Raw genomic sequence first — 71,257 nt, forward strand, 5'->3', positions numbered from 1 at the left:
TTCTTTAAGCTACAAAATTACCTGACTTAAATCTTGTGAAATATTCTTTCTATTTCTATAGCCCCCCCCCCATATCAGGGTAACAATTTTCTGGGTTTTACTTGATACCAGTTTAATGTTGCATTGGACATTGTTGTAAAATGCATTAGAATTTTTATTCTTCAGAGCTGATGAGGGAACCGATTGTTTCCAGGAAAGCTCGGCCAAGGACACTGTTGTTTTGGCATCTTCCCATCACTGGGGATGGCAGCACCTGAGTCAGTGGTCGTGGACCTGCCATCCCGTGGAGGGACCGGCAACTTGGCAAGATGGCAACGAAGCACAGGGATCACCTCGTCCCTCACAGCTCACCTGGCTGGTCTGTCTGGGGTCGGGACGATGTCCACACTGCTCTGGCGCACCTCGGGGGTATGTGCAGGCGTTGTCGTGGCCGATCCCTGGAGATGTTTCCTGCTGCGCCCAAGGCTCCGCTTCTCCCGGTTGCCTGAGCCTTTCTCCTTTCTTGACTGGGCTCTGGTGGGGGTGAGCTGCTCCTCTGGTGTCTTCCCACCAAGGGGAGAGAGAAAACAGGGTGAGAGAGAGAGATGTGAGCCCCCAAGACATCTCCACCCTGGAGATAAGCCACCGGCTTGTTAACAACCAGGAGAGACAGGAGCAACCAGCATCTACTAGATTCATGTGTGCTGGGCACTTGGGTCTCCCTTCCTGGGCTTTGTTCTGCTCTCCTCGCCCAGGACCCTCTCCTCAAGTGAAGTTGAGGGCTTTAGGTGGTTTCTTTCCCCTCTTGCCTAGTTCTCCCCATCCTATTTCTCCAGTAGAGCCGTCTCTCTTGGACAGACAGAAGGGACAGACGCAGTGCCCCGACCTGTCTTCACCGCCCTTCCACAGTGACCCCTCTCCATCCCGCCTGCCCCACCACGTGCCACCCAGCTCGGTCCCCTCCCCAGCACCTTCACTGTGGGCAAGGCGAGGACATCCACGGGAGTTTTGGTCTTTCTTTCTTCCACAGTGGTGTCTTCTGGCACAACAAAGGTGAAGTGCTCGAGGTCGTTGTCTGCTGCAGGGACCAGTCGCTTTCCCGGGTAATGGATGACAGAGTAAAATACGGTGGGAGGAATGGGAGGCCCTGAGGGACCCACGCCTAGTTCATCCAGGATCTAAAGTGTAAGAGAAAACCCTGTTTGTAGTCCTGTCACCTTCATCCTCACGCTCCTTCCCTACAGCGCTGCCAACAGTGATGGGGGTTTATGCCCAGCGAGGTGGGTAGGCTCCAGAGCAGTGCTGGGACCTAGAGAGAAACCTCTCCTCCAAGTGACTCAGATGAAGGGAACAATGGCCATGAACTGTCCTACCCTGGGACCGTTTCTAGTGATTCCCAAGCTGGGAACCTCTCTGAACTGACAGGATGCCTCAACACACTCTTTCCACCCATCTGAGGGATGCTGAGGACCTTCCCCAGCCACGTGACCACTGTGGAGCAGCATCAGTGGCCTGGACAAGGTTCTGTGCTGTTGTCACCGGATGGGACACAACGCACCGTGGCCTGGACCATGGCAGGCTCAGCATTGGAGCCTCATAGGGCTTTACCTGCTCTGCCACTGGCAGCTTGCCACTCTCCAGGATCTTTTTAGCGCCATCTTCTGGGCTCAGCACCTGGATGTCCAAGCAGGGCACCCCAACACCCTGGCTTCTGGCAGATCCTTCTGCGCTTTCCTCTTCTGGCTGAGATAACTTGGCATTCTCGAGAGACTTCAGCGTTCCCAGCCACTCCTTCTCTCTCTCCTTCTGGACCCTGCAGCTGGATAAACGGTGGCGCTGGTCTCCGGAGTGCTCTGCCTCCTCTTGGGTTGGAGGGGACTGCAGGGTACCCTGAACCCTGTCCCAGAATGCCAAAGTATGTGCGAGATCTTTCCGCAGCGCCTCATAGATCTTAAACCTCAGGGCCAAGTTCTTCTCACTGTCACTGAGGGTCTCACTTTCGGACTGCCCCTGTTCCGTGTCCGAGGACTGCACGACCACTGCTTGGCCCTCGTCCCTCAAGGAACACTTGCTCTGCTGTTTCTTCTCTCTCTTGCCACTTGCAACAGAGTCTGGCTGCTCCTTTGTAGATCCCTTCACGATGGACCCCTCGTTGCCATCTGACACGTTGCTAGTGGACTTGTTCGTGTTCTGGGCAGGAGGAGCAGAAACAAAGCAACGAGCGGTTCAAAGGGCTGACTCAAAGGCTGGAGGAATGTGATCACCTTTGAAACAGCCTCATACGAGCCCCGTGCTGGGTGCTCCACAAATCCCACTTCCCAATGGCTCTGGTTCCCACTTTAGCTCAACTGAAACCAAATTCTCCAGTGTTTGAGGAGCCCAGAAAACAAGCCAAGAATGGGAACAGCTTCCCAACCCAAACGGGGAACTTCAGGCACCTCCGTACTCCTGTGCTGTCCTCCGGGCTTGCTTCCAGCATGCTGGGAATCCCCAGGGTTGGCTGACTCTTTGGGAAGCCTGGTTGCTAATGAACGCCTAAGGCCCAGCAGTACCTCCTGCCAGACGCCGTACCCCTGACGGATCACAGCTCAGGGCTGTAAGTCACGTGCAGAGGGGGAGAAACCCTGGATTACAACTTCCCAGCACTGCCCAGTGACCGTACGGAGTTACATGAAGCTGCCATCCCAGCAGAGCAGCTCCACCCAACAAGCCCATGGGAAACCCTCCCCGGTGAAGCAGCAGCCTGCTCAAACACGGGCTGCCGTCTCCCAGCGCGGCCCCGCGTGTTGCCCGCAGCCAGGTTCTCGCCCCCACGTGCAGCTCCTGGCTTCTCAGGGAACAGTGCAGCTCCATGGGCAGGTCCTCAGGGTTTTATCATCCCTCTGTATAAACACAACCACCCACCTGCCTGACTCCAGGCTGGCCTTTCTGCCCTGAAATGCTTTCTTTTCCAAGCTCTCTCCTCCCACGCGTTTTCTTCTTCAGCTCTTCCTCCCTCAAGCGTTCCAGCTCCTGCCGGTGCTTCTCCTCCAGCTCTCGAGCCAGCTGCTCCATTTTCCTTCAGGAAACAGAGAACATCCCCAGGAGTCACCACCAGCAACCCGGGCTCACTGCAATCCCACGCGGTCCTGCACTTTGCTCATTGACCCTGAGGCCAAGTAGAACCCTTAGATCATCTCCATGGATTTCTCTCAACCTGGGGAGGCTGGGAGCATCCCAAGTGAGGAGAGCTGGGAGGGGACCTTCGGGGCCAGCTGAATCTAAGCCTTGCTCTCAGAAGGTCTCAATCGTGCAGCTTCTCTGGTGAGGTCCACCCGGACGCCTCCAGCATGCTGCCCAAGAAGACCGACCCGCCATGTCTCCCTGCACCAACTTCCCAGTGCAAACCAGCTCACAAATCACCAACACCCACTTATCCCAGCACCAGTTCTTGGCTCCCCCAGGCCCCCTTCCCAGGCACAGTCTGCTCCTTCATTATCAGGAAGGAAAGGCTGTGGTAACCCCCCTCTGAAAAACAGGCTCTGAACAAATTCCCTGCCAGAACACACAACAACCATGGGAAACTCGTGCTGTCCATCCTGGGAATCACAATTCAAAGCATCCCTGGTGACCTCCCATGGAAAATGTAAAAGTATGTGGAACAGGTTAGATTCCCTCTGAGATCCACAGATGATGCTCTAAGATGGCTTCCAAAGGCTACTGAACCCTCCTACTCTCCCCCTCTACTCTGCGCTCATGAGACCCCACCTGGAATACTGCGTCCATAGAATCATAGAATCATAGAATGGTCTGGGTTGGAAGGGACCCCAAGGATCATAGAGTTCCAACCCCCCTGCCACAGGCAGGGACACCAACCTCCAGGCCTGGAGCTACACAAGGCTGCCCAGGGCCCCATCCAACCTGGCCTTGAAAACCTCCAGGGACGGGGAATCCACTACCTCTCTGGGCAGCCTGTTCCAGCACCTCACCACTCTTTCTGTAAAAAACTTCCCCCTAATATCTAATCTAAACCTTCCCTCCTTTAGCTTTAGTCCATTCCCCCTTGTCCTGCCATTATCTGCTCTTTTAAAAAGTCGAATCTCCTCCTGCCTATAAGCTCCCTTCAGGGACTGGAAGGCTGCAATGAGGTCCCCCCGCAGCCTTCTCTTCTCCAGGCTGAACAAGCCCAGTTCCCTCAGCCTCTCTTTGTAGGGCAGGTGCTCCAGCCCTCTAATCATCCTTGTGGCCCTCCTCTGAACCCTCTCCAACAGTTCCACATCCTTCTTGTATTGCGGGCCCCAGATCTGGACAGAGTACTCCAGATAGGGCCTCAGTACTCCAGATGGGGCCTCGTCCAGCTCTGGGGTCCCCAGTACAGGAAAGATACTGAGCTGTTTGAGGGAGTCCAGAGGAAGGCCATGAAGATGATAGAGCTGGGGCACCTCTCTTATGACAGGCTGTTGTGGTTTCACCCTGGCTGAGAGCCGAGATCCACGCAGCTGCCTGCTCCTTAAAGGAAAAGAGCGGGAAAAAGGGATGGGGTGTGTGTGTGTGTGTGTGTGTGTGTGTGTGTGTGTGAGGTAAGGGAAGGGAAAAGGAAGGTGCAAATAACCCCAAAACCAAGAAACTAAGAGGCCCGTGGGTTGGGATAAGGATAGTTTACTAAGATAACAGAAAGATACAATATAACAATGCTAACAGGACTTTAGAGCAAAAATACATGAAGCTGTTGATACACAATGCAGTTTCTCACTGAACCCACAGCTCAGGCCGTGCCACCCAGAGCCGTCCTGGCACCCGACCGTCCCCCAAGAACCGTGTGTCCCGGAGCTGCCCTAGGCCTTCCTCCCGTCAGCCTTTGGAAGCCATCTTAGAGCATCATCTGTGGATCTCAGAGGGAATCTAACCTGTTCCACATACTTTTACATTTCTGTCTGGCATGCTCATTTCTGACAAGCCGTGAGGGGAAATATCCCTTGACTGATTGATTTGCTGAGTGATTGTGGATTAATTTTATCTGAGTGCCAGATCCTAAACTAATAGAATTTCTTTAAAGCATCTATTCTTTCCTTAAGTGGATGTCACCTGTTATCATTTATTAAACCAATCTGAAATCATGATTTCTCTGATTAGCTACTGGGATTGACATATTCACAGCCCAACAAAACAGAACAAACTCACTGTGTGGCAGAGACCAAATGTACTTACTATAAACTTCAGCAACACTGAGACTGAGAAGTGTTATTGTTATAAATAAATGACAACCTAAGAGGGAATCACAAAAGTAATCTTTAAACATGGTGAGTCCCAGATGTAGCACATAGTGTCTGTTTTCTTAGTCTGTTTTCTAGATGTACCATGAAACAAAAGATTTCCTGTATTTCAGTCTCATACATTACAATCATATGAGTTATTATCAGGACACTTTGTCGTGGTTTCACCCCGGCTGAGGGCCAAGATCCACACAGCTGCCTGCTCCTTAAAGGAAAATAGCAGGTTAAAGGGAAGGGGGGGGGGGGGGGGGCTGACGGGAGGAAGGCCTAGGGCAGCTCCGGGACACGCGGTTCTTGGGGGACGGTCGGGTGCCAGGACGGCTCTGGGTGGCACGGCCTGAGCTGTGGGTTCAGTGAGAAACTGCATTGTGTATCAACAGCTTCATGTATTTTTGCTCTAAAGTCCTGTTAGCATTGTTATATTGTATCTTTCTGTTATCTTAGTAAACTATCCTTATCCCAACCCACGGGCCTCTTAGTTTCTTGGTTTTGGGGTTATTTGCACCTTCCTTTTCCCTTCCCTTACCTCTCACACACACACACACGCCCCCCCACTTCCCTTTTTCCCGCTCTTTTCCTTTAAGGAGCAGGCAGCTGCGTGGATCTCGGCTCTCAGCCGGGGTGAAACCACGACAGCCTGTCATCATAAGAGAGGTGCCCCAGCTCTATCATCTTCATGGCCTTCCTCTGGACTCCCTCAAACAGCTCAGTATCTTTCCTGTACTGGGGACCCCAGAGCTGGACGAGGCCCCATCTGGAGTACTGAGGCCCTATCTGGAGTACTCTGTCCAGATCTGGGGCCCGCAATACAAGAAGGATGTGGAACTGTTGGAGAGGGTTCAGAGGAGGGCCACAAGGATGATTAGAGGGCTGGAGCACCTGCCCTACAAAGAGAGGCTGAGGGAGCTGGGCTTGTTCAGCCTGGAGAAGAGAAGGCTGCGGGGGGACCTCATTGCAGCCTTCCAGTCCCTGAAGGGAGCTTATAGGCAGGAGGAGATTCGACTTTTTAAAAGAGCAGATAATGGCAGGACAAGGGGGAATGGACTAAAGCTAAAGGAGGGAAGGTTTAGATTAGATATTAGGGGGAAGTTTTTTACAGAAAGAGTGGTGAGGTGCTGGAACAGGCTGCCCAGAGAGGTAGTGGATTCCCCGTCCCTGGAGGTGTTCAAGGCCAGGTTGGATGGGGCCCTGGGCAGCCTTGTGTAGCTCCAGGCCTGGAGGTTGGTGTCCCTGCCTGTGGCAGGGGGGTTGGAGCTCTATGATCCTTGGGGTCCCTTCCAACCCAGACCATTCTATGATTCTATGATTCTATGGACGCAGTATTCCAGGTGGGGTCTCATGAGCGCAGAGTAGAGGGGGAGAGTAGGAGGGTTCAGTAGCCTTTGGAAGCCATCTTAGAGCATCATCTGTGGATCTCAGAGGGAATCTAACCTGTTCCACATACTTTTACATTTCTGTCTGGCATGCTCATTTCTGACAAGCCGTGAGGGGAAATATCCCTTGACTGATTGATTTGCTGAGTGATTGTGGATTAATTTTATCTGAGTGCCAGATCCTAAACTAATAGAATTTCTTTAAAGCATCTATTCTTTCCTTAAGTGGATGTCACCTGTTATCATTTATTAAACCAATCTGAAATCATGATTTCTCTGATTAGCTACTGGGATTGACATATTCACAGCCCAACAAAACAGAACAAACTCACTGTGTGGCAGTGACCAAATGTACTTACTATAAACTTCAGCAACACTGAGACTGAGAAGTGTTATTGTTATAAATAAATGACAACCTAAGAGGGAATCACAAAAGTAATCTTTAAACATGGTGAGTCCCAGATGTAGCACATAGTGTCTGTTTTCTTAGTCTGTTTTCTAGATGTACCATGAAACAAAAGATTTCCTGTATTTCAGTCTCATACATTACAATCATATGAGTTATTATCAGGACACTTTGTCGTGGTTTCACCCCGGCTGAGGGCCAAGATCCACACAGCTGCCTGCTCCTTAAAGGAAAATAGCAGGTTAAAGGGAAGGGGGGGGGGGGGGGGGCTGACGGGAGGAAGGCCTAGGGCAGCTCCGGGACACGCGGTTCTTGGGGGACGGTCGGGTGCCAGGACGGCTCTGGGTGGCACGGCCTGAGCTGTGGGTTCAGTGAGAAACTGCATTGTGTATCAACAGCTTCATGTATTTTTGCTCTAAAGTCCTGTTAGCATTGTTATATTGTATCTTTCTGTTATCTTAGTAAACTATCCTTATCCCAACCCACAGGCCTCTTAGTTTCTTGGTTTTGGGGTTATTTGCACCTTCCTTTTCCCTTCCCTTACCTCTCACACACACACACACACACACACACACACGCCCCCCCACTTCCCTTTTTCCCGCTCTTTTCCTTTAAGGAGCAGGCAGCTGCGTGGATCTCGGCTCTCAGCCGGGGTGAAACCACGACAGCCTGTCATCATAAGAGAGGTGCCCCAGCTCTATCATCTTCATGGCCTTCCTCTGGACTCCCTCAAACAGCTCAGTATCTTTCCTGTACTGGGGACCCCAGAGCTGGACGAGGCCCCATCTGGAGTACTGAGGCCCTATCTGGAGTACTCTGTCCAGATCTGGGGCCCGCAATACAAGAAGGATGTGGAACTGTTGGAGAGGGTTCAGAGGAGGGCCACAAGGATGATTAGAGGGCTGGAGCACCTGCCCTACAAAGAGAGGCTGAGGGAGCTGGGCTTGTTCAGCCTGGAGAAGAGAAGGCTGCGGGGGGACCTCATTGCAGCCTTCCAGTCCCTGAAGGGAGCTTATAGGCAGGAGGAGATTCGACTTTTTAAAAGAGCAGATAATGGCAGGACAAGGGGGAATGGACTAAAGCTAAAGGAGGGAAGGTTTAGATTAGATATTAGGGGGAAGTTTTTTACAGAAAGAGTGGTGAGGTGCTGGAACAGGCTGCCCAGAGAGGTAGTGGATTCCCCGTCCCTGGAGGTGTTCAAGGCCAGGTTGGATGGGGCCCTGGGCAGCCTTGTGTAGCTCCAGGCCTGGAGGTTGGTGTCCCTGCCTGTGGCAGGGGGGTTGGAGCTCTATGATCCTTGGGGTCCCTTCCAACCCAGACCATTCTATGATTCTATGATTCTATGGACGCAGTATTCCAGGTGGGGTCTCATGAGCGCAGAGTAGAGGGGGAGAGTAGGAGGGTTCAGTAGCCTTTGGAAGCCATCTTAGAGCATCATCTGTGGATCTCAGAGGGAATCTAACCTGTTCCACATACTTTTACATTTCTGTCTGGCATGCTCATTTCTGACAAGCCGTGAGGGGAAATATCCCTTGACTGATTGATTTGCTGAGTGATTGTGGATTAATTTTATCTGAGTGCCAGATCCTAAACTAATAGAATTTCTTTAAAGCATCTATTCTTTCCTTAAGTGGATGTCACCTGTTATCATTTATTAAACCAATCTGAAATCATGATTTCTCTGATTAGCTACTGGGATTGACATATTCACAGCCCAACAAAACAGAACAAACTCACTGTGTGGCAGTGACCAAATGTACTTACTATAAACTTCAGCAACACTGAGACTGAGAAGTGTTATTGTTATAAATAAATGACAACCTAAGAGGGAATCACAAAAGTAATCTTTAAACATGGTGAGTCCCAGATGTAGCACATAGTGTCTGTTTTCTTAGTCTGTTTTCTAGATGTACCATGAAACAAAAGATTTCCTGTATTTCAGTCTCATACATTACAATCATATGAGTTATTATCAGGACACTTTGTCGTGGTTTCACCCCGGCTGAGGGCCAAGATCCACACAGCTGCCTGCTCCTTAAAGGAAAATAGCAGGTTAAAGGGAAGGGGGGGGGGGGGGGGGGGCTGACGGGAGGAAGGCCTAGGGCAGCTCCGGGACACGCGGTTCTTGGGGGACGGTCGGGTGCCAGGACGGCTCTGGGTGGCACGGCCTGAGCTGTGGGTTCAGTGAGAAACTGCATTGTGTATCAACAGCTTCATGTATTTTTGCTCTAAAGTCCTGTTAGCATTGTTATATTGTATCTTTCTGTTATCTTAGTAAACTATCCTTATCCCAACCCACAGGCCTCTTAGTTTCTTGGTTTTGGGGTTATTTGCACCTTCCTTTTCCCTTCCCTTACCTCTCACACACACACACACACACACACACACACACGCCCCCCCACTTCCCTTTTTCCCGCTCTTTTCCTTTAAGGAGCAGGCAGCTGCGTGGATCTCGGCTCTCAGCCGGGGTGAAACCACGACAGCCTGTCATCATAAGAGAGGTGCCCCAGCTCTATCATCTTCATGGCCTTCCTCTGGACTCCCTCAAACAGCTCAGTATCTTTCCTGTACTGGGGACCCCAGAGCTGGACGAGGCCCCATCTGGAGTACTGAGGCCCTATCTGGAGTACTCTGTCCAGATCTGGGGCCCGCAATACAAGAAGGATGTGGAACTGTTGGAGAGGGTTCAGAGGAGGGCCACAAGGATGATTAGAGGGCTGGAGCACCTGCCCTACAAAGAGAGGCTGAGGGAGCTGGGCTTGTTCAGCCTGGAGAAGAGAAGGCTGCGGGGGGACCTCATTGCAGCCTTCCAGTCCCTGAAGGGAGCTTATAGGCAGGAGGAGATTCGACTTTTTAAAAGAGCAGATAATGGCAGGACAAGGGGGAATGGACTAAAGCTAAAGGAGGGAAGGTTTAGATTAGATATTAGGGGGAAGTTTTTTACAGAAAGAGTGGTGAGGTGCTGGAACAGGCTGCCCAGAGAGGTAGTGGATTCCCCGTCCCTGGAGGTGTTCAAGGCCAGGTTGGATGGGGCCCTGGGCAGCCTTGTGTAGCTCCAGGCCTGGAGGTTGGTGTCCCTGCCTGTGGCAGGGGGGTTGGAGCTCTATGATCCTTGGGGTCCCTTCCAACCCAGACCATTCTATGATTCTATGATTCTATGGACGCAGTATTCCAGGTGGGGTCTCATGAGCGCAGAGTAGAGGGGGAGAGTAGGAGGGTTCAGTAGCCTTTGGAAGCCATCTTAGAGCATCATCTGTGGATCTCAGAGGGAATCTAACCTGTTCCACATACTTTTACATTTCTGTCTGGCATGCTCATTTCTGACAAGCCGTGAGGGGAAATATCCCTTGACTGATTGATTTGCTGAGTGATTGTGGATTAATTTTATCTGAGTGCCAGATCCTAAACTAATAGAATTTCTTTAAAGCATCTATTCTTTCCTTAAGTGGATGTCACCTGTTATCATTTATTAAACCAATCTGAAATCATGATTTCTCTGATTAGCTACTGGGATTGACATATTCACAGCCCAACAAAACAGAACAAACTCACTGTGTGGCAGTGACCAAATGTACTTACTATAAACTTCAGCAACACTGAGACTGAGAAGTGTTATTGTTATAAATAAATGACAACCTAAGAGGGAATCACAAAAGTAATCTTTAAACATGGTGAGTCCCAGATGTAGCACATAGTGTCTGTTTTCTTAGTCTGTTTTCTAGATGTACCATGAAACAAAAGATTTCCTGTATTTCAGTCTCATACATTACAATCATATGAGTTATTATCAGGACACTTTGTCGTGGTTTCACCCCGGCTGAGGGCCAAGATCCACACAGCTGCCTGCTCCTTAAAGGAAAATAGCAGGTTAAACGGAAGGGCGGGGGGGGAGAAGTAAGGGAAGGTAAAAGGAAGAGGAAGGGGCAAATAACCCCAAAACCAAGAAACTAAGAGGCCCGTGGGTTGGGATAAGGATAGTTTACTAAGATAACAGAAAGATACAATAATTGGCCACTTTTCTCTCTCAGCAATGTCCAGGGCTAACTGGATGGCCTTCACCTCAGCGAACTGGCTTGATTCACCTTTTCCTTCCGTGGCTTCTGCTACTCGTCTTGTAGGACTCCATACAGCAGCTTTCCATTTTCGATGCTTTCCCACAAGGCGACAGGAGCCATCAGTGAAAAGGGCATATTGCTTTTCATTCTCTGGCAGTTTGTTGTAAGGTGGGGCTTCTACAGCCCGTGTCACCTCCTCATCCTCTGGTGACATCCCAAAGTCTTTGCCTTCAGGCCAGTCTGTGATCACTTCCACGATTCCTGGGCGATTAGGGTTTCCTATTCGAGCCCGCTGAGTAATTAGTGCAACCCACTTGTTCCACGTAGCATCAGTGGCATGGTGTGTAGAAGGGACCTTCCCTTTGAACATCCAGCCCAGCACCGGTAGTCGGGGTGCCAGGAGGAGCTGGGCTTCAGTTCCAATCACTTCTGAAGCAGCTCAAACCCCTTCATAGGCGGCCAGTATTTCCTTTTCTGTTGGAGTGTAATTGGCCTCAGATCCTTTGTAGGCCCGACTCCAAAACCCCAGCGGTTGACCTCGAGTCTCCCCTTGTGCTTTCTGCCAGAGACTCCAGGTAGGGCCATTCTCCCTGGCTGCAGTGTAAAGCACATTTTTAACATCTGTCCCTGTCCGGACAGGCCCAAGGGCCACTGCATGGACTATCTCGCGTTTGATCTGCTCAAAGGCTTGTTGCTGCTCAGGGCCCCATTGGAAATCATTCTTCTTCCGAGTTACGTGGTAGAGTGGGCTCACAATGAGACTGTAGTTTGGGACATGCATTCGCCAAAAACCTGTAACACCCAAGAAAGCTTGTGTTTCCTTTTTGTTGCTTGGTGGAGACATAGCTGCTATTTTATTGATAATGTCCATTGGGATCTGACGACGCCCATCCTGCCTTTTTATTCCTAAAAACTGGATTTCTTGCGTAGGCCCTTGCACGGGCCTTGCTGGCGTCCCGCCGTTGCCACGGGAACGTTTGTGTCCGGTGCTTCATTGCCAGCGGCAGCAGCCCGGCTGGTGGCCGCGCTCCGGCGTGTGAGTGGGAGCTGATGGAGGGCAGGCTGGCTTTGTCCCTGAAGCTGGACTGGCTCAAATTCAGGCTGCGCTTGGGATCAGGGCTGAACTGCTGGCTGGGGGACACATCCATGTGTGGCCCTGCAGAGGGGACAGACAGCTTCCTTATGGATCAAGCCAAGGATTTCACCTCCAGGACCACCATTTCCATAACTTGCACCTATCCTGCTGTCTCACGCCCTGGCTGCAGGCGCCCATCCCTGCTCGAGCTAAGCCCTCGGTGTGGGATAACTCCAGGCCCCTCTTCCCTCCCCCAGCTCCTGACCAGATGCAGAATTTCCTCAAACAGACTTTTGGGGCACCAACTGCCCAATCAAGTTCCCTAAACCTCTCCAACCTCACATGGAGAACGATACAACAGGCATGAGCCGTGTGACCCGACATCACGCGTAGGAAAAGCTCTGGAGAGAAGAGCTCGTCTGCAGCATCCCTCTCATCTCAAACTCCCCTGGAGGGTTGTTCTTCCCTTCCTCTCATATTTGTGAAGCCACGCTCAGAAGTCAAGTTGGCCAGAGCTTAATGAGCTGCTTCAGAGGGCTTTTTCCTCGTTAGAGCAGTGGTTCTGCCTGATGGCCGTGAGAGGCAAGCTGGATTCGGTTTGAGGAGATCTAAAAAGCCCTCTGAGAAAGAGACGGGTGTGCTCCACCGAGGGACGTGTGCTGAGACGCCTGGGGGCAGTAGAACGCCCCTGCCCCAGCCCTTAAAACGGCCATTTTTATACTTTTAAATAGCCAGAGATGCTTTAGGAAATAGTTTTGCATTTCTACATGTGGCACCCGCGGCCCCTAAGAGACCTCAGAGCCACCAAACCTCTCCAGAGGAAGAGGTGGACGGTCGTCACGGCCGGTTTCTGAAGCTGCTCTGGGTTCAGCGTTTCTCCTTACCGGCCTCCTCCATCTCCCTCTGCTCGATGGCAGCCCTGATGCACAGCTCCCGGGCCCGGAGCGCTGCCCAGCTGCTCCCCTCTGAGATGGCTTCTCTCACCACCGCATCGATGGACAAGCAGGCGGCACCGTAATATTTGGACAAGGCGACCGCCGCCGATGTCTTTCCTTGAGAGAGAGCAAGAGGAAGTGAGCGTCACCAAGCTGCCCTGTGAAGTTTTTCAGGGACAGGGTCTGGAAAGCCCCCAGGCAGGATCTCAAAGCCTCAGGGGCAGTCTGAAAGCAAGTGTCCCTTTTGGGGAAACCACGAGTGAGGCAGCTTGGTTAGAAGGGTTGTTCTCCAGTCTCTTGGGGTGGCCCCAACCCTGGGCCAAGCACATTAATTTGAGCCCTGTGCCCCCACTCAGATCGTTTCCCAGCCTGCGTTGGTCAGTGTTGTCTCAGGCAACATCTGGGCATGGTTCGGGGTTGAATTTGGGCTAGGGTCTGCTCCCACAAGGCAGCATGGACACGAGGTAACACGCTCCCAACGTGTGTCCACACAAGATGAGCCGCACCACTTGCGCCAGCCAGGCAAAGACCTGGGACCGTTCCATGTGCCAGCAGAGCTCTGACCCACCTTGCTTCACTTCAACTGGTCAACCAAGCTCTGCTGGGATGTGTCTCTCCCGCTTCCCCCATCCTTGCGGCCAGCAGCTCACATACCTGTCAGGGGTGCCCCGTGGACGATGACGACGATCCCTCTGCGGTTTTAGGCCGCGCGCCCTTCTGGGGAGGTATCAATGCCGAGGTGACGGGCAATGGCCCTAGAGACAGGGCTGTCATCCAGCTCTCCCATGGGGTCCTTGCTGGCAAGGGTGCCGTGCTGATGCTCTGCTGGGCAGAACCAGGTACCAAAGTCAGCTGCCTCCATACTTGGGATCCTGATCATCCTCCCCACCCCTCGGCATCCTGACAGAGGACACTCTGCCAAAACCGAGGTCTTCAACACAAACTGCCAACATGATTCTATGACAGCAAGTGTGCTAAACAGCATCATCCTGATCCCAGCAGCTCCTGGGAGAAGAGGTAGGGAAAGAAAACCTCCCTGGACTCTCCCTTGGCCCTGCCCCTGGTTCTACTGGCTGAAGAACCCACCCCTGTCCTACCCGCTATGGTAGAGGGACACAAGGGGACAGAATCACAAGGTTGGAAAAGACCTTTGAGATCATCCAGTCCTACCGTACCCATCCTCTACTAACCTGTACCCCTGAGCACCTCATCTACCCATCTGTTAAACACACCCAGGGGCAGTGACTCCCCCCTCCTTGGGCAGCCTGTGCCAGTGCCCGACAGCCCTTTGGGGAAGGACCTTTCCCTAATGTCTGATCTGACCCTGCCCTGGCACAGCTCAAGCCAATTCCCCCTTATCCCGTCACCCATCACTTGTGTCAAGAGAACAACCCCCACCTCTCGGCACCCTCCTGTCAGGTCAGTGTAGGTGGTGAGAAGGTCTCCCCTCAGCCTCCTCTTCTCCAGGCTGAACACCCCCGCCTCCCTCAGATGCTCCTCGGAAGTTTTGCTCTCCAGCCCCTTCCCCAGCCCCATTGCCCTTCTCTGCACTCACTCCAGGACCTCCATGTCCTTCTTGGAGTGAGGGGCCCAAAGCTGAACGCAGCACTCGAGGTGCGGCCTCACCAACGCTGAGCACAGGGGAACAATCCCTGCCCTGGACCTGCTGGCCACACTGGGTCTGACACAAGCCAGGATGCTGCTGGCCTTCTCGGCCACTCTGGCACGCTGCCGGCTCACGTGCAGTCGGCACTCACCCAGCACCCCCAGGGCCTTCTCTGCCAGCAGCTCTCCAGCCACTGCTTCCCCTGGCAGGAGCTCGCTTTGGCTGCACTTGGGACTGGTGGAGGATGTGTGTTACAAGCCACAGACTTTCAGCCTTGCAGTTCCTCCACCAAACTGGAGAACAAGCAGTTGCTACAACCATGGGCTTTCCATGGAGAAGGCAGTGGGGATGGAGAGCTGAGGGTAGGTGGGCAGGACTCCCTGCTGCATCCACACTTGGGCCAACCCAAACCCTCACCGTTGTCCTGGCTTGCTTGTTCCTCACTCTTGGATTTTTCAGCCTCATCCTGCAGCCATCTCTGGTCCTCATAGTACTCCAGCACCTCTGGAGGCAGCTTCTCACCGGGGGCACGCGGTGGCAGCAATAAGGTGTTGCGGCAATCATAGTCCTTCAGCATCCGCAGGACCTGTGGGCGCCGGGAAAAGAAACCATACACAGGAGGTGTTTCTTGACCTCCATCACACCAAGAGCCAACCTATCTTCTCCCTCATTCCTTCCTCCCAACACCACACCAAGCCCCTCCGCAGCCCTCCAGCAGAGCTGGCTAAATCCAAAATGCCACCAGGCTTTGTCCTGGACACTGCTTCCATCTCCCCTGCACAAACCTGGGAATGCTGGAGCACCGCCAAACTATGTGAACGTGCCCATGGGGACCAGAGCTTCCCTCTCACCTGCTCCTCCATAAGGTACTGCTGGTCGAACTCCAATGAGTAAAACTCGATGGGGAAGTCACATGGGTTCTTCACCACCACCATCTCCCCCACTCCAGGACTGAATGGCAGCAATGGTCCCATCTCCAGTACTGGGGGGCTGAATTCCAGCCGTGGCTCCAGCCCACGCCCCGACACCTGCAGCTGGAGGTGCTGGGTGCTCTGGCAGATGTTAATCTTCAGCTCGCTTCTGTAGGATTTCTGAAAACAGAGAGGTGCAGAAAGGTTCTCCACAAAGTCCCAGGGGACAGAGCCTCAGAGTCATCCCTTGCCCCAAGGTCTAGGATGTCACTAGTACCGCTGGGGGAACGGGAAGTGGCTATTGATGTGCAGCAGGGGCTTGGGGCCCTGGCACGCTGGCTCCAAGGAACCGGGATGGTTCCTGGCGTTGGGTGGAACCGGGTATCCCATGGATTTAAATGGACTGATGGGGGTTTCAGCAGCGCTTGTAAAGGTCCCTATGGGTGGGCTCAGGGGCTGCTTCTCCTCCTCCTTCAGGGTTACACTACCCAGGCAGTCCTGGCACTGCCACCGCAGGCAAACATCCGCTCTGTATCGCTCCATCAGAGGGGCGAGGAGCTCCCGACCGCTCGCAACCAGGGGTGTCATCTCCACTCGGCCTTTGGCCAGCAACTGGACTGGAAGCCAGAGCTCTCGTGTCCATAAGCCACCAGTTTCCAAGTCAAAGTGGCCACGTTCAAACCGCCTTTGGGAACGCTCCACCATTGAAGCGGATTCCCAGTTTGCCTGGAATGTGCCGGCACCGCAGGGACCACGGGCGGCGAACCACGACAGGCAACAGCCCCGCTAAGCCCGGGAAGGGGCCTGGGCTGGGGCTGCTTGCTGGTACCGGTGATTCAGTGACATGGAATAATGCTGAGGGGATGGATATAGGTATAGTTTAACAGACAATTAATTAATAAAATGTAAATATAAGGAGAGTTTGCATGTTTTTGAGGACAGATTTGTTTGGGATTCCAGTAGAATGTGGCTGTAGCTGTGGGAGCTGGTTCATGAGAGCAGCTACAAAATTTACCCCAACAGTGGAACAGCCTTGAAGATAAAGAAGTGAAGGTGGGGGAGTCATTAATAATGAGACCAATGACTATAGAAGAGCTAGAGTAGATCTTGTTTTCAGCTAAAGGGTTCCTAACTTGTTTGGGCAGGGATGGGGTTTTGAGGCTATGGAGAAAACTGCAAAGAGCATGGGCTGAGAGGAAGACATCCAGCCTTCATCCCTGACGCCCACCAGAAGGCCCCCTGAGTGTCACTGAGCATGGTCTATCTGGGAGGGATTAATGTAAAGTACTTCCTGGAGGTAATTTGCATACCCCTGCCTTTTCTTAGAAACTCTAATGAATATGTATGTGTTAATCTGTATCAGTAGGAGAGATGCGGCTTTAACCAGCGCACACAACCGGAGCAGCGATGCCTGGTGTCTGCTTCATCAGCACCAAGGCTGGGGAGTTCTGATCCCGCCTTTTCATGGCTTCACCAGCAGTGGGATTAGCTGAGATCAGCCCTTGCAGGGTTCATCCCCCACGAGCGCACTGGGGTTCTCCCCATGCCAGCAAACAGGCCCCCGTGGAGAGGGAATGAGGGGAGACGGGTGGGTTTTGCCCACCCATACACTGAGAAGGAGCCACACCGCAATGCCCTGATGCTCTCCATGCACGGTCCCCTGTAGGGATGTCAAAGCACCTCTCCAAGGAGGGGACCGGGGGTTGGGGGGGGCGGAAACTGAGGCACGGTGGGTATGGGGCTTGCAGAAAGCTCCATATGGAGGCAGACCTCATCTCCCCCTCCCCACACTGGCCTCCCATTGCCACATGGCCTTGCACCTGGGTGTGACGCCCACCCATCTCACCTCTTCCGTGGGTGTAAACCTGACTCGCACGTTGTAGCGCTGTCCAGGAGTCAGGGTCCCAGCCGAGGGCAGCACCTCGAAGACACAGCGCTGCTTCTTCCTCTGCCGAAGCAGCTTTTGTTTAACGTATAGTGGCAAATACTTGTCCACCTGGGCACAGGAAGGAACCTTGTGAGGTCTCTTTGGTCTGTGAGGACAGACCCTCAAGTTCCCACAGTGCTCTGAAACACCGTCACGGCGCCAAGAGCACCCACATCCAGACCAGATGTGGCCACTACAGCCTAGAACTGGAGGGAAAACTTGTGGGCAGGGCAGGCAGACGGGTAGGCACCGTCCTTGGAGGAGGACGAATGGGTGAAGGTGGCAGAGAAGCGAAGCATCAGCTGCTCAACAAGTCCAGGTGAACCAGCCTTGCTCCATACCCTCCAATCTCCCTCCCACGAGCTGTCCCCACGCGGTGAGGCACCCACAGTGGCAGAAAAGGCACGAGAGGCACAGAAAACCCAACTGAGAAGTTATGTGTCACGCATCGTCCCTGCCTCACCTTCACAACGGGCTCATTCACAGTGATGGACCATTTACAGGGGACCTGGAGTTGGTTGTGGAGCTGGATGGTTTCCTCCTGACACTGTCCACATTGGACAGCAGCAAACTCCAGTCTGTCCCTGGAGATGCAGAGGGATGGCACAGCCACACTGGCACAGAGGCGGATGGGAAATGTGGGGCCTTCTTCTGCCTAGTGAGGGACAGAGCATCCAGCTGAAGGTCCAGGCAACATCTGCTGCTGCCCCCAACCTGACAGCTGCCTCGAAAGGCCGTGCTGACACAGGGAGGTGAGGAAGGATACAGTACCTTGATGGGCAGGACAACATTCACTTCTCCCACCGGCAGGTTGGCACTCTGTGGGTCAAAGCGCACTTCAAACGTCTCTGTCTCGCAGAAGGGCAGGTTCTTCACGCAGCCCAGATCCACACTAAAACCTTGAATGGGTGAAAATAAAGCAGCTGAGATACACCAGCAACGTGAACAAGTACGTTCAGACCGTATGGGTGTCCACAGGACTGTCAGGCAGAAGGACCCTTTGTGTCTCCAGAAAAGACTGCCACTCCTTCTCTCTTGTCACCGCTCAAACAGAAAGGAATTTCACAGCCTGAATTCAAGACCCGCAGGGTAAAACAGAAACCCATCAGCTGAGGAGCACCAGCAATTCCTTCACCAGGCTCCCAGGAAGGATGCGCAGACCTCTCCAAAGAAGTTCCAGGGAAGATTTCCCTGTACCGTAGTGCTGCTTGGAAGACAATTTAGAGGAGACACCTGACCACCCTTCAGACGCAGCAAGTCACCATCTGATGGTCCTCAAGGACCTGTTTTGAAAGCCTGTTTTGACCACACAGGCTGTTGTCTCAATAGAGGCTAAAGCAGCACTGTGCCATTACAAACTCTAAACAAAGCGCTTCCAAACCACCAAGGGTCTTGTCTGCTCCCAACACAAGCTCATGGAGCACACAAAGACACTCAGGAGATGCTCCTGGTAGCCAAGAGCAGAAGATGCTGAGAGGTCACCATGGTGATCAGCCCACGGAGCCCCCGCAATGAAGCGTCAGGACAGCCCAGGTGGCTGGACACTGCGGGCCAGGAGAGTTCTGGCTGCAGAGCACCGAGCAGGGGGGGAAGGAAGAGAAAACGATGCAAAAGAGCACTCAAAACCCTTCCCCGTGGCCCCAGCTCATCTGTCAGAGACAGGTCCTTCAAGCCCGCGGGAAGTCTCTCCAGCATGGGTTACCGGTGCCACACAGAGCCCGTCCGTTGGCGCAGAAGGACGCGGGGAGCTGCCCGGGGTTGGTGATCTTCACGACGTGCGTGTGGATGTCACCAAGAATGACGTGGCCGAAGTCCAGGACGTACGCGGGCAGCTCCACTCTGGAAGGAGAAGCAAGGAGAGTCCTTAAGGTGGAGGAGGATGCAAACAAAGCGGGGGCTTCTGTAGTCACTGCTGGAGAAACTCCAGCCCATGAAGCCCAAGGTCTGATCTTCTGCTAAGAAGACTTTGGTATGTCACAGGGCACCCAGGTCCAAGGTTTTATCAGCTACTAACAGGTTCTTAGAATAAAATGAGTTTAAAACAGACACTGGGCACAACTCCTCTGCTGTGAAAAGCCACTGGAAAAAAGTCCTCAGGCTGCTCACTGGTAGCACGTCCAAACTGTCAGGATCAACCCCCTTCTCAAGTGCCCAGCTATTCCCAGAAACAAGGAGCTCCCAGGAGCAGGGGCGCACCACTGTGCGCTACCATCAGGGTACAGGAGCCCTACTAACTTGAGAAGCCTCCGACGAGCACGCTGGTCAAAGGCAGCGTCCTCTGGGGAACCGGAGGAGAGAGCTTTCTGCTGCTCCAGGGCGTGCTGCTCTATCAGAATGTTCTCCATCTCCATCTGCAGACGAACATCCAGCTGAGGAAAACAAAGACAGTGGCTGGTTAGCAAAGGGAAGTTAATCCCACCCTGCTCTTGGTAAGAAGCAGGAACAAGTCCTTCACTCTGAGGGTGGTGAGACCCTGGCACAGGTTGCCCACAGAAGTGGTGGAGGCTCCATCCCTGAAGACATGCAAGGATGAAGCTCTGAGCAACCTGATCTACTTAAAGGTGTCCCTACTCGCTGCAGGGGGTAGATGGCCTTTGGATGTCCCTGCCAACCCAACAGAGTCTATGACGAGGTCCTTCTGCCCAGCTGCTCAGTCTGCCAGGACCATATCTGAAGGGAGATGAACTCCAGCACCTTTGCCTGCTCAGCCACCTTTATACAAGCTGATCTGACCAAACAAGTCAAGGATCATCCAGAGCTCCAAGTAGCTGCCTGTCCCCAGCTGCTGCCAGGGCAGCTCAGACAAAAGCTCTCTCCATGAGGGAACAAGGTCAGCGCTGAGAGCTCTTGGAGACACATCTCAGTCACTTGAGCCCAGTCTTCAGGACCTCCCCCTCGGGCACTCAGGAAGCTCAGGCACCCACGGGAAGGACCACTACCAGTGGAGCCCCATGTTTGTGGCCAGCCCAGGGGAGCCAGCTGAAGCGTGCAAGGGGGACAAGTGACACAGGGAGAGGGTGGCCCCTGCCAAACAGGGCAGCAGCCAGTCTCACCACAATGCCAGAGTCGTCCATGGGTGGCTCTGTGGCCGTGGTCTCCCCGACAACCACCGCGTCGTCTCTCTGGATGTCTCGTCCTAGCCTTGCTTTTGCCTCTTTGAGGATCTGCTCGTAGTTTTTGTTTCCTGAAGGAAGAAAACAGTCACAAATAGAAGCATGGGCACAGTGGCATCCCCATTAAAGCTGGGAAGCTCCACACCCCCAGCATTGGCCCTTCCCACAAACACATTCCTCCAGCAACTCATGGAAAGAGGATGCTGCTTTTCTTCTATGTTCTCTCCCACCCATCTTCCTCCACACATGGGAGCATCTCATCCCCCCCACCCCTGCCCAAATCCCTGCCAGCCCACGTTACAGCTTTCCCAACACTGCTTTCTAGCTGTCCTCTTTATCCAGGCCACCAACAGATGACACTGGCCAGGATGGCTCTCTGGAGCAAAGCCCATGTGCTTCTTGAAAGCAACCAGAAGAACAACAGCCCTGAAACCTCCAGCCTTGGTGGAGGTGGGTGTGAGCTGCCCTATGAGCACGACGACACAGGGGGGCAGAAAAAGACCCCCACGGGACCTCCCCGAGGAGCAGTCAGACAGTGCTCACCCTTGATTCTCCTCGGAAGGTCCAAATAAATCCTGGGAAAAGTCCCCTCTCCTTTCAAGGTGATCTCTTCTGGCTCCAGGTGACCCACTTGGATCTGGACGGTCCTGCAGAAGACTCCAGGCACTCCTGGCAGGTGATAGACAGTGAGCACTTGCTCTCTGCCAGGTCCAATGTAACCCTGGAGGTGTGGAAGAAGAGGAGGGGAATTCAACCAGAGGGCTTGGCGGAGGGGTGGCTCAGACCACCGTTACACTGAGATGAGAAGGCACGTTGCAGGTTCTCACACAACACATCGCCTTCCAGCTTCCCTGCACCCAAAAGCTCAAGTCTCCTACACCGGGCTGTGGTTTGTCCTCCTGCCAACACTGCCCACCCTCTGCCAGACCCAAGCAGCAAAGAAAAGCCCTTCTGCCAGCTGCTGTGGAGGAGGAGCGGCGTGCCCAAACTCTCAGCAGGGCCAGCAGCTCCTGTCATGGCACTGCAGTGGCTCCCAGGCTGCTGTCCAAGAGCCTGACCTCTTACTCATGAGCCCAACCAACAGCTCCTGCCTGGGTGGTTACACCGAGGGTGCATGGCACTATCTAGACTCACAGTGACCTGCAAACTTACACCCCTGGAAAAGCAGAGGCAGATGCTCGGACGAGGTCCAGGGATGAAGGGGTTCCCCACAAATCCCCTCCTCACTGGGCTCCTAGAGAAGAGCTGTCTGAGCCTGGAGTTGGGCTCATGCCAACCAGGTTGAGAGCCAATACAAACAGGTGGCAACACTGCTCAGGGGACAGGGCACAGCCACACCTCTTCTCAGCTCACTGGGCTGGACCTTCAGCTCCTTGCTCCCCCCCACGCCGCAGGGAGAAGCTGCTGAGCAGGACACATCCTGCCTCTTGGTCCCCGGAGCCCCGGACTCCAGCTCCCAACACGGCGTCTGCAAAAGCAACTCCTGCCAAGCTGCTGGCACAGCAGCAACTGCCCAGGGCCAAGCAGAGCCGCGTCCTCTGGAGCAGTGTCACCCCTCGCAGGAGACCAGCACGAGGACATGTGAGAGCCATTTGGCCTCCTCTTCCCATTCCCAGGAGGGACATGGATAGGAATGCTGCTTCAGCTGAGGGATCCAGGCAGAACTGGGACAGGGGATGCTATGAGCTGGAGGAGCGAGGGGCCGGCGCGAGTTCCGACACAGGAGCTGCGTGCCCAAGAGAGGGACTATTTATGTCCTTAGTGCTGACAGGAGGCAGGCAGGGACCTGGAGGAAGTCCCGTCCCACCACCCAACCCTGAGGGGAAGGAGACGCTCAGGAGACCTTGCACCATCCCGCTCCAGTGCCGGTACCAGCACAACTTCACCCAGTACAATTAGGACTCTGCTTGCCCAACGTTTTGTTCCTCCCCTATAACCCCCTCCTGGGCAGCCTGATGTGGAGCCAGCGTCAACCCCTCGTGCTACTCACAGTGCTGGGCAGGACCAGGGGCACGCCAGGCTGAGGACTGTCCGCGGTGGCCGTGCTGGGGCTCAGCACCACGTAGGTGAATCCCATCTTCCCGCTGTTCCGCAGGGTGACCTCTGATTTGGTGACTTCGGTAAACAGCTGGAGAGAAGACAGAGGGGCGGGAAACTGAGGACACACATCTGGATGTTGGCAATCTGCTCCTGCTGACACTGGGATGAGAGCCGATGGACACAATGCAGGAGAGAGGCAGAGGAAGAGGAGGGACGGGCACCTGACTCTCCCAGGCCAACCTGAGGAACCCACGCAGATATTTATGGCAGCGCGCAGAGGTGCAGCAACCACCTCAAAAAGGTCAGTAATAAACTGGGGGATGCCCCACTGCTGGAAACATCTGGTCAGGGTGAATGAGACTCTGAGCAACCTGACCTAGTCGAAGATGGCCCTGCTCAGTGAAGGTGGACAAGATGACCTCTAAGGTCCCTTCCAGCCCATGGTAACATTGTTCCTGGTTCCTTTTGTTGCTCCATGGAGAGCACTGAAAGAGACCGTCTCCTTGGACCCCAGGATCTGGGAGCGGATCTGCAGATGGATGTCTCAGGGCACATCTCCCTGGAGATCACCGCCTGCCCTGGGAGCCAGAGTTCATTGAAGAGGAGCGATTCCCAGCTTCAGGAAGGGCAATGGAGATGACCATTAAAACCAGCTTGGACACAGGACCTGGCACCCCAAAGCTGCACCTCCAAACCAGTGAGAGTCCTGGACCTCAGTGGGCAGCCACCTGCCAGGGATGGTCTCAAGGATTCCTGCCAAGAGAAGCGCCTGGTACCTGCAGCCCGCAGTCCATCTCCGTGCTGTCCAGGAGGTAGTGGATGAGCGAGGCCTCCCCACGCAGGGCAACCTCGTAGGTCGGGCCTCCCTCCACACGGCACAGCACCGTGACGCGGGCAATGATGTCTTCATGGCCAAAGAAGGTGACCCTGACCCGCTCGCTCTCGCCCGGCTGCAGCACGCCGTACAGCGGCAGGATGTGGAAAACCTGGAGGAAGGGGAAGAGACACTGAGACATCAGGTGTGGAAATGGGTGCAGGAGAGGAGAGAGCCACAGCTTGGAGCAAAGGACAGACATGGCTGGAGGGCCTCTTCCTCAAACCCAGTCTCATCCTGCAGCCACCCCGCTTGCCAGTGGAAGGACCATGGGAAAAATCTTCTCCCATACTCAGTAATGAATGCGTTAATTAATACTCCACGTTAGAGTAATTTGGGAGGTCTCTTGGCAGCCAGAAGCTCTCTCTGCTGCAGAACGGGCCTCTCACTGCCTCCAGAGGAACACCAACACACGTCCTTAGGGCCACCAGTGTGACCACGGAAGAGAGACAGGTTCCCACTCACCTCGTCCACCTCAATGGTGGGGAGCTCCAGACTGACAAATGACATCAGCTGCCTGATGGTCACAGAGCTCTGAGTCTCCACAGTGCTGTTTGCCTCCGCAGCACCCTCTGCCTCCGCAGCACCCTCTGCCTCCGCAGCACCCTCTGGTAGAGGCTGGAAAACAAGTGCCATGGGCTGCAGTAAGCAGCAGGTGGGGCTGAGCCAGACCACTCCGCTCGTGGCTCTACCACCTCATGAAACCAGGAAGCAGCTGAGATGGGACCTGGGTGCAAGCCAAGTACAGGTATGTCCCTGCCAATGCTTGAGCATGGGTCCAAGCCCACCCGCAGATGAGACACGGGCTCAAACTGTACATCCTACACGCCAGCTTGCAGGAGGAAGCGGGGTACACCAGGTGCTCGGGGCCGGCAGAGACCCCCAAGGGTTCCATTGTGCAGCCTGGTGCCAGCCTGGGCCTGTTCGCTGCTGCCCGAGGAACATGCCAGAAGCCTGATGCCTGGGACAGGGCAGGTTCTCTGTGACAAACCAGGAGTCCAGCTGCAAGCAAAACTCCACCAACAGGAAAATAAGGACTTGGGAAGTGCTCGGCGCAACTCTCCTGTTCTGGGTGGTGCTTAGTTTCATCTCCTGCACTCATCAGCTGAGGAGCTCAGCTGGGACACTCTTCTCCACAGGCACCTTCCTGAAGAAGGCAGCCGAGATGGGTTCCTGTCTTCCAGCAGTGAGGAGCTGGTGTTTAACCTCAGAGGTGCCACTGTCCAAAAGGAACCTTGGCCCTGGGCTTCTGACCCCCTGTTTATAGATGAGGGCTTTGTGGTTGCTCTGGAAGTTCAAGAGGTGAAGACATGCTTTGTGCTACGGCCTTGGCCTCAGCAGAATCTACTAAAAAGATTTATGGGGCATCTCCCCAGGAGATAAGGTACTGGGGAGGGCAGAGTCTTCTCATCTTTCGATGCTTTTTGTGGTCTCTACGTTTCCAAACCCAGCAAAGCTTCACCAAGCACGTGTTCCCAAAGATGCTGACAGCACTTTCCTAGGCCTGTGGTGTCCCACAGAGGTTACATGTGCGTGCGTTACTCTGAGGGTGGTGAGGCCTTGGCACAGGGTGCCCAAGGGGCTGTGGAAGCCCCATCCCTGGCAGGGTTCAAGGCCAGGTTGGAAGGGGCTTTGGGCAGCCTGGGCTACCAAGGGTGTCCCAGCCCATGACAGGGGGTGGGATTTGATCTTTACAGACCCTTCCAACCCAAAGCCTTCTGGGATTCCAACTTCTCCCTCCCCACAGGCCCGCGTCCAGCTGCTGGCCCTGCTGCCAAGCCCGCTCTCCAGGCAGCAGAAGGAAGGCTGGCATGAGCACGGGCCTTCTGCAGTAAGCTGGGGGAGGCAATGCTGGTGAGAGGTGTAGAAAAACACCTACCTCTGTTTCCAGGGTGTCATTTGCATCTGGTGGCTGTGGGACAGAATCCCCCACCGCTGACAGGGCTTCAAATAGTTCCTCCACACTCCCATCCCCGAGGATGCTCTCTGAAGGCACTGGGCACTCCAGCACCGCACGGGGCACCCAGGTACCTCAGCTGCCTTCGGGCAGCCTGACTTCTTCTGGGTGAGAAGGGAGGTGCCTGTGCCAATGGGGCACACGCACCGGGAGCACCTGGAAACTCTCCAGTCACACACCGGTCTGGCCACCATTCTGTCCATCTCACCGTCAACAGCCCTGACGGTTGATTCCCTCCATGTCAGACTCATGTAAATTATCATCTGATAATTTACAACACCAACAGTGCTTAACGTGGACCAGAAAAATAGATCTGACATGCTGCCCTTCTGCCGGGCTCTTAGTGAGCAATGTGAGGTGTTAATAGTTTGGAGACCGTCTTCATTTCCAGCTCTGCCACAAGGATCACATGGTGTCTCCTGAGGGACCCTGAGAGAGCACATTACCGCTTAATTAACATGCGGAGCAGAAAAGGGAGCTGTCCTAATGGCCGCAGCGCTAACGAGCCAGCAAAGGGGCAATGCCAAACCCTTTGGAGCAGAGGATCCTGCCAGAAGGACACTCACGACCCTCAAGGCAGCAGAGCTGGGTGACTCGGCATCTGCTGGAAGAACCAGCACCTGCGGGCTTGCGTCCAGCAGAGCCAATTGTTCTAGGACTCGGAAGAGCTGCCCCTCAATGGGTAACTTCGCTCCGTTTCCCGGGGCAGTATGGAAAAACCATTGGCTGCTGGAATTCAAACTGCCCGGAGTCAACTTCTGACCTATGCAAGAGAGGCCACAGCGGGAAGAACCGCTCGAAAACGCCTTTAGAGATGCGCTACAGCACAACTGAGAGATTGCTCTTGGGCTTGGAAAGCACAGGCCAGCACTGGGTGGCCCTGATGCCCAGGGACGTTGGGACAAGTCCTCCTACTGACACCTACGGCTGCACCCAAAGCCGCAGCAGAACCCGCCGGAACACACAACACACAACGAGCGCCGGAACACACACAACAGCCGCTGTGTGAATGCCATGGCCAGCAGAACACATGAGAACTCAGTTCAAGGTGGCGCTTGCCTCGAGCCATGGAAATCCCCACCTCAAGCTGTGCAGAAGCCCCACTCCCTGGGCACCTTCCCTGCCTGAAGTTGGGAGGTGCTTTTTCCACAAGGGAAAGTGAAAGGGATTTGTCAGATGCTACACAAACCATCTCAGGCTTTGCAAAGGACAAACGGGACAGCGGACGAAGAGCTTCAAGGAGAGGTGCACGTACCTCAGGTGGCTTGTGGAGTCGTCCACCAGGAACAGCCACTGGTACTGGACGGGCAGCGGGCTGCAGTTGGTCATCCGGATGTGGCGCTCGTGTTCAGTGTCATTCAAGACACAGCCAAAGTCCAAGGTTGTGGTCTGGAAACGGAGATTCGGGAAGAAGACTTCTCCCCGAACGGTGACTTGCTCTTCATGAGGGTGTTCAAGAAACTGTATCTTCAGAGTTCTCTCTGCTTCCCAGCTATTCCAACCCTCTTCATAAGCAGGGTTAAACCCGATGGAGAGATTAAGTTCCTTCCCAATCCCCAGCTTCACGGGCTGCAAGAAGATGAAGAGTATTAACCACCGGTATGATGAAGTCCCAAGGTCTGGTGGCACAAAACACCTCAGTGTTCAAAGTGCAACCCCAACGTGGGCTTCTTGCTTCAGCCTTTGTTTTCTTTACAACATGCCCCCGACCATGCAGCACAACTTTCTTCTCTGAGACTCTCAGGCTCACCCCCTTGTGCTCTGCACCCATAATGCAAGAGGGAAATAAATCCTGGCGTGCCCTGACTCTAGAGGAACCCCTTTGTCTTCACACTCAACATGAGCCCTAGGGCACTGTGCCCTCAGCCTGGAGAGGGCTGATCACCTGCATGGCAGCGGTAGCCGTGCTTCCAACACGTCTCTAGCAGAGCCCATGTTTGACACCTCCCACCACCAGCAGCGCAGGTGCCAAGCACCTTGGCCTTCCCAAGGGCAGAGCTGCCCTCAAAGAGAGCAAGCAGCTCTTCAGGTCACCCAAGGAGGGCTTCCAAGAGACACCTTCACCACACGGTTGGCCCACACCTAGTTGCCTGCTCCTAGTTGTCTTAGAGCCAGGAGGTATTTCCCCAATTGAGCTGGTCTTTTCTCTCCTTTTCAAACCTGATGCTGTTCAGGCCAACTGACTGCCAATTCAAAGGAATAACCACCTCTCCCAGAGGGCTTCCCAACGGAAACGCACCCCCACCCCCCTCCCTCTTCAAACCCCACTAGCGGGAAGGTCTGGGGCTGCTCACCTGGTCTGGCAGGGGCTGCTGGGACGCACTGCAGACCCAGAAGGGTTGCTCTACCGTCAGGACGATGCTGAGCGGCAGGGAGGAGGTGTTTTTTAAAGAGAGAGGCTTGTATTGAAGGCTCAGGACATCACTGGGTTGCTAAAGACAAGGGGAAAAAACAGGGAGGGGGGTGAGTCACCGCCCTCCAGTGAAGTTAAGCAGTCCCACCTCTAAAAACATGGTCGCTTTGCTCACAGGGTGCCTCATGGGGGGGTTTGGGGGGGTGAGGAGGGCGTTTGGCATCGCTCGGCCACAGCACCCTGCTCTCCCGCCCCAGTCCCAACACAGGAGGATGGCTGTGTGAGGCCCATGCTGTTCTTGTGGGTCCCACACACCTGGCCATGGGCTCAGCAGCTCTATTTTGCCTCCAGCTCAAGAAAGGCAAAATAGAGCTGGAGAGATGGTCCCCAAGCCCACAGGGGAGAAATAATGATCTCAGTGTTGACGGCAATAGCTTGGTCCTGCTCAAACCAATGGCAAAGCCCTGAGGACTTGGAGAAGATGTTTAACTTCCTTCCCTGAAGGCCATCACACCCCTCCGTGGGCTTTCAGTCCTCAGCCATGCTACTAAACACCAGGACCCAACCCAGAGACCTACCTTCTCCACCCGGAAAGACATTGCTCTGGGCGACACTTGCAGGGTGGGAGCAATGAACTCGCACGTGACATCCACTTGCATTATCTGTCTCTTCCCAAACTGGTTCCCCACGATGGCATGACACAGCAGCCGCTCCTTCACTACCTGTGGGCAAGAGTCACACGTCACCCACCAAGTGCCAGCAGGGAGCCCCGAAAACACAATGGAATTTGCAAGTCGTGGACACAGAAGGAATTTGATAGCCTGGATAAACCCATGCCATGGGATCTTGGCCATCAACCCTCCACAACTATTACACTGCCATAAAGCTACAGTCACTGGTCTCCTTGGTAGTCCTCTCTTCATGCTCCATCCTACTTATTCTGCTCTCCCAAAATCCTTAGTGCTACACCCCAACGTCCACAAAAGGCACCCACAAAGTCACGTGGAACTGGAATAATCCCCCCCCCCCCGGCAAACGGTTATCGCCAGGATGTGCCCTGCTGCTCAATACGATCATCATGCTGAAAAACTTAGTTTCTCTGCCCTTCCTTCCCTGTAACCCACCGTCTGCCCCTGTTCCTTCAGCCCCTATTTTGGTATGGGCAAGTTGGCTTGATGGTAGCTACAGAAACACCCCAAAAAAACCCCTTGGGAACTGATGGTGGCCAGCAAGGAGCGCAACTGGTGCTGACATGGTCACTCAGGGCGTTGAGATATTTTCTTGAAAGCATTTGTTCATCTTCTCAGGGAGAAGTCAAGGGGCTGCAGGAGAAGCCCCAGTGGAGGTGATGCGATGGGGAAAGCTCAGCACCCGTGGGGGACCTCACCTGAGGAGTGCTGGAGGAGCCTTCCAGAGTCATCTCCATAGTCTGGCCTGGCATCAGCTCCATTGTCAGGGGTTGAAGCTTAAACACGGGACTGGCAGGTCTGGTGTTCTTGGAGGAACCTTTGCCCTTGGTTTGGATGGCAGGGAGACGACCACAACGGGGAAATGGGGGGAAACCTTCCGTTCTCCAATAGAGCCGATGGATGCGTCGTCCTGCGTTCGTTATCTTGAAGCGGTAACAACAGGGACCCAGGCTAGAAGAGAAGCAGAGATGGAAAATGGCTCAGGAACTGCCTCTTCCCAGCACCCACCTGGCTTCAGTGCCCCGCTGGCCTTATCTGACCACTCACCCAGCAACAAATCCACCTCCAAAACCACTGACCCAGCTCAAAGTTACACCAAGGGCCAGACCCTGGTTGCCCCTAAGTTTATCAGCATCCAGCAGCCAGTCTGTTTGCGCAGAGCAAGGAAAAACTTCACCAAGGACATCAGCAGCTCAGTTATTCCCCCTCGTCTCTCCCATCCCTTCAGGAGCACCCAACTCCTCATCCCCAACGTATCATCCTTGGGCTGAACACTGAAGCTGGGTTTGTATTGTGGGAAGCCAGATGTGCTGGAAGAACGTGGGATCAAGCGATGTTTCCCCGACACGAGCACAGCAGCAAGACCAGATGGAGCGGCTGAAGGACCAGAGCAACAAGAGATGAAGAACTCCAGCTCGATAGAAAGCCAGATTAATATTCCATGGAGATTGATTCCTTCACATCAAGGAATGCTGACTGCAGGCCAGGCTGGAGGAATTATTTTACCCCCTATAAATCTGAGCACGGCCAGGAAACAAGAAGCTCCTGCAACAGTTGGTGTCTGTCCAAGGGATGGAGGATGAGCTTGCAAACCGCGTGTCTGCTGCACGCAGCGAAAGGCAAACGCAGCAGCGACAGCAGAGAACAAACCAGCCCTGGCCACAGGCTGCTCAACAACAATGGGCCCGAGCTGGGCAGGAAACGGTTTCTGCTGCCGACAGCAGCGGGGGAAAGCTTGGAGCAGAACCTGCAGCTCTGGGAAAGCCCAACTCATCTGCCATGCTCCCTGATCCCACCTCAGCTCACCCGGTTGCAGCCCGGCAGCTCCACAACCCGCAGGCCAGGAGGTGAAGGGGGGCAGAGGACACGAAACTCGGTAGCCTTGTCCTCTGCGTTGTGTAGCTGAGCTGTGGCCGCATGGAGCACAGGACATGCTGGACAAGTGTCCCAGCTGACGTGGATGGCTTGTGGGTGCATATTTGCACCCCTAAAATCTATTCTAAATGCTTAAGGTAGGATTAACCTGCTGGCTCTAACCAAAGGTTAGGGTATGGGAGAACTGGGGACCCTCTTTGGCCAGGGAAAGGAACAGGCACCTGGAGAAGCTGATTCCTTCTCCCAGGAATGCTCCAAGAGGTCTCAAACACTGTGAAAAACCTTATTTCCCTCCCCTGTTCACAAGAACCTGCCAGCTTCAGACACACATGGTAGGATCAAACCAATCCTCTTCTCTGAGCTAAGCTCTTGCCATTAACCCTCTCCCTTTATCCCACCCAACCTCAGGAGACTTCTCCTCCGCTCCCTTTCAGGGCCGGTCCTGCAGTCACCATGGCTGCTCCGTGCTGTGGCAGCTGGCAGAAGAGACAGCAAGGAAAACAGGCAGGAGAAGGGAGGAAAGAGTATCCACATCTGATAGAGAGCAGCCTGGCAGGGGACAGGAGAGAGACAGCAAGCTCAGAGATGATACAGGGGAAAGACAAATTCTGCTGCTCCTCCCGGACTCCCTGTGGCAGAAGGGAAACCAAACAGCGCTGGTAATTTAGTCAAGGAGTTGCTAACAAGCTACTGCCAAAGTTCTCTGCCGCTGCCAGACGATACTCCACAGCCAGGGAAGAAGCCAGCAAGGCTACTGCAAAAAGTACTGTGGACTGTGTTTCTACTTGTAATGTCACGTTTCCCAGCTGGAGGCTTCTGGAACCTGCTGTTTTCTTCCAAATCTTTACTCCATCAAGCCAGAAAATACATGGATTCTAACCCAGGGCAAGTCGGGAATGATTTCCCAACTGGTGTCTGGCTCAGTGGCTTTCTGAGGGAATCTAACAACTTGAAAACCGCCCAGGAAACATTTCTAAAGGAGTTCCTGGGGCTTCAGTGGCACCGAGCCAGGACCTGGAGTGCTGGAGGAGAACCGGCCCCAAGGATTTCAGCAGAACTCCTCCTTGCTGGGCCCATGGCAGAGCCCGGAGCAGAGAGATAACTTACCTGAAGTGGGGGCCCAAGTTGAGCTCTGGAGCAAGTTTGTCCATGACGATGGTGGTGCCAATGCCAAAAGCCTGGATGAGGACATTTTAGCTGTGGCTGTTCTCTATGGACACGATCACCTTGTCCTTGAATTGTTCAATGTCATCCAAGTTTGCAATGACAGCCACAGCCATGTCGGTCTCGGGGGGGATCACTCCTTTACTGGGCTCAATCCTGCAGCGCGAGCGTTTGCCAGCCTGTAAGACACGGCAGACGCTAAGTGAGCACGGACACCATGGACCCTGCTCTCTTCTGGGGTGCAGGAGAAAGGACTAAAGACACGAGGGTAAATACATAAAGGCTTCGTTTCCCTAAATCCAAGCGTCTGGAAACAGCAACTACACTGGAGCTTGTATTGCACCCTCCTTTAACAGACCCACTTCCTTAACCCTGCTTTGCCCAGCCCAAGGGATGCTCATCCTCGGGAAAAACTTTATTCCCCTCCAGCCTCCCCTTGGGAGAGCACACCAAGGCAAGCTGCATCTCTCCTGGCTTCCCCACAGACGGGTTTGCACAAAGGCTCGAGGCCAGGACTGCTCAAACCCCACTGCAGCAGCCACACAGCCAGGGGATACAGCCGAGAGCCTGAAGGATAAACTCTGCCAAACAGGTTGAGTAAAATCCTGGTGCCCAAAGTCTTCTTTCCCCAAGAGTTGGGCAGTGCTTCCCAACAGCCCCCCCCAGGACTCAAGCACTCCATTCCCACTGATCATCAGCCGCAGTGAGGTGTCCTGGTGCTCTCTGCTTTGGGAAATACAGCTCTGAATGTTTACAGAAGAGCAGTGAAGAAACAAACAGGAAGAAACCTGCCAGCTGTGCCCCGTGGGCACGGCCACAGCTTCCTCTCTCTTCCACTCTCTTCCTCTTGTTTTTCCCAGATCGCCCTTTACGCATGGGGCGATCAGGGCGCTGGACCCCCCAGTCCTCCTAAAACCACATTCACAGGGAGCAAGCTGGCAGCAGAGCAATGGTCTCCACCACCAGGAGGAGCTTGAAACAAACGCAGAGAAAGTAGGGAGATGGTCAGGAAACCCGTGCTCCTTTCAGGAGAAAAAGGCTACGGGCTTCTCTTCATCTCAGAGCTCCAAATACACAGCTCAGAGCAAAACACCTCCCACAATGTAAAGCCAGAACTTGTGAAAAGGACCTGGGATCAATTTCTGCTCAACCATCCAGGAAAACTCCCTGCCTTAGTGAGCGGTCCCCCAGTGCTGGGCTCCTCTTGCTGCGCTGCGGTGGAATACCTTGCTGCTCTCTCAGATAGCGACATGGAAACATCACGTACAAAAATCAAGTCCCAGGCTGCTATGGAGCCATCATTTCTGTTGGGAAATATCCCCACAGATACTTACCACCTCTGCCCGGAAGGACGCAGGGATAACACTCTGGTTGGAGAGGTAGAGAGTGCGGGAAGCGTCTGCCAGAACTTGGATATTGCCAAAATCGATCTTGCTGGGATACACGTGGACAACTGGTCCCTCTCCAATGGCCTTCAAGCTGATGGCCTGCTCCAGGTAGGGAAGATTAAAAAAACAAAGACAAGGGAAAGTTTAAAGAAGAGATGGCTCTCAGGGCACTCCTAGACTGGGGGATGATTATGGCTGTCGGACGTTTGCAATCTTGTAACACCAATGCAGGAGCCCTGGAGCAAGTGTGGCATCTACAGTGATCCCATCAGGAAGCCACAGGCCCCTGTTACTGGGGGATAAGGAAAATCAGCTCCCCACACTTGATTTTCCCCCTTGCTCAGCTCTCCTTCCTCTACCCCATGCCTGCTCCTGCTCCTTTTCTTGCTCCTGCTCCTTTTCCCACTGGATCTTGCCCCAAACTGTCCTCTAGGACTTCCAGACAGCCACACTTGGCCGGTAACTTCTTCCGCATCCCCCACAAAGCTGCCCCCTGAAAACCCGCGCGAGCCCCCAGCAAAGCAGGCTCTTGGCAGCAGAGATCACGTCCGTTGGCTGCCTCTCGGTGCTGCCTCTGTGCACTCCCAGTACTACAGGAACAAGAGATTCATTATTCATTCTGTCCCTCAAGCAGGATTGTTTTTCTCTCCAGAGTCTGAGACCCTCCAAGTTTTCTTCTTGTAGAGGCCATGATAGGAGGAGGAACATGGGTTCCTGTGCTGAGACACCTTCTCACAGCGCTAAAAACCAGGGAACTTCATCTCCTCTGGTTGGACTTCACCAGTTCCGAATCATAGAACGGTCTGGCTTGGAAGGGACCTCAAGGACCAGAGAGCTCCAACACCCTGCCACAGGCAGGGCCAACAACCTCCACGCCTGGAGCTACATAAGGTTGCCCAGGGCCCCATCCAACCTGGCCTTGAACACCCCCAAGGATGGGGCACCCACCCCTTCTCTGGACAGCCTGTTCCAGCCCCTTACCACTCTCTCATTAAAAAACTTCCCCCTAATATCTAATTTAAACCCAACAAAACTCTTCATCTGCTGTCTTCATAAAGGGGGAAAGAAAAACCCTGTTCAACAGCGTGACAGGCAATGTGACACCCATGAAAGGTGAGGAGCTTTGCTCTGGGTAATACTGCTGCACTTACACCCCCCAGCACCACTCTGGCTTTGCTTCTGGGTACCATAATGTCACAGTAGATCCTTTAGGAAAGAAGAGCATCTGTCCCTGGCAGACGGCCGTGGTCCGAGTGACCACCAGTAACCCCAGGTCTGGGTTTTACCAGCTCCTTCCCACAGAGGATGACAGAATACGCCACACCAAAGCTGGCACGCAGCCGCTGCAAGCCCAACACCAAGCGACAGACACCCAGAGGGACTCAACGCAATGCAAGGTGCGGCCGCAGACTCGGTATCCGCGCTGACGGGGTGACTTCAGAGCCAGCTCGCGCTCTGCTCCATCGTGACGCACTGCAGCCGTTCCCCCGGGGTCAGGCTGACGTCACAGGATCCCTACGGGGAGGATTTCCCACCAGTGCAGCATGTGCAAGTTGATGCTCTGCTAGCCCAGAAACCTTCAGATGAATCCACCACTGTGCTTAGGCTATAGGAAACAGGGAGAATGCCGCCCCACGGCTACAAACTCCCATCCCTGCGCTCAGTACACCCAGGGAAGCCTCTACCGGCGCTCGCGGCAAGGGAGCGCAAATGCTGCATGTTAAAGACCGACTGCACGGGCTTGTGGAGCCACTCAACCCCCTGCCAGGGAGAGCTGGGCTCCTCCAGCTGAAGCACAAGGAAAATGAAGATGACATTCACTTCCAAAGGCAAATACTTTAGGCAAGGTGAAGCTTTGAACCCAGAAGCCGTTAGCTCAAGGGGAAAAGCTTTGCAAGGAACCTGCAGTTAAACAGCAGGCTGGTTCTAGAGGGCAGAAATCCCCCTTCTCCAGGGAAACGCCCCGTCTACGCCCAAGCAACTGGTTTGTCCCGCTTCAGGCTTGCCTGTCTCTCCTATCAGCACAGCCACAAAGGCCAGGCTTGAGATGTTCCCTGGCATCCAGGGATTGAGCAGCATTGTTTCCATCTGTTTGAATGACAGTTTCAATCCCCAGCCTGCTTTCAAAAGGCCAGCCTCCCTTTCGGGTACAGAAAGCTTAAGGTTCCTGTGGCATCCATGCTCAGAGAGATGGCAAGACATCCTGAAACAGCCACTTCCAAAGTTAATATCATTCTAATCTAAAATATAATTAACTAAATTTGGTCTTGATTTCAGCTAGATGAAGCCAGGACACTACACAAGGCATTCTCCTGCCTACATCTTGCTGTCACTGCTGCTGCTGTGGATGCCTGAACGCTAACAGCATCTTTCAGGAGGCTCCAGAAACATCGTCAGGAATGCTTCACCATTTCCAAGCCTGTGCTGGAAAAAGGAAGAGTCCCTGCGTTGCAGATGCCAGGGGTGTGGAGATGCACAGGGCTTTACGCAGAGATATGATGGATACTTCTCGACGTGATGGGCCAAGCTCTCAGCGTGGTTTCTCACACAGGGTGTCCCAGTGCCCTCCTGAACAAAAGTTCCTGCTCTGAAGCAGCAGCTCCTGCTCACCTAATCACGCAGCAGAGTCTCAGCTCCAGGGACCATGCTGGGTTGCAGACTGCGCTCGTTATCCTGTCTCCCCTATCTATAATGATGTGCCACATCGGACTCTCAGACTGTCACCTGCCCAAGAAGTCCCACCAGCCTTCCTCTCCTCTAGACCTTGGCTGTTGCTTGTAACACGAACCCCTTTCCTTGGCCATCCTGGCTGCGTACTGCAGCCCCAGGAAGGATCCCTGGAATTAGGAACCTCGAGGACTCACCAGTGGGGAGTTCTTGTTCCCAAGCAAAGAGAGCACAGCAGAAGCAGAATGATGTCCCAACTTCTGGGCTTCCAGCACCAGCGGGATACTGACAGAGCTGTAAGGCATGATGATCCCAGAGGGCACGGGGCTGGAGTACAGCACAGCATCACCCTGCCTGTGCTTCTGTAAGAGACAGAATGAAACCCAACTTCAGAGCAACCGCCGACAAAACCTGCACTCCTTAACATCTACCATCGGAACCCAGCTGGGAGACCAGGATGGGCTTCGCATCCCAAAGGGGTCCAAAAGCTGCTGCATCCACAGACACACACTCCCATGCCAGCAGCCTCCTCACAGCAGCTTTTCACCACCCTGCATAAAATCAACCTAAAGACTAGAATACAAACCTCTTCCCAAAGTCTATATTCGGGAGGAGGGGGTTCTTCTACACCCAAAGGTTTGCTGCAAACAAGAACCCATCTGAATATAAACCAGCAAGGTCTTACCCCACCCCTTTGTTATTATTTTCCATCCCCTTAATAAACCCTTGGATAACTCTTGAGGGCAGATGCAATGTCAAACCTGAGGAAGGAGCCTGTAGCAGCCTGGAAGGTGGCTCTTGTTCACCAGGGTCAGCGGCTGCTCGTACGGGAAGTTTAGGAAGCACCGGTCAAATGTCACAGTGGGGTCCCGCACTTCCAGCTGAGGAGCGATGCATCTAGGCAAAGAGATGTCCCAGAGGGAATTAGAGATACTGAGAGAACGTAGAATTTGTTTCCTCCTTGAATAGGGCACAGTGAAGCGGAACACATTTGTCACTGTCAGACAGACATGTATTACCCCGACAGCAATACATCGCCTTCAGCTTCCTCTATTCCCTTTGATTCGTCCACCTCTTGTGAAGGAGGAGCAAACTCGCAGTCTCTGCACCGCAGCACCTTGCCAGCACGGCCAAGTGCTATGGCAGAGTGCCGTGCCCTGTCCAACAGCTGTCTGAGGGGAACCCTGGCCCCAGGAGGTCTGCAAAGACCCTCCTGATGGTCCCACAGCAAGCCCTGAGCTCTGGAGGAACCTTCCCACCGAGGATTGGTGCAGTATGGCCCAGTATCTCAGCAGAAACTACTCCCTCCTCTCCAGAAAAGGGGCCTGAAGAGCCTCAACTGCTTGCCCCAGCGACGGAAGGTCCGAGCCAGCCCCTGCCTTACGCAGTGGGTGGTTGTTAAAAAGAAAATCACAGCCCAGGCACTGACCGGATGGCGGAAAAGCACCAGTGAGCTGCATCCTACTGGTAATGACACCGACACCCACAGCACAGCGGGATCCAGCCTGGCTGCAGCAGGAATGACTTCCGGCTTAAGTGTGAGAACATTCATGCTCAAAAGGACCAGAGGGAAGCAGCAAAACCTGAGCTCTCCTCAGCATCAAGGACTCTGTTTCTCCTTCGGAAGATCTTGCTGTTATTTTTCCTGCACCAGTCCTGCCCTAAGCCCCTTCCCCATTAGCACGTGCCTCCATTAAGCCAAACAGACACCAGGCTGCTCCCCACATCCCAAAGGAACACTGTGCTTTGGTGGCAACCCAGCCCCACTTCCCCCACTGACTGCTTGCAGGAAGGAGGAGAAAGACAGCCCTTTGGAAGTCTGTTACACCTCACCCACCAAAGAAATAGGTCTAGAATTAATCTAATTAATAGAATTAAAGGCTGGGGGCTGTGCCTGTCCGGTGAGCACAGATGCTCCTCAACACTGGCTGCTTTCAAAGCCCTGCTTAATGAGCTCATTAAGTAATACTTCTCATTTGGAGCTGGCCTTTGTGTGAGGGGAGGAGAGACGATGCACCAGGAGAGAGGACACGCCGCGAAGGAAAGCGCCGATACCTGGCTGTGAGGGGCAGCCCCAGCACCTCCTTGCCGACACCGTCCACATCCACCACCAGCGCCAGCCTGTACTTCTTCACAGTGTTAGAACACAGGGTGACCTGGTGACAGAGAAGAGCGTCAAAGACCTTCAGCACCCCTAAAAACTATCGTTCCATGTGTGGCGTCCCCTGATTCTCCTTCCATGGTAAGGAGAAGGATTTCCCCCTAATCCTTCTGCTGGTCCATATGTAGAGCAGAGTCTGAGAGCAATAAAGGTCTCCTGACAGCATCTGCTTGGTTCAACACCCCGTGTGGTTAACAGGGTGTGTGCAAGCTGAATTAAAGCCTAATCAGACAACTGCTCTGCTCACCACTGTATTCAAATTAATCTCGGTTCTAATCTCAGCTACAACAGCGTAAATCCCGGGGCAATGCGCTGCCTCTAACCCAGCGAGTTCAGCTTTACAGCCAGGGCCAAACGCAAAGAGCCCCAGAAGTTGGGTGCAGGTCACGCCTGGCAGAGCTGCTTCAGCCCCCCCTAGGGATGGCTGCAGTGAATGCAGCTCCTCTGCTCACCGGCAGAGGGGAAACAAGTCCGGGAAGAAAAGCAAACTGCTTTACACAAGGGCATCTCTCTAATGGCCACCCGCTGTCCTCATCCTTCCTCTGCCCACGGTTAAGCCAAAGCCACAGCTCCACGCAGCGCTCAAGCGCACACGTGGCTTCCGCACCTGACCGTAGGGCACAGGATGCTCAGCGGATGGTTCTGGAAACAAACCGATGCCCCTTCACAAACATCCCAGACCAACCCAGACAACAGAAGTGCGTCTATCTCCCTCCCATCACTAAAGCCCCCCCGGACCCTCCCCACCAGTGAAGCTTCAGCTCCATCTGCTGAAGCACGGCCGGACGGATTCTCCCCACACCTTGATATTCCTGGATCCCAGGGCGCGGATGGTCCCGCTGCAAGGCTCGATGGTAAATTCGGCCGGCCTGATGGAACCTTCAACTCCCCATCTCCAGGGCTCAGGATCGTCGTTCGACAGCCAAGCAGCACTGGTAACGCTGGGCCCTCCCGAGCCGTCCCCGGGGATGCGAAGGTGGAAAGTCATGGGCACCAAGGAGGTGTTTTTGAGGCGACAGGACAAGGTGTGAGGGAAGCCTGGGGAAGAGACACACAGAGGGATTTATGCCCCCGTTATCCCACCATTCCTGGGCTGAACAGCCCCTCACGGTAAAACTGCGCCTGGAGTTTGGCTCTCTTCAATCTGAACTGCAGCTAATTGAGAAGCCCAGCAAGGAATTAATTGCCATGGAAGCTCTGTGCCAGGCTGGTGATGGAGATCCCTCCTTGGCAGCTCTGATGCCCAAAGCCATCAGTTTTTCTCTCTCAGCTGCCCCGACACCGGCACCAGTTACGTCTCTCATAGGAGCGAGCAGCCAGACAGAGCATTTACTCCCAGAATCGGATCCATAAAACTCCCCATGAACACCCCCGATGGTTTGCAATATGGAAGAGCAGGTTGGCACCAAGGAGAAGCTGCAGTAAAAGCAGGGATGGATGAAATGGGGAGCTACAGCCCGATGCAAAGCCCTCTGATGCAGTTTTGTTAGCTGGATCCTTACGGCATCTCCTGTTTCAGGGCGACCAGATGGAGCACGTGAAGGTTTGCAGCCCACTTGGCAGGAGCTGAGCCTGACACTGGCTGAGAAATCAGCAGAAGCCGTGTCTCACCTTCCCTAACGAACGGGGATGTCTGATTACTGCTCAAAAAGCTCTGACACCAGCTTTCCCTGCCGCACCAGTGGCATAACCCCACTCAGTGGGGATGTTCTGCAGAGGCAGGAGACCAGCCAAGGAGAAGACATCTGGTTTGGCTGGCCCATCTCAATAATGGCCCTTCCATCAATCCACAATTGATTTCCCATTAAAAAACTCAGCTCATCTCAGGAAAAAGCCTGTTGTGAGGCAGAGATGGAGAACCAGAACCTGCATTTCAATGGAGCTCTGGATGCTCAGCCACCAGCGCTGCTGGCACAGCAGAACTGGGCTTTCGGGGTGGGGGGACACAGGGAAGAAGCTCTGCGCAGAGCTATGGCTTGGGCATATTATGGGGTAGGTGATAACAAGGTGCCCTCCCAGCACTAATTAACATTTCACACTAAGGGTCAGGGGACTGAATGGCTCCTGTCCTCCCAACATTTATCCAGAGCAGCTCCAGGCTGGTTCACAGCTCCATCACCCTTCTCCCCCTCCAACGTCTCCCTTTTCCCCCCACCCCAGCGTCGCTCTTCTCCCCCTCCCAGGCATCGCCCTTCTTTCCCCCGCCAGCATCACCCTTTTTTCCCCATCTCCCATTCCCGGGGCCTTTCAGGGACTGATACCCTCATGGCCATGCTGCTGCCAAGGGTATCAGTCCTGCTTTTAACACCCTGAAGGCTGCTGCTGCAGAGGAACACACATTCTGGGTGCTCTGAGGTTCCAAGCGCCCCGTTTCGGTAACGCATGGACCTCTCGGCCCGTGGTCCAAGCCCAGGGCGCACTCACCGAAGGAGACGTCACCGAAGCAGAGGGCAGGCACATCGAAGTGGAACGTTGGTCCAATGACGCAGCCACTGTGAGGACAGACAGACAAGGCACTGGCTGAGTTAGAGAACTGCAGAGCTTTCAGCTCTCCCTGCTGCTTGGGCGGGTAAGAGCTGGTGTCAGAACCACGGCAGCTTTCAAACCAGCCCCTCACACCCTTGCCCTCATCCATGGGGACAGGAGGTGGCCAGCAGCTATCAGATGGGGCTTAGGGCACAGTGTCACGCAGGATAGGGCAAATCTATGCCCCCAAGTTGGCTCAATGAGGGGCCCCAAACAAGCGATGGCTCCGTGACTCAGTTTCCCCATCTGTAACACATGGGTAGAGATGCCCGCACAAAAGTGGACTCAGTGGAGTAACCCTCCTCAGGTTCCCTTCTCAGCTGGAGCCAGCGTTTCCTTTGAGTGTATGGGCGTCTTCTCAGGAGATCTGGATCCACACAATTATCAGGATCCTGGGGAGCGCACAGACACCTACCGACCACAACAAGATCAGCAACAATTCTACACAGGAATGTATCAGCTTCTCACTGCTCACACAGCCAAGAACAACACCTCTTAAACCAAACACGGGGCCCTGAACCCACCACACCTCCTCTCCTGTCCCTAAAATCAGCTCCAAACTCTGAAACTTGCCATCGCTGCCTGAAATCGGCCCTTGGAGCCACACACCATTCGTGAATTCACCTCATGGCTGATGCCACCCGAGCCCAGCTCCGCCTCTCAGTTAAATCAGGGAGCACAGCAAATGGTGCCTTCCAGCTTTAGTCCCGTCCCGCACACGAACGCAGCCCAGCATCCCGCAGGAGGGACCCACGTTCATCCGTGGTGTCCCACTTGCAGCATCCCTTTTTAAGCACCTAAGAAACAAGCACTCAAGGCCCTGGCTTTGGATTCCATTTAAAGAACAGTCACCTACGATTTGGGCACCTGGCAGGAGTTGCCTCAACTCTCAGACCTCCATCAGCAGGAGATCCCTGCCGCTGCTGAAGTTCTTCCACAAGGACTTCAGAGGGTCAGACTCAACCTCCCAAGCCCTAACAGCTTACTTGGGATGGAGGGAAGGGCACAGCCCTGCTTTCCATCACAGCACTTGCCAGGTTGTGAGTGGGGATCACACTGGGAAAGTGCCAAGGACGAGCCTTGCCAGGAGGCTCCCATTCCTACTGAGTGCGCTGGTATCCAGGCTCGAGTCAAACCCAAGCAGCTGCCCAGAAAGTCCAGGCAAGGAGCCAACCCAGAGCTCTGTGCCCCACAGCCGGTAACAGTGCGGCTTGCAAGGAACTGGGGGGAAACGCGGATGTTTTGGGAACGATCACATCTTATGGCAGCATTAGTGGACTCGGGGGTTCTTGCTGAGTGGGAAGGATAACAAAGAACTGCTCAAAACACTCATCCTCGTTCCCTTCTTCATAGCCCAGTGTCCCACCAGCCAGCTCACATCCAACTGGCAGTTGTTCTCCGCATGGGACTAAATCCAGCGCTCAAAGCCTCCCGAGGAGCGGGGCGCTCAGCTCGAGCAGGCGGGTGTCTTGAAGCTCCAGTTGGTCACACCGACTCCCCGCTCTCTCTTCAAGCAATAAACTTCTTGTTCTGTTTTCACCTGTTTCTCTTGCCTCACCGGCAAAACCCACTGCAGATTCCTTTCATTTCGTGGCTACCTTGATCTAGCAGGAGGCTGCTGGCCGAGGAGGCACAGCCAGCCCCACATCTTGCCTGCCTACACCACACTATCCCACCAGCCCATGGTTATGACCCACTGGGACAAGTTTATCCGCTGCTGAGAGCCTGAGAAAGGAGCTTTGACTCTCTTAGCAGCCTTTTCTCTTTCCCCCCTCGGCTCGGTGCAGATTATCTTCTGCACCAGCACCGACCCACGGGATGATGCCCGAGTTCTTGCTGCAGAGAGCTCCCAGGCTCCTGCATCGGCGCTTTTCCAGCTGCAGGAAGGAGGCAGCGCAGCACTCGCTGCACAGGAGCTGGGAGGACACCCTGTCCCAACACAGGTGTGTGAGGGATGACACTGAGCCTGCTGCTACCCAGGTTGGGTGGATTCTTAACAGAGGATTATAAAACACAAAATCACCCAGGCTGGCCTGTTGCTCAAGGGTCTCCAAAGTGCTTTTGGCCTTGCTGTGCCTTCACGTGGGACATCACAGACCCATCCCAGACCCATCTACAGCCCATCACATGCCTGCCGCAACCCAAGGGGGAAGGAGCTACCAACTCCTGGTACCCACCCTGGGCAGCAGGCATCTCCACACCTTTCCTGTACAAGCTCCACTTAAACTTTTCCCAGCATGGGTAGTCACTTCCAGCCCCAGGATCATCACACTGGGGTGTCAAAGGATCACGATAGGAACTTGTCGCCGCCAAACTCTGTGCCAAGAGTGTCCTGGAAAGCTCCACCAAGAAGGCCAAGGTGCTTCCCACAGGCACAAGTCTTTCAGAGTTAAACAGGGTATAGTGAGGGTGTAGGAAGGAAGGAAGGTCATCACCCCTGGGTTGCAAGGTTCAAACTGGAGCCAAGGTTAAATGGTCTCAGCTCTTAACCTAGCATCCCCACGCCAAGACCTCCCACAACACCTTTTTCTCTCTGCTTCGCCAGAAAATGAGGCAGGTGGGAGATGACTACCCAGAGATAACTCCAGATGTGCCCACCAAGCTCCTGTAACCTCCCCACTCACCTGATAGTCAAGGTCACAGGCTCAGGGGATCCATTCACATTGAACTTGAATTCTTCTGTGAACTGCCCCAGGATGGTGGAACTGAAGGAGATCTGGATGACCTGGAGATCGCCTGGCAAAATCCCTCCCTCGCTGGGGAGAAAGGTGAAGCAGAGCCCAGAACTGTAGCTGGAGGAACCAAGCTGAAGACAGCTTGGATGAGTCCTTTGTTAAACAGCACCACCTGCAGCAGGAAAGCAAAATGGAAATGCAGAAGGACATTTCCTTTAGAGAAGACCCATTTGCTTTCTAATTCAACACTGAACACCTGGAAGGCAGAAGGCAAAGGAAATACAACGGGACAAGTTCTGCCTTTGGGTTTTTTCCAGGCAAAGCGGTGATAACTCCATAGAACCTCTGCCTTTGTCCAGCTGGCACAGAGCTGCCCTGCTCACAACTCCTGAGCTGCCAGAAATCCCACAAGGAGCCACCAGGCTCCAGCCCAAGCCCTGCTAGCTCTCACAGCTCACCTCGTACTTGTGCGCCGCTCCCATGAAGACATCCCCGATGTCCAGATGCTCAAAGCTGGAGCACAGCCGAGGCCCTATGCCTTCCCCCTGGATGCACAGGGGCAGCCTGGTCTCACGGCCTGGGGAGAGAATTCAATGTCAGAACAGCAATTCCCTCTGATCCCGCATTTTCCAGGCTCTAGCCTCTGACTTGAGGCTGGCAGGGATCAGCCCAGGAAGATCCAGGGAAAGGTACAGGACCCTTCCCTTGGCAGATATGCCTTTGGGCTGCTTTCTCCTTTCTGACCAAACCCTTGGGCTGCTTTCTAATTGAGCCATCACTTTGCACCCTGAAACAATCACACAATCATTAAGCCTGGAAAAGACCTCCAAGATCATCCAGCCCAACCATCCCCCCACCACCTCTATTACTCACTAAACCATGTCCCTAAGGACCTCATCCGACCTTTCCTGAGGGACGGTGACTCCACCACCTCCCTGGGCAGCCCCTTCCAATGCCCAACCGCTCTTTCGGAGAAGAAATTTCTCCTCCTTTCTAACCCGAACCTCCCCTGGCACAACTTGCAGCCATTCCCTCTCGTCCTGTCGCTACTTAGCTGTGAGAAGAGGCTGAGCCCCAGCTCCCCACAGCCTCCTTTCAGGGAGACAGAGAGAGCAATAACGTCTCCCCTCCGCCTCCTCTTCTCCAGGCTGAACACCCCCAGCTCCCTCAGCCGCTCCTCAGAGGATTTGCCCTCCAGCCCCTTCCCCAGCCCCACTGCCCTTCTCTGCACACGCTCCAGGACCTCCATGTCCTTCTTGGAGTCAGGTGCCCAAACTGAACACAGGATTTGGGGTGATGCTGAGTTTCCAACGCCACCTCTGAATCTCTTCCCATGTGCTAAGATGAGCTTTGAAATCCACTCAGGAAGGTGTAAAGCTCAGGAAAACACAACCCAAGACAAAAATCTGCTCTTTATACTAATGCAGCTCAGCACCACCTGCACCCAACATACAGCTCCACACCTGGGTGCTCCAGGGCTCACCACCTGCAGCAGCATCTAACAACCACAGGTCTTCTAGGGAGAGGCAACACCCCAAATTCCCACCATGATACCTCAGCCAGGCTCCTCCCCACCATGGGCAAGAGCAGGAGGGGACAGGAGCCGTACCTGAGATGTCGCAGTAGAACTTTTGTTGATACACTCTGGCTTCTTGAGGCTTAAAGGTCACACTAATTTCAGCCGAACAATTTGGCCAAATCTCTCCCTCCTAAAACAGAAGCAGACAGCAAACCATTTGTCTTCAAACATCACATCCCTTCGTTCCAACCGTGGCCCCACGAGCCGATATTCAGAGCACCAGGGAAGAGCAAAGAGCCAGTGACACTAATCAACAATATTTATAAGGGAGTTTGGAAGCAGCTACGAAAAACTTTCCACGTCCCTGACCTTTACTGGCACCTGGGAGAGGCATTTTGATAAATTAGGGCTATAACAGAGCAACCAGCCCGGCTCACACTCCAGCGAGTCCAGCAGGATCGCTTCAGAGGTGCCGGCCAGTCACGGACTCACAGACCTGGAAGGGACCTCGAAAGCTCATCCAGTCCCAACCCCTGCCAGAGCAGGGTCACCCCACAAAGCCTTTCCCAGACTACCATCCCTCCATCAGCTTCCTAACTCCTGCAAGCAAGGATTTCCTCTAGCCACTTGTCACAAGGGGTTGATTATTTCTGCAGGGTGCTCTCAGGCACAATGGGCGACAGGTGGGAAGAGAGAAGCCACTTTTGGCCTGAAAGGTCTATCCCAGCTTTTAGGGAGCCTCTCCAGCACATTCAGGTAGCAAGAAGTGTCTCTGCCTGAGCTAAAGGCTCATCACTGGAGAGAAGGCTAATGGAAGTCAATGGAATTTTAGATTCTCCAGTTGATAAAGGAGAAAATCTTTACTATGGTTTGACATCCAGACAGCCCCACGTCGGGGGAGCAGACAGACACGAGCAAAACTCTGGAGCAAAATTGATTGTTCCATAAATAACAGAATTCATGGAAATCAAAAGGTTGCTGATGCACCAGCAACACCACCACCACCCACAAGGGGGGACAATCAGGTAGTAGCCCACTTGTAGGCAGCCCTGGAGCAAACTCCGTAACATCAGTGCAGATGTCTAGGAGAGGTGTCCACTCCAAAGGACCTGGCTACTCTTCACATCCACTCGTCACTACGGGAAGTACCAGGACTCGGTTCTGTGGGCAGATGGATTGCTGGGCCTCACCTTAATGCCCCTCAGGAGCGGGTTAAGCCTGTTGTGGAGGCCTAGGCCTACTGTCACTAAGCAGGATGTGGGTGACACCCCACAACCAGCTCTGGTGCAGCGCAGGATGCTCCCAACGCCCGGCTGATCAGGTCCCACTCTCTACAAGCTCCCTACTGCTCTGACATGATCTCTCGGTCACATCATGCTGCCCCCAGCTGCACTGGTGTGAAACTGCAGCTCTGCATTGGTGACTCCCAACCTTACATGAGTGATAAGAAAACACCATCCCCCTCCCTAAAACAAAGCAGCTTCACCTTTTCTCATGCCAGACCAGGCACACACTCGGAGTTGGGGCTCGGGGGGGACTAAACCCCAAGCTTTGGCTCGCGTAAATGGAAGAGCAAGATAACTAAGCAAGCTGCTGTACCTAGGTGTGACAGAGGTCAAAAAGCCTGCCTGAACCTGCTGGTCTCACGTGCAAGCTCCTGATGGCACCAAAACAGAGGTTCAGGGCTGGCACAAGACCAGGGTAGGTGAGGACTGGTATTTCTGTGATTAAACGGGGGCTGAATTTGCCCTCCTTCCCACCCGAGCACTTCTGGTCAGCATCTCAACTGACATGGTCCCACACCCTGCGTTAACCCTGTGCAAGGTGTGCCTTTACATATAAGGCTCCATCCCTCTGAACGTGCTCAGGACACTTAGGCAGCTCTTCATTCGTAGCCCTGGGAGCAAAGCCCAGCTTTAGGCTCTCAGTGCCCATCACGAGTTGGAAAATGCTTTTTGCCACCAGCTCTCCCGGCCCCACCAGAAACCCAATGTTTCCTTCCAGCACATCAAGCAAGGATCTGCTAAGTGACCTCATTCAGGGAGGAAGAGGAGGAGGAAGAAAAGAAAGGGAGGTTTCAAAGCTGTCACTTACTGCTGGCTCAATGCTGAAGATCCCGTCAGAGAAAAGCAGGGATTCTCCTTGCACCTTGGCACTCTGGTCGGGGATGCTGCAGGAGAGGAGGCGGGAAAGGTGATCTTGCGTCCTGGGGTCTTACACAAGTGAGCAGCCCTCAGGAGAGCGACCTAGCTCAAAGCTGCTGCCACAACCAATGGGGAATCCATCTCCATCCCCAATTGGCTTCTCCTACCCCCAGGATGCTCAGGGGAGGCAGAGAAGGATGAGGAGCACCAGGGCAGCGTGTCACCAGGCAGGGCAGCAGCCCCCTGCTCTGGGCTGCAGGTTCCCAGCATCACTGTCTTCTCTTCCCTTTCAGACCCTCAGGTGTAAGGAACAACCACATCCCCTCTGCTCCCCACCCCGCCACCACCAGAAGATCCCAGGGCTCTGCGATTCAGGCACCACAGCATCAGTGGGTAGGTGCAGAAATACAGAGGCCGTGAGAAAGGAAGCCTAACATCACCTGATGAAGACGTCAGGACTGGCACCTCTGAGCCCAAACCCTTCAGCCTGGCCCTGAACCACCTGGTTTTTTCCTTTTCCCCTTCTCCTCAGAGCTCTGACACAGTTAATCTCTCCCTCACTTGGTAGTAGTTGCCAAAATCATCCCGGAGTTGAAGGATGACAAGCCAGAGGTGGGAAGGGAGCAGAACTTCCGAGCGGGTGCACTGCTGTCCCCCTTCACACTCCAGTCCCCCAGCCATGAGGAACCAGCAGCTGACAACTCGGGGAGGGGGGAAGCAGACGGCTCCGTATGCAGCACATCGAGGCCGCGGGGCAGAAACCCCACGGTGATCGTCACCTGGCTCAATTCAAACACAACTGGAAAGGAAACGCAGTCCTGGCCGTTCCTGGCTGCACACAGACAGAGCCTGGGGCGAGTGCCCTCACCAGCACCAAAACTCCTTGCGTTGGCCAGCTCCCCGTAGAGCGCAAGGGCAGACGTTCCTCCACGGCTGACCTGCAACGCTGCGCGTTTAGCGGGGGCTGCCAGCCCGAGATGAGCGACCCTCAACTCAACCTCCATCAGCAGACAGTAATTCCACCGTTACATCCCAGAGAGTCCTGCAGGACAAACCCCTGGACAGAGCTTCCAATGACCCAGGTCTTCTTGGGGCACAAACTGGGGTCCTGTGTTCCTTTCTCCCATGAAAACATCCTCCCTGGTCCAAGACCTCAACAGCTCCTCTGACAGCAGCTCAGCGGCCCTGGAGCTACGACCACCCCCAAACATCCTGGGAAGTGTCTAGGACACAAGCTGGCAGGAGATCAAATGTAATTGGGGAAAACTAAGGCTTCTGAGGGGCAGAGCATCACTCAGGGCCCAGTCTGAGACAGGCAGGTGGGGAGAGGTGGCACTTCCCTGGACTATTCCTTTACCAAGAGGAGGTCATGAGGTTTTCTTTTAACACACTGAGCTCGCACAGAAGTCACACACTGCACAATTAAAAAGAGGTAACAGTGGAAAACTACTTTTGGCCTTCAAGCCATTTCTGACCTAATTCCCTTGACCTTTATTTGCTCAGAAGCCCTCACAAAGCCTCCAGTTTGTGGCAGTTTCCTCATCAGCTCCACAGTCACGCTAACTCCTACATCCACCCCACTCTGAGAAGTCACACAAGGATTCCCAAATCACCCAAGCTTTCAAGTGCAATCTCCCACCCCTCATTCCACCTCCCGGGCTCCGAGTGTGTCTCTGCCACCTGAGAGAGACCTTTCAAAGCTTCCCCAAAGACATCCTTTGAAGATCCAGCCCCATCTCTCACCACCATGAAGACAGGGGGTTCTGAAGTCCAAATGCACTTCCAAGTCCCATGCTGCCCTACCTTCCTTCCCTGCAGACCCTTCCACCTCCAAACACTCCCCAGGCTTGAAGGAAGGGCAGAAACACTCCGTGCTGGAAACCTGGACAGCCCAAACCTATTCAGGAGATGGCCTCATCCTCCAGGGCCAATGAAGCTTCACAGACTCTCTGCAGCCCGGGAGCCACTGGCTCTCAGCAGTCTGCGGCTCCCACAAACACCAGAGCTCGCTCTCAGAGGAAATCCAGTCACTGCAATCAAGCTTTCCTCCCCAAAACATCACCCTCAGCCAGAGGGTGGATGGAACTGGGATGGGAAGCACTGAGCTCCATCCCCCGTAAAGCCCAGGGACACCCACCCTGATGCTGTGGATGGCTGACTTGTCCTAAAAGCACCAACCCCCCTCGAGGCCAGACGGTAGCGTTCCCCTTGGGCAGGGTACCTAACCAAAGGCATCTTTGAAACGGACCTTCTCTCCCGCTGATCCTCCTCCTCCTGCGTGCCACAAGCCTTCCACTGGAAGCGGGCGATGATGTCACTGCGGTTGTGGATGGCCACGCATCTGCGCTTCGACAGCGTGAGGTAGGTCTTCTCAATGCTCACAGGCTCCTCATCCAGCCAGATGTTGACATCTACAGCCACTCCATAAAGGTTTGTTTTCATGTTTTCACCTGGAAGAAAGCACAGGGGACTCTTTACTCCTCTCACTTGCCGATGAACGCAAGCGAGCCTCAGGTCACAGAAGAAAGGGCTACAGCTTTTATTACCCCTCATTCCCAGGGGAGTCCCACCTCAGCCACAGCTCACACGGCATCTCCTCCAGGCCTACCACAAGTGTCAAGTCTCTCCCAGTCTCTCACTGATCCCCCCCAAAGATGCCTGGAGGGTGTGGGCCAGAAAAGAAGGTGGCAGAGGAAGGAGCAAAGCAACAGCCCACGGCAGGATGGGATGCAGACAAGAGCTTCCCCCCCCCCCCCCACACACACACGTTACGCTTACAGGACCAAATCCAAGTAGTTTGCAAAGGAAGTTCAGCCTTGTTCTGCTTTGAAGGACGCAGACCTGCATATAGGACACTCACCTGTGTCGTAGTGAACTATCAGGGAACCGCAATAATCCCCAGTCTTCAGCGGGTGGAACTCCACTGTTACTTGCATGGCCTCACCGATGCCGAGCGTACCGATGGAGCGATCGACAGAGAAAGGGCTGCAACAGAGACACACACACTCATCAGGACTGTGGTGGGAGCTCTGGGGGCTCTTTTGCACTCTAGTTCCCGGCAGCTCGCTTGTGTGAGGAGCAAACAAGCAGCTGGCAGCAGCAACCCAGAACACAGCGGGTCAGAAACACGGCTGGCGACCCTCGCTCTCTGAAGACCCGAGGGTATGAAATGACTTGATCCCCCCCAGATACTGCAGCCAGGCTCCAGTCCGGACCATACCATCAGAGAATGGGTTTTGAAGAGCCCAGAGCAGGTTAAGAGGTGTTTGCATGCACAGCTTGACCCTGATGTCCCTGGGAATCAGGGTTTTTTCTGCCACCTAGAAACCTGCTACTCCTGAAAGACAGGAGAGAAGGTTTGGAGGGGGGTTAATAGCTCCTTTTCTTCTGGCATGCTTTTACTACATCCAGCTGTACGCTTGCTTTGTTGCACAATGTCTGAAGTTTCGCAGGTCCTGATCTCCCAGCGGCACCTTGCAGTCCCCAGCTCCTATACCCTCATCTAGGCACACCAACCCAGGAGTCCCCTTCACACCAGGACCTGCTGAGATCTTGCCCGTTACAGCCCTTCAGCAAGAGAGCAACACTAGACCTGTAAGCACTCTGATAATTATCTACCTTGCTATTTAGGGCTTGCTTACTCTCACCAGGGGTCAAGCTTCCCCATCTTGACAGAGTTGGGCTCAAGTTATGTCCCACGAGGATACCAAGGGCCAGCATACTCCTGACATAATGCAGAAAGGCAGCTGACAAGTGAAAGAAGCTGGCAAGTCTGTGACACAGGCCCTCAAAGCACCACGGTGGCTTCTCTCCTGCACCCACATGCTCAGTAAACGCAGCGTGCAAGGAGGCTGCACTATACTGCGAGTCCCGGGCTACTTTCATCTTCTAACAGCCAAGCTTTCTTTCATCTACTGCTGCCTTAATTGGCATCATAAAACCAGTTGAGTTTGGGAGAACCTAGTTCATTAAAAGCTACCTCCAGCCTCAAGGCAGACAGCAAAGTTACTGGGGACTGAAATGCCCTACCCTGTCCACCCAGACCTACAGAAGGGAAAACCCCACCAAACCCAAAGGCTTAACCTTTGCACATGCTACTTTTTGGCAGCAGTAGAACAGCCAAAGTCAAGCAGCATAACCATCCCAGCAAACCCAGTCCCTCAGGACAAAGCATCTGAGACTGCACTGAAAAATCCCAGGTACACTCAGCACCTCCCAAGCCCAACCTTCCCTTCCCCCCTTTTCCTGCACCTCAGCCCTAATTTCAGAACCTCGGGTGGTCTTTGTGCATCCCCACACTTCCCTGTAGTGTATGGGTACCACAGGGGATCCCTGAGCGCTCTGCCTTGGAGGATCATCTCCCGAGCTTTCCGAGCTGGGTGGGGACACTCCTAGAGGGATCTAATCCCAGACCGACCCTCTCTGTCCCTGGAGCACGGCAGAGCACAACGTCCATCGCCGCAGGAAAAGGCAGCGCTGCGCCTTGTCTGCTCCCAGACACCATTTTCATCTTAAACCTATTGGAATGACATTTCTCTCTGCCAATGTCACAGAGAAGAAACTCATTCTCCTGCCTGAACCACAAGAGCAATGGGAAGAGACTTACTGGATTTATCCTCCTGGGATTTTTATTCCCAAGCGCTGCGGTTAGGGGCTGGGCACGGCCCTGCGCAGGGAGGGCAGGCACAGAGCACACTGAAGCATGGGCAGTGCTGGGGTGGCTGGCTGGGGTTTTTTCATGAAAAAGCAGTCAAATCACGGGCAAAATGCGACCACGTTTTCCGGAAGCTATCGAAGATGCTGAATTGGCCCCACAGATTCACTTACGAGCTCCTCTCTGGAGCAAAAAGCAGAACAGAAAACAGCCAAGTCCTCGGACAAATGATGACCGGGCGGGGAACATCACCAGGATGTGACCAGATGCACGAGCTGAGCTCTCAGTACTTAAGGATGGGAGATGGGCTGCAAAAGCACCCTAACGGGGAGAGCAGAAAGTTCTACGCTTGGTGCCAGGGAAGGGAACCCAGAGAGGGGAGGCAAAGACAAGTGGCACAAGCAGGACAGCAAATTGGGGAACGGTGGCACCTGAGCTGGTTTGTGAATGGGCAAGAGCCTGAGTTTGCTCAGGCCACAAAAGAGAAGTTGCATCAACTAAACCAGAAGTTCAACCTGCACAGATAAAACATAGAGGATACAGGCCCATCAGCTGGCCTCTACATGCTCAGACGCATCTCTCATTCCCTTCTACCCCACTGCTGTCCTCCTCCTCTCTCACATGTGCCTGTACCTGTGTTGTGGCTTTGCATGGCTGAGTTCTGTTGGAGAAGGGGGAGATCTGCAGGGGTGGATTCTGCAAGAAGCAGCCAGAAGCTCTCTGAAGCCACACAGAGCAAACACCAGTCACCTCAAGGCTGGAGTCGCTGCTGACCAAGGCCGAGCCCACCAGGGATGGTCACAGTGCCTCAGAATCACAGTTAGAGGGAAAAAAAAAACACAAGAAGCTGCTTTTTGACCCCAGAGACAGGAGTGAGAAGATGTGAGGAACTGTGCAGACACCAAGGCCAGGGAAGAAGGAGCAGGGAGGGATGAGGAGGTGTTTCAGGCACCACAGAGAAAGATTCCCCTGCAGCCTGTGGAGAAGACCATGCTGAAGCAGGCTGTCCCCCTGCAGCTCATGGATGGCAGGGAGCAGAGATCCCATCTATAGCTGTGGAGGACCCCACGCTGGAGTGCCTGGAGACACCTGAAGGACACTGTGACTCTGGGGGAAGCCCGTGTCGGAGCAAGCTCCTGGCAGTGAAACTTGCTGCTCTAGAGCTCTAGAAGAAAAACACCCCCCCACACCTTTTGTTGGGCAAATGAAGTGAGGTCCCTTACCTCTGAGTGCTGATGGAGTAGCGGGCCTCCCGGTTGCCAACACTGCGAACCAGCAGAGTCTTCTGGCTGCTGTACTTGACTGGACAGGTGGAGAAGTCCAGGTGGAGGGGGAAGTCCAGGACCGCCCGGGCACCAATAGCTCGGATCGGCACAATGAACCGTCCCCTGTCTGTGACACAGGTGATCTGGTGGGAGTAATCCTGAGGGGAAGGAACAAATCACGGTACGTTCAGTCCCCGGCGGAAGGAAAACTGCTGCTTCCCACCACTAACAGGAGCCTTTGGGAATGGAACAGCACTTCTTTCTGTAACGACCTTTCCCTCCAGCAGCACCACTGGGACAGGGCTGGTAGCCTGCAGAGAGGAAACCGCCCTGCTGATCCAGCTGCCTCCTCAGTGAGCTGGCAGAACCAGACCAAGTCACCTGACAGCTTGATGCCGAAGCACCAGAACAGAGTGATCCCACAGAAGGGATTGCAGCAGATCAAGGACCTGCTTCCAGCACCGCTCCGCACCCGGTTATGCCGCGGCACCAACTCCATCCCAGTGACCCCACTTGAAGCTTGGTGGGGGATGCTCAGGTACACTGTTGGATGGACTTTGCCACCGGCCATTGGTGAAATCACAGAATCACAAGGTTGGAGAAGACCTTTAAGATCATCGAGTCCAACTCTTCCTGTCCTGTGCTAAACCATATCCCTAAGTACCTGATCTGCCCTTTTTTCAAACACACCCAGGGACCGTGACTCAAGCCCCTCCCTGGCAGCCTGTCCCAGGCCCTCACAACTCCTCACCGAGATGACTGTTTTAACATCAGGGGAGGCAGAGAGTTCCCACCCCTTTCCACAGCATCTCAAGGACAAGGCTGGGGACACCCACCCTCCGAAAGCTGATCCACCTCCCCAGCCCCGAGCCGGCTCTGCTCCATACCCAAGCTATTCCTGAGAGATCCCTGACAGGTACTGAAGGCACCAACAATTCCAGCCCTGCCCTCGGTGCAGCCTCTTCCAGCTCCTCCCAGGCCCTGAGAGCTCTCGCTGCACATCTAACCTCTGACTTCCCTTTCACCTCAGCCCAGCCCTGGGGGAGGCAGGGGACAGCTCTGCTCTCTCTGCTGCACACTGTGGCACAGCCGATGCCTTGCTAACGCCTCTGAAGTTTCTAGAAGTGACTGGGTGCCTTCCTGAAGCTGGTGCTCTCAGGCCCACAAGCGGGAGGCACGGGGACAGCCCTACCAGAGCCAAGCATGCTATTCCCAGCCCTGGGCTGGTTCAGCAAGGAGCCAGACAGCCATTGCCCTGTCCCCCGCCCCCGGCCGGCTGGGGGGCAGCAGCAGGAAGGTGAATTAAGCCACCAAAATCATTTCACTGCCAGGCTGAACAGCTCCATCTCCAGATGGACGGTGGAGTTAGATGCCCTAACCTTGCCTGCACACGCTCTTTCAGGACGATGTCTCTGTCATCTACAGAAGTACCGCGCTGTGAGTAGCTGCAGACTGCCTGACCACAGCCTAGAGCACTGGAGGAGCTTTAGAGGTGATGTTCAGCTGTCTCACTACTGTGTCCAACATGACACACACAAAGGTGACACCAGGTTTCAAAGGTCCTTGTCTCAGATCCTCCGAATAACAGGCTGCTTTTAAACAGACTTTTGTATTTCTAGTTACTGGAGCAAACCTGTAATTACACAGCAATGGGCAGATACTAGAAACCAACACCTTGAGCGGCCAACCCACCACAAGAAGTAGATTCTTTTGTCTCTGGAGTCAGCAGACGTTAAACATGCCAGCACTGAAGGATAAAAACAGTCTGAAATGTCTAAGAGCCTACAGCCTATGACCTTCCCCATGGGAAAAAAGCACTTCCCACAGTTCTAGATCCAGCACAACCCTGTGAAACCAACAGTTCCTCCAAACCCCCACCCGATGCCCTGTTCTGAACCTAGCCCTGTACGTTCCCCTGAAGGCACCAACCTCCTGGGACCTCCAGTCTCACCTTGTTCTCCTCAGGGGTAAAAAGGACATGGTAGGTCAAAGCCAGTCCAACTGCTACGGTGCAGGACACACCCTCGGGCCTGACCAACTTGAAATAAGGCGAGTCCTCCAGAGTGACCTTCACCAGCCGAGGAACCTGTGGGAAAGACATGAAACTGCCATCTTGGCACTCGTGGAAACATGAGAAGAGCAGCCTTGGCCGTGCCCTGCTGACATCCTTCCTTAACCACCTTTCCAAAGCACTTGGAGCTCCGACACTTCTCCACTTTTCCCTTCCCAACTTCCTGGGGAAATCACCCCCCCGATCCCAGGTTAGGGTTTGTATCCAAGGAAAGGCAGAGACCTTCAGGAGCACCTAACTCTGGATGCGCTGGGGCTCTCCAAAGGGAACGCAGAACGCCACGTCATCCGAGGAGACCCCCCAAGCGGAACCGAATTAAGCTTCGCAGGAGCTTCAAGCAGCACCTAAAGCTCTCCCACTGCTTCTGCTAAGCCAGTGGCTTTCTGCTGCTGTTTCAAAGCCCCTTTCCTGGGGCACATTCAGACAAGACTCTGGACTTTCAGCCCACACTCCATCTCCCACTGCACCTTGATGGCCACCTCCAACACAAGTATGGCAGCAGAGATGGGGTGGTGGTGTGTGCCTTCACAGTGTGGCTAAACAGGAGGGGCAGGCAGAGGAAGGACACAGGGCAGGTTTCCAGCCTTACCACAGTTCCTATCTGGCCACAGCAGGTACTTACAGTTACATACTTCTTCTTTGGAGCCTTTACTACTCTGCGCTGGAATATTCCAGACAGCTCACTGGATCGACGAACGTTCTTGGTAGCCATGTCTCAGCTCATCTGGAAGGCGCAACAATGGGGCTTTGAAAATCCAGGAAGAGCAGCTGACCTGCGCAGACACAGGTAGGCACAACGCTCATCCGACACGCGCTCCTGGCCCCCCCGCAGCCTTTCTTGATGGCACGAACCATGCAGGGCTTCCTTCCAAGGCTGACAGCTCCTCCTGCCGATTATCTGAGGGAGAAGCAGGGAGGGAGACTATCCCTGGTGGGAATCGCCCTGTGCTGCTGGAGTCTGCTGTGTCACCCCTTGCAATGTGCTCCCCTCACCGGCAGCAGGGTGTTTGCAGCCTGGGCAGAGGGGGGATCTGGGAGCAGGGATAGTGTTGGAGGGCTGCAGGCAGCTGGGCTCTGAGCCGGAGGGGGAGTTGGAGGGCGAGAGGGTGCCGGGCTGCCTTCCAGCACTGCGTGAGCACAGCAGGGATCGATCTCCCCATCTCTGCCTGCCCCAGTGGCTTCTTCCTTTCATTCTTCCCAGGCTGAGCTTGCCTTTGAGTACCTACCCCTGAAAATGGGGGAGACCACCGGGGAGCTGGTGCTCCAGAGCAGTGAACTAGGCTCTTCCTACTACAACCTGCACCTGAAAGCGACTGTGAGCAAGCCGGAGAAGCCTCTTTACTTTTGCACCACACTGGGCTCTAGTCACACCATCACCACCAAAATCATGAATTATGCCCAGCAGAAGACAGACTACCTTCTCCAGGTGAGCAGGGCCCACCTCCTCTAGCCAGCATCACCCCTCTCCGGCGAGGGATCCTGCCCCTCGAGCTTGGGGTGGCCGTGTGAGCCTGTGGAGTGAGGGGTGGGTCTTCCCACCAGTGCTGAGACATAGGCCCCTCTCTGCTGCCCCTGTCAGAGGCACTCGAGGACGTCCCGTGGTGCCTGTGCGTCCATGTCCCTGCCAGCACTGGGGTTTCAGGTCTCCCAGGGTTGCTCATTGTGGGCGCTCCCTGAGGGTGTGGGGGGCCGGGGGTGCAGCAGCTGGTGAAGGAAAGGGCCCCTGTTACAGTGGAGGCCGTCGCTTTCTTCCCAAGGTGCTGGCTGTGACACCTCACCCCGCTGTTCTCTCTTCTCTCCCTGTACAGACCAACTCCCCGGACTTCCAAACAAAGCAAACGATCACCGCGGCCGCCGCCGGCCCCAGGGGCACGGAGGTCAGCGTGGATGTGACCTTTGAGCCCTGCCAGCTGGGTGAAACCAGGACCGTGCTGCAGCTCTCCTCAACCCTGGGCGGCGAGCACAGCATCCCCCTGCTTGGCCTGGCCCTGCCGCCCAAGCCCCAGGGCCCTTTTTTCATCAAGGCTGGCTCTTCCATCTCCATCCCCTTCAAGAACATCTTCCTCCAGGCCACAGCCTTCCAGTATGCTGTGGAGCACCCGGCCTTCACTGTGAGGGGCCCCGAGAGCTTGCGGCCGAAGAAGAGCTCTGCCCTGGTTGTGTCCTTCGAGGGGGGGCTGGCTCCCGCAGCCAGCCGGCTGGTGGTTGTGGAGGATTCAGTGCAGACTTGGTTGTTGGAGAAGGGACACAGCTGCACAGACCTGCTTGAGATGGCATAAGTAGGGTAAAGGTTGGTTCAAAGTCAGTGTGCCCTTGGGACCAGCTGCAGGCAGTCCTGTTGTCTTAGAAAGAGGTCTTTCTCATAACAAAATGCAACAGAATGTAAGCAAATGTGTAATGGAATGTAAGCAAGGGCAGGACTGCAATTGATTAGCTGGACCAATGATGAGCTCGGCTTTGCAATATTCAATGAGCTAATTAACTACTATATTTAAGCTATGCTTGTGTGATTAAAGTTTGAGACAGCCTGACGAACCACATGGTGTCCGCGTCTTCCTTCTCCGACAAAATGGTGACCCCGACGTGATTCTCGTCAACTCCCAATCCCCCGACGTGAATACTGCGACGCGGCACCACGGTCGAAGAAGTCGAGCTGGGTCCTGTAAGCAGGCAGGATGGCGACTTAATCAGGGTGCGCCCCCAAAGATTACAAAGGTAATTTTGGGCCATACGTGCCACCGGAGCCTGGAAGCTGCAACGGCGCGCGCTGAGGATTACACGATGGATAGGCAAGTGGCATATGATTTATTTGCAAATACTTTAAGAAAATGGGATGCTAAGGGTATAGAATTAAAAAAGGAATTACCGGGGTTATTGGCTTATGGGTATGCTAAGGGGTGTTTTCAGAACCCGCACACGGTTCACGAGTTAACTGCATAAAGCAATATCAAGCAAAAGCTGCTCAATTAGAAGATCAAAGGGGATAAGACGGAAAGTCAGTCTTGGAAAGTGATTATGTACCTACCACCCCAACTGGACTATCGGTAACAGCTGAACCCTTTAAAACATCAGGGGCTTTTGAGGCAATTCCTCTACGATCTGCTGTCTAAGAGAGTGATTAAGAATTATGAAGTCTTTGAAACCCCTCCTTTTTGAGCAGCGAAGAAAGAAAACTGATAACATTCGATTTACCTACTTGGGAAGCTATTGGAGCTCAAATTCTTGACGAACCCTCAGTTCGGGCGAAAGAAACTAAATCCTTAATAACTCTCTGGAAATCAAGTAAAAGGACTTTAACCAAAATAGAGACAGAACACATAGCTGCTACTTCAGCCTTTGCAGCTTTAGCACCAGTTCTGGAGTCTACAGAACAGATTTGAAAAGGGAAAAATCTACTATGAAGAATGTGGTTTTGTTTCTGGGTGCTCTTTCATCTACCCCAGTTACTATGCCAAGTAATAATGCCGTGTTATCAGAGCAAAGTGATAAATCTGTCAGAACTGACCGGGAAGGGGAGCGAGTAGTGCGTGTAAATCTGCCACCACGGCCTGCGCCCCCCCCACTACTATACCTTTGGAAGGAAAAATGTGGAAACAAACGTACAACTGACTGCCTTTAATATCTGTTTACCTTTGACTTTTACTGAGCCTAAAAACACCCTATGACGCAGTTGAAAATGTTAACTGGCATCGACAACTTCAGCCTGTCTTTGAAAAGCTGGAAAAAAGCAGAGCTGGCGATGGCATGCCCTGCTGGGAAAGGGCTTGCAGAACTGCCCACCCACCCACCCGAAAATTACTGAGATAAGATCTACCTACATGAAGAATCACCAACTAAGGCACAGAGCAGTGTTGCCCCCATGGACAAGGAACCTAAGCACAGGGACAAGAATCCTACGGAGATGGACACATCCCCCACACCTCCCGACGAACTCACCAATACATCACTGTCTCCTGACGCCCGAGACACTCTGCAGAGACTGCTCGTCACAGCCTGGACACGTAAGATGCCGTCAGAATGGGATAAAGGGTTACATCAGGATATTTGGATTCCTACTCAGTTGCGGAACTTACTGGGGAAAAGTTGACGTGGGACTGAGCGGATGGTGGAGAGAGTGAATAGTGGGCCGGTGGGAGGTGGACGGAAAAGGGAGACCGTCCTGGTGTTCCGCCAGGTCCTAGTGCTCACCCAGGGCTCGGCCCCGGTGACCGTCCGGGTCTCGCTGTGGTTCACAGCACCGGTAGAAGGGCACTGCGGGCAGCAGCCGACACCACCGACACCAGGCTGCGCAGCCGAGTGCCTTGGCATAATTGCCATAGAAGTGGGAGAAACCCCCCCCACCCCCATGTGGACTGGATGTGACAACTCGCGTCTTGCAATGTGGTTTGTTTGATGACTTGCTTTGCAGCGTTTGTTTGTATGTGCTGTGGGTTCAGAGATGCGTTTATCCACTGAGAGCAAAGCTGCCTACTTAGCAAAGGGATTTTTGATAGCAATCATTGAAACTGGGCAGCTTACTTTATAAATTTAACCTGGAAAACAAAAATTCCCCGTTTGGGCTGATTACTAACTACTTACTTGGACAAAAAAAAAAAAAAAAAAAAAAAAAATTGCCCGATTGCAACGTTTAATACAGGAGTAACTGACTACGGGGTGTATAAAGCCTTCCCCAAGTTTGTGGAACATGCAAAGATTTTCAAGGATTGGGTTTTATTTTCCATTATGCGTTTACACTCCAACGATTAGGAAAAATTTGCTTTTTCAGTCCCTACTATAAGCAAACGTGTGCTCCCACAAGGCATAAAAAATTCACCAACTATGTGCCAGGCTTATGTAGCCTAGACACTTGCTCCAGTATGAAAAACACATCTTGATCTAATCTTTTATCATTATATGGATGAGAATTTGATTACAGAAAAAACTTGGACATTGAAAGTTTGATTCATGAGTTACCGGTGCAAAGGATTAGAGATTACTGTGTTTTCTGGCAGTGTGAGCTACTACACAAACAGGGGAATCCAGTCAGTGTGCTCTGCTTTAGCAGCACTTGAATACCCCGTGAAATCAAACTGGACAACAGCTCAGAATATATGGCACAAACATCGCCTATGTTACAGGGACACCACATTTGCCTTCAGGCAAAACCATGGTAAAATATATGAATGAAGCTCTCACAAAGCTCTTTATGTTTTGACCTAGTTATGTCTCTCACAGAACAGTTTGGTACCTCCAATAGTGAACCATGCAGTAGGTTTAAAAGAAGGTTTGAAAAAAAAAAAAAAAGGAAAAGAAAAAAAAAAAAAGAGGGGGAAAAGGGGAGAGAAAAGTCAATGTCAAGTGTTATTAAGAATGAAGTTACAGGTACTAAGTTGGGAAGGAGATCTGCCTGTGTCATTACAGATACGGGACCCAAGTGGATAAAGCCGTGGATCCAGAAGAACTCGAGCTTGCATGAACCAGGACAAGATCCTGATCCCAGTAACTGAAGTCAAGTGTTCCAACTGCAGCCACAGTGGACTATGAACTTTGCTGCGAGATATTTTGAATGATCTGACAGTCTTTGAAAAATGCATGTATTTGTGCTAAATGAAAATTAGGGAAATTGTGATTTCAGCACAGCCTAAGGTCACAGATTGCGATCAGTACCTGCAGGAAAACATGAGGCTGATGTTATCTGCACTCCTGACACTCCTGATTGGCAAAACAAACAAATGCAACAACAAAGGTATCAAGGCACTTACAATTGGTTTCATGACTGGGGAATTTCAGGATGGATATTGTTGATGGTCAAATTTGGATTATTGGATTTGGTAATTATGGTACTTGTCTTGCATTTACTGTCATGTTCATTGAGCTTTCTGCAAAGGGCCCTTGCAGAGACCTCAAAAAGCAGTTTTTGTAACACAGATGCTAAAAAGGAAAAATTGGCAAGGAGGACAGTGGGCCTGCCGGCGGCCTGGCTCTCCTCACAGAAGACAATATCCTTGAATTCCCATAAGACAGGAAAATTACTCATGCTGAGAGGTATTTGGTAATTACATTCTCAAACATACTGACCTTGAAGACAGAGGTACGCACTGCCTCAACCCAAGGAGGAGTTTGAAGGCACGTGTTGTATGAACCTCTCTGATCATTCGCGATCCATACATTCCCAAATTAATGAACTACAGAGGTTAACTAACAACTTACAAGTGGATTCTGGTTTAGGACTTGATGGATGGTTACGATCACTGGGACTGGAACCCTGGTTGCTATCCATAGTAAAAGCAGCTATTCTGATAGGAGTAATACTACTAACCTTTACCTTACTCTTACCATGTCTCTGTATGTGTCTGCAGAACATGATGCAAAAAATGGTATCGACAGCCTTCAATCAAAAGAAAACGGGGGAAATGTGGAGGATTCAGTGCAGACTTGGTTGTTGGAGAAGGGACACAGCTGCACAGACCTGCTCGAGATGGCATAAGTAGGGTAAAGGTTGGTTCAAAGTCAGTGTGCCCTTGGGACCAGCTGCAGGCAGTCCTGTTGTCTTAGAAAGAGGTCTTTCTCATAACAAAATGCAACAGAATGTAAGCAAATGTGTAATAGAATGTAAGCAAGGGCAGGACTGCAATTGATTAGCTGGACCAATGATGAGCTCGGCTTTGCAATATTCAATGAGCTAATTAACTACTATATTTAAGCTATGCTTTTGTGATTAAAGTTTGAGACAGCCTGACGAACCACTTGGTGTCCGTGTCTTCCTTCTCCGACACTGCACTAAGTCTACAAAGATTTCCCAGTTGGAGTAAAAAGAACGTTAGTACCAAATGTGTTGGGTTTCTGAGGGGTGCCACACGGTGGTGCTCACATCCTCTCAAGTTCCCATTGCCCACTAAGCAGAATTCCACTAAGAATTCGGTTAGAGAAGTCATTCTGATCACTGATCCCTGCACTGACAAAACCAGCAGCAAGTTTCACAAACCACAACGACAACAGGATTCTTAGGCTGCAGGGGCATCACAGCTCCTGATAATACAACTTATTTCCAGAACAAGATTAACCCACTGCACAGCAGACAGGAGAACAGGACGATTCAGACTTCTGATCCTTTCCCATTGCTCAATACTCGCAAGAAGAAAGTCTGGGAAAATCATTTCAGTCCTCTGCAACACAAGCACTGATCTCACACCTCAGCACTCTCTGTATAAGATGGAAAATACGGCTGTTGAGGTCAGCTGCATATTTATTGTGTGTACCATTAGGCCATTTTCTCTTTTCCTCCCACTTCCTCTATCCCAAGCCAGCAGAAAAAGGAACATCCTGAAACTGCATTGAAATCTAAATAGGAGAAAGAGGTGATGTTCAAACCTCACACTGCAGTAAAGCACAAACACTGCACACACTTCCATGAGAAGTGAGTTTAAGGAATTCTGCTCAAAGCCAATCTGGAGAGGACTCACAGGCTTCTTTTGCACACAGCACGTTCTGCTCTCACAGCACCCAACTCACCTTTTTATCAGAGCTGCTCAGTTTGTGTTTCACCTCCTTGGCTTTCTGAATGGCTTTCAGCACTTCCACTCTGTCTAGTTCCTTTTCTGTGGTGATAGTGTTATCCAGACAGACCTAAAAATGTTCAAAACATCCAGAAATACAGAAAACAAGGCAGCTCTGTAACTTATTGTTACTTATGTCATAAATAAATAGTTTGATGCAGATGCTGTGCATGTCTGTAACCCTGTAAACAAGGTAATGACCACGTCAGACCTCATGACTTGAATGCAAACTCAGAAGTGCTTGGGAAGCTCCACACCCCACTGGCACAGGCACCTTCCAACAGGAACACCCTGTTACCCAGTGAAAGCAGGGCAAGCTCTCCCTTAGATCTGAGGAGCACGCCCAGCAGTGTACAAATGGTTCCATTCTCTAGAGACGTACTCCAACCCCCACTAAAAACTCCTCAGGCTTGTAGAGCATTCACACAACTTTCCTCACCAGGCTTTAGAAAGAAAAAGCTGTTCTAACGTACCTCTGAAGCCCTGTCCCCACACTGAGCCAGTACTTTGCTCCCATAGTCAGGGATGATGCTCAGTGGGTTGCTGGATAACACCACCTTTGCTAAGCACGGGAGGGTTCCTGTATTTTTTACTTCATCAATCTGAAAGTTTTTCAGTAAAAGGATGAATACACAGATTGGCTAAATGAGAACACCACCACAGTCTAAGCATTTCTTGACTAAATTACATACAAACAGTAACCAGGAAAAAAAATTCTCTCCAGCCACTTTATTTGCACTTTCACCCTCTAACAGAAATCACTCGTGTTCTAAAGCAATCTGACACTAAAATCAGTAGTTACCTGTTCGATTTTGTTGTTGCTCAGATCCAAGTTGACTAAAGAGTACAGTTTGTTAAGACCACACAGCCTTTCCAGCTGATTTCCTGCTAGATTCAGAGTTTTGATGTTTCCCAGTCTTGTGTGAACACCTTCCAGCGATGTCAGCTTGTTGTAGGATAAGTCCAGGTGAACAAGGTTGTAAAGATGCTATGAGAGCACAGAAAATCCAGGTCACACACCAATTTGCTAAAATTGAACCATATCAAAGGCTTGTCCATTTGCTCATGCTGGATGCTGCCCAGCTGACAAACACAACACGAACTTGCTCATTACACAGGATTAAGCCTGCAGGAAAGGGAACTTCCTCGACTCTATTTTTCCCAAGCCATTGACACAGCCAGCAACGACTGAATTTAGTGAAGAACTACGTGTTGCATGTCGGTGTTGGCCAGTAAGAAATGCACCCTTATGAGGGCTTGATGCTATGAAGCTATTTGGGCTTAAACTCTTCTCTGCTAGATGAGTGGCAAAATCATTTAGCAAAAGGATTCTGTGTTGGAATGTCCTGGGCAGCCTGGCAAACATCACCTTCAAAAGCATCCCTCACCTGTAAGTTTTCACCCCATTGTGACTCAGGGCCAGGAACTCGATCTTGGGAATTAATTTCTAGAAGGGAAAAGGTGCACATGTTAAATGCATTTTAGCTTAGAAACCTGGCTGTACTTCCTTCACCAACCAACTAACAGGGAAAGGGCAGGAACTCTCCAAGGCACAGACCCTCTTCACAGCTTTCAGAAGTAAAAAGCACCCATTCTAGTGCAGCCAGAGTGCAGACTCCTGCTGGTGAGAGAACCAGATTACTCTGATGAGCACGGTCGCGTTTGCATTTGAAACCTGGGTTCTCACTGAAGACAAGCAAGTTGCCCCCAGTTTAGCCCCACTAACTACAGATCAAACTCATTAAGAGGCCTTTCCAGCTCATCAAACAGGCCTGTCTGTATTACACAGAACCCTGGATAAAGATTACAGAAGCAAAAACCAGAGTAAGTTGAGCAGTGCATTGATCTCCACAGCATTACCTTGTGGAGCTCAAGCACGGACAGTGCAAGGGGAAATCTTTCAGAAGAGAGATACATGAAGAAATTGCAAAATCCCTGCTGAGTTATGTGACACAGAAGACCAGCCATTCTTCCCCCCCCCCCCCCCCCCAAATGAAGAAAGATTTCTTACCACTGAATCATCAATTTGAGAGATGCTGTTGTGACTCATATCCAAGGTTGTTAAAGTTCTCCAAGTTGGGATAACTGCTGTCACTGGACAGCTTGAAGTTGCATCCTCTGGCTCCCACTGATAAAACTCAGAGGCCTCTGGCACCAGGATTTCCTGTTAAAGACAAGCACCCTAAAATATGTTACCTGCATCTTCGGTGAAAGCCCATTGTTTCACAAGCAATCCAAATGACCTTATGGAAGAAAGATCCCTAAGCCTTATCATCACCCAGATTAAAGGTCTTAAAGCAGGAGCTGAGTGTGTCAGAATGATTTTAGATCCACAGGGAGGGAGTCCCAAACACTGGCAGCCAACCCAGGCTGGAGAATGGGAAGGAAGAGAGGGACTGTGAAAGGTACGCTCCTCACAGCCTTGCCAAATCACAGCCCAGAGAAGAAGCCACACGCATTCAGCTCTCGAGGAGTAACAGAAGCACATTCCAATCAAAGCATCAGAAACATCCCTGTGAAGGGACACATCTCATCACTTCAAGTCTGTTCTGAGAGGCCAGCAAACCCTTTCTGCTTCCCAGCTTTAAGAGCAGAACCTGCAACAGGCAGGACAGAAAAGTACCAGGGCTCCACATGGGGATTCCCCCACCACAGGCGCGATTCTCGCACGCACTTCGAACGCCCATCAGAAACTCCCTCTCACCTTCATCGATGTTGCCGAAAACCGAACACTCATTGTGGCCAGAGCATGTTTGGATGAGGTCAGCCCTTTGAGAAGCTTCCCCCCACAATGACTGATCTACTGGAAAAACATGACAGTCAGAAATGGCAGAACAAACACGGGACACAGCAGAGGCAACTGAAAGCTTCAAGAACGGATTCCCTCCCAGTCCGGAAAGTAGTTACAGCACTGCCTTCAAATCTGGGACTATCAGGTCAGACAGCCCAACATTTGGTAAAGCTACAGCAAGAAATTAGGGGCACAACTACAGAAAAACTAATTCCCAAATATTTCTTTGCACAAAACATCTTCTCTAGGCACTTTCTACCTTCCCTGGGCATTCCCCCAGGTTCAACCGCCCAGGCAGTTGAACAGGGCACAGTGTTTGACTGTCACCAACCGCAGAGGTGGGTACCTCAAGCTGTGCAGCTCGACCTGCAAACACAGTTACTGCTGTATCCCACCTTCTTTACTGCAAAGAATAAACAACAACTGTCCGGGGGAGGGAAGATGCCCAGCTCAGCAGTTCATACACCAATGAGCTCATTACACAGACTAAGTTTGACATTATAAAAGTCTTTTCTGCAGTTCAACGTGACTCAACCTCTGTCTAGCAAATGGGTCCTTCTCTGGGCACACTGTGCAACAACAACCAGTTCCCAGAGGACTCCTGCTGCCCCTGGAAGCATCTCTCCAGATCACCACTGTTTGGTTTTGGGCAGCAGTTACGACAAGATGAAAATGCAGGTCTGCTGCCAGTCCATCCAGCACTTTTCAGGAACCCACAGGCACAAAAGTCTTCAAAACAAAACCCTTTTTTATTCTCCCCACACTAAGCAAAGCTACTCCTGAAATTATCCATGCTAGACACACTCCCAACACCAGCCCACTGAAGTTTCCTTCCCACACTAAGATGTCAGCAAGTCCCTGACTTGGGGACTGCACTGCAGCTCTGAACCAGCACAGCCTCTCCTATCAGTGAGACAGCAGGCATGTCCAACAAAAGGTCCTGAACCCAACAGAAGGGAGCACAGGGTAAGGGCTGTGTGACACAACCAGGCATTCCCACTCTGGAAAGATCTGAAAGGGATGAAAGAGGTTTTGAACACTCCCAGTGGAAGCCCTGTGATCCACACTGAGAGCAGAGCAACGAAAAAATGCCGCAAATTCTCAAGCCAGAAGCGCTGCACTCAAGTGAACCTTCTCAAGCAAATTCACATCAATTCAGAAATCCCTGCTGCTTCCCAAACAAGAAGTACTTTGTAATAAGAGCTCCCATTAGCACCCATCTGTTGGAGCTTCACAGGGACAGAAAGCCACCCTGGGGTAGCTTCTGCATGCACTGGAAATGACACACATCCTTTGGGAAGACATGCACAAGCTCTTCTGAATATTTACATCTGGCATCCGTATTGCCAAGTCCTGAGAAAAACCCCACACTGTTTCCCAAATAAAACACTCCTCCTGAACACTGCATGCCCCAACCCCAGCACCAAAGCAAAGCAATTACCAAGCCTGAGAGACATGCACCAGACCTGGCATTTACAGAGCCCCTCAAATTACAGGCAGTAGCTTAGTTGTACCTCTGTTTGATGAAGAGATTTGAAAATTGACTGCCGCGACGGAGAGAGACGGGACACAGCTTGATGCAGCAAGAGTCGATTTATTGCAAAGAACCATTCCTGTTTATATGCTCTGCAGACGGCTGCTTTCTGTCAAACACACGGTGTTCGGGGGCTACATCTGATTGGTCAACGTTTTGCTGTCACAGCAGCATCTCTATCTTATCACACTAATAGAACTTCTAAACCCTCCTCAGACAGCAGCTACACCTTAACAACAGAGGACACTTTTTCCTGGAGCCTGTCCCAGCAGGGGGCCGGCAACGATGCTGCCACCTTGTTTAGTTTCCCCGAGGTTCATGGCCTAAAGGCTCCATCCCGTTATCTCTTCACCTGGCAGTGCTTGAGCCTTTGTTTCTCAAGCTGCAGGCCACATCTCCCCCTTCCTGTTAAGCAAAAAGAACCTCCTTCACTGAGCGTGATATTTTCTTTTGCGAGACTTGTCAAAAATAACACTAAGGCGAAAATAACTATAAAAAACCGTAATTCCTAGAAAACATCCCATAAACGAAAATCCACACTGTAAAATGTAGCAAGCTAATAACTAATTGGCTACACACACTGTTTGCATTGTTAATTTATCTTTTATGTCTAAAAGTTATCTGCACACCTTCTGTGTTGACCATTTATTATGGATAATAACGACACGTTCACTTACTTCCAAATACCTTCCTACAACTCCTCCTTGGTGTAAGGCAGTCCGTACCTCTGCCTTCAAGGCCGTAGTGTTTTGAAGATGTGATCACCAAATACTTCTCAGTGTGAATAACTTTGCTGTTTCATAGGAAATTCAAGGATATTGTCAGGGACTATGTAATCCAGATTTGACCATTGACAATATCCATCCTGAAATTCCCCACTCCTGAAACCAGTTGTCCAATCCAAAGAATCCATTTTCCTGTATCTTTTGTGTTTGATCTATTAATTTCTGAATGCTGGCATGGATTGACTGAGAGTGGACACATTCATGCAGCACATGCTTTTCAAAATTTTCACAACCATGTCTGTGAGCCAGTTTAGCATAATAGTTCTCAAAGAACTATCTCAGGGATCCCCTGTTCTCTTGGTAATAACATTTCTCTAAATTACTTGCAAAACCTGCTTACATAGTGGAAAAAAAAAAAAGGGAAACAATTTTATTCTCCTTTTTTTTCACTCCTGCTTAATCCCATGTAGAATCAAATACTAAGGCATTGGAGAAATTAACCTTTTAGCCCAACTTTGCAGCAGAATTTTGCACCTAAAGAAACAGAAGCATGCTTATGTGACTGGTCATGGTAGTTTGAAGATGGTGATACCAATGATATGGATATTTTTAAAAAGTCTTTAATAGTATTTTTTTCATACATTAAAAAAATAATGCTTGAACAATCTTGAAAATTAAGTATGAACCAATCACTAGCAATAGTTTTGTGTGATGATGCTCCTTTGGTATTTTTCCCCCATGGTTTGAAATCTTTGCAATAAATCTGAGCAGCTTCTTGAAATCCCTATGCCTGCCTTGTAACAGTGAAGCTGCAGTTGGCCCATTAGTCATCCTGAGTGGGGTAAAAGCTGAATTATACTTCCCTGAAATATCTATGAAGGAAACATCATGGTTCAGGGATGCTTGTGGGATTGGTGTATTAACAGATTCCTGTAATTCTCTTTCTGGGAAGAGTGGGAATTCCTATGGCTGTAAAGGCAACAAAGCTATTCTTAGCCCTTGGCAATCTCTCATTAGCTACAGGTATCTACTGCCTAAAGTGATGGACAGAAGGAGGTGGCTAACAGCCCCCTGCCCCTTTGCCATCACTCCCGTATTAATAGGGGTCAGATTGAACTGTACCATATAGCATATCTGACCTGTGGAACAGCCCTGGTAAGTGCTGGTTTTGGAGAAAATTGTGACATGCTTCAGCTACCAGAAGTAAAACTGCAAAATTTGATTCCTAGCTCATTTAGAAACTTTTCCTAGCTTTGGCAAGTTTGTTGTTGCTCTATTAACTGGGGAATGAGACTAGTGTGGTACTAAGAATATGATTTTTTTTTAATATTCTGTAATGAAGTATCTACTCAAAATATATGGATTGATATTAATTCATGCATATTTATGTATGTATCAACATATTTCAAATAAATAAAATTAGGAAAAAACCCACTGGACTGGTTGCAGCAGCTTTTCAGGATGTGTATTTGCTTTAAGTATGGCAGGCATTGTTTTCTCCTGTGAATTTTAAACGGATTTGAAATAACTAGACCTCTGGAAATTATCTTTCAGAGTATATGTGGGAGGGGAGATGATCATTTAAGTAACAGAAGAAAATGGCCAATATTTTGTAATGAAAGCTTTGACCCACCCTCTGGGGAAGACAGGTTGCCTTTTGGGTGAGTGACTTTACCTGCCAGTCATACAGATGATTCAATAAGTGATGCCTCTCCCTGAACCCCAAGCCATGTGCTGATCTTAATGTGGTGCCTGGTCAAATCAGAAACATAAAACTCAATCTGTCTCTAAAAAGAGCTGACTGTAGAGAGGAAGGAATGACTAAAATGTAAGGGAGGAGGAAAAGTTTGTGCTTGAAAGGGCCTCAACATTTAAATGTTAACAAGCAGATAACAAAACCAGGAGAAAAACCTATAGGAAACAATCCAATAGCTATAAAATGACAGGTCCCAACTCTCCAACAATCAGATGCTACCAGGTAATTAAATATTTTAGATATAGAAATAAACCATATTTTTATTTTATAGGTATATACTGTGTAGGGCTCTGTAACATGTCCCTCTGATCTAGAGTTTAGTCAGATATAATGCAGTGAAATTAAAGTCACAGCAAAGCTGACAAAGGTCAGAGGGCTGATTTATAATGTTAGGAGATTTCTTGCTGGTTTTGGTCTTCAGAATTTAACTAAGAACATGTGTCTGAAGAGTCAGAATAGATTTTAAAAAGTATTTTGAAAACCCCTGGAGGTTTTGGAGTGTTTATTTTGGGGGGGGGGGGGGGTGAGCAGGGAAGGGGTCTGTTTGTTTTGGGTTCTGTTTTGGTTTGGGCTGTTTGTTTGCTGGGGTATTTTTGTTGTGCTTGTTTTTCCACAAAAGAGAGAAAGGAAACAATCTAGGATTGTTTTACACTAAAAATATGCTATTAATTTGGAAAATGGCAATAGATTAATATGCTTTTGAGTATTACAATGAGATGAATAAAGGTGGCTTATGAGGGAAGTGAAGTCTGTTATAGACTGTGAGTAACAGAGAGCTCATTTTGGTGGTCTGAGTTATTCTGCTTGAAAGCTCAAGGCAGCTTCCAGAGGATTTGGGAGTGCAGCAGTAATATACCCCAATATACATTTTTGAAATGCTCTTTATCTGATGGGCTAGTCAATCCTAATACCTGGGCAATTAAAGAGGAATGAAACTGGTCTACTCTCTGGTGCACTTCTTGAAATAACAGCAAATGAAGGATTCTTTGTCTCCATCTCTCTCCAAGAGTACAGTCCAAACTGGACTCTAATCCAGTCTATTGGAACACTATTTTACAGGACTGGGTCAGCACACCTTAAGACCTTCTTTGACTTTTTTTTTTCCATTGATGAAAATTGTAGTGGCTTTAAATATTTCAAGCCTGTTGAGGTTCATGGGACTATGGTAGTTCAGGACAAAGGAAGCCTCTCTATGGATATGGATTTGTCTGAACTCAACTGTCCTGAACATTTCAGTAAAATTGTATATACGAGGACTGGAGCTAGTGCAAGTGTGAGAACTAAATTTGTAATGGAACATGCAAATCATCTGATTTTATTTTGCACTGGATTGAGAACTCTACCAAGGTAAGCAGGATGGTATGATAATGCCTTGACATGTGGTACCAGGTTTATGTGAGATCTGGTACAGCATCACTCTGCCAAGTCATGCATCTCCTTTATGTGATGATGCCTCCTTGTAGGCTACAGATGGGAACCAAAGTTCAGTTGCCTTCTTATGTATTCACAATCAAGTTCATCTATACATGTATTAAATTTCACAACGTTTTAAGATCCAAAGTACAGATACTCCACCTTCTCTGACATCGAGCTATATCAGTTTTCTATAAACAAGTAAGATTATACTGAATGATATCAATACAACAAAGCTGAAAGGAAGCAAAAGCAACACACTGCACCTCAAAATAGAAATAATAGAACTCATTGAGTATATGATATTAAAATTGGGATATATGAAATAAATTTACCATTGTTCTTTAATGTCGTTAACCTATAATAACAAATGCCACTTTACTAAAATAGTAACAGTTACCTAATACACAAGCTTATACCATTGTTCAAAGTAGAGATGCACAAATGGCATTAGCATATGCTATGAAGGAAGCCTCTATATTAAGCTTCAGGGACGCTTTGCTTTTCCAGAACTAAAACCAGGATTACACACAGACATGAACTTAAAATGTAATATAATGAAGGAGACTTGGATAAATCATCCCAAGTGTTTGGCTCCCTGCACTACAGTAATGTTCTTGGTTTTAGCAACAAATATCCTTTACCTAAATGTGGCAACACTGCAATTTTATAGCAGTTCATTTTTGGCAATTAGTACTCTTTTTTGGCGTTAATGTTTCCTAAGGTCCTGTTGATTTCTTTTCAGAGAGAGGCAAATCCATGTTTTCTCTATATTAAAAAATGTGGAAAGGAACAAGTTGGGAAAAAAGAAATCTCCCAAAAGCACAATGTCCAGTCAATGATTATCGT

The 71,257-nt window shown here is 52.0% G+C and overlaps 1 pseudogene across 1 annotated transcript; it reads right to left on the reverse strand.

Moving 5' to 3' along the window:
* Positions 1 to 351: 351 nt before the first annotated feature.
* Positions 352 to 55,366, reverse strand: LOC311204808 (hydrocephalus-inducing protein homolog; annotated as a pseudogene). Its single transcript has 44 exons — positions 55,277 to 55,366; positions 54,535 to 54,669; positions 52,542 to 52,741; positions 49,525 to 49,649; positions 48,936 to 49,114; positions 47,226 to 47,443; positions 46,615 to 46,690; positions 44,611 to 44,710; positions 43,460 to 43,578; positions 42,951 to 43,173; positions 40,225 to 40,292; positions 38,603 to 38,838; positions 37,695 to 37,795; positions 37,069 to 37,192; positions 35,898 to 35,989; positions 34,810 to 34,825; positions 34,259 to 34,315; positions 32,919 to 33,071; positions 31,528 to 31,763; positions 29,244 to 29,496; positions 28,435 to 28,578; positions 27,798 to 27,935; positions 26,724 to 27,072; positions 26,070 to 26,266; positions 24,012 to 24,164; positions 23,449 to 23,658; positions 22,623 to 22,760; positions 21,176 to 21,353; positions 20,573 to 20,703; positions 19,755 to 19,888; positions 19,222 to 19,358; positions 18,291 to 18,418; positions 17,983 to 18,174; positions 17,439 to 17,588; positions 15,533 to 15,772; positions 15,099 to 15,267; positions 13,730 to 13,900; positions 13,025 to 13,192; positions 12,152 to 12,221; positions 2,966 to 3,037; positions 2,426 to 2,459; positions 1,588 to 2,169; positions 951 to 1,157; positions 352 to 542 (listed from the first exon to the last, which is right to left on the reverse strand). The product of its transcript is annotated as a hydrocephalus-inducing protein homolog (transcript).
* Between the last annotated feature and the right edge of the window lie 15,891 nt (positions 55,367 to 71,257).

The sequence above is a fragment of the Gallinula chloropus genome, assembly GCF_964237585.1.
Source record: "Gallinula chloropus genome assembly, contig: HAP1_SCAFFOLD_241, whole genome shotgun sequence".
Lineage (NCBI taxonomy): Eukaryota > Metazoa > Chordata > Aves > Gruiformes > Rallidae > Gallinula > Gallinula chloropus.